The 72089-nt window shown below is 49.7% G+C and overlaps 1 protein-coding gene and 1 pseudogene across 1 annotated transcript; both read right to left on the reverse strand.

Annotated features, from left to right (window-relative positions):
• Window positions 1–1906: 1906 nt before the first annotated feature.
• On the reverse strand, window positions 1907–4704 carry LOC117847713 (patatin-like protein 1). The gene is made up of 5 exons (XM_034728977.2): window positions 3807–4704; window positions 3537–3551; window positions 3363–3505; window positions 2618–3198; window positions 1907–2186 (listed from the first exon to the last, which is right to left on the reverse strand). Exons 1-5 carry the CDS (start codon window positions 4444–4446, stop codon window positions 2159–2161), a joined length of 1407 nt encoding a protein of 468 aa, XP_034584868.1. The 5' UTR covers window positions 4447–4704; the 3' UTR covers window positions 1907–2158.
• A 9355-nt stretch (window positions 4705–14059) lies between these two features.
• On the reverse strand, window positions 14060–50339 carry LOC117849318 (patatin-like protein 1; annotated as a pseudogene).
• Window positions 50340–72089: the final 21750 nt, after the last annotated feature.

Here is a 72089-nt window from a genome sequence, read left to right on the forward strand (position 1 = left end):
ATCACCGCTGGTTTGTATTTCAAACCGGTGATGAAAACTATTACCGACGGATCTTCCCACTATCCGGCAGTGAAGGGGGAGCTCGAACCCGAAATTTTTATCAACCCCAACTCATTCTTTCTCACATCCGCCAACGTCATCTTCAGCGGAACACCGGGTACTGCCACCAAGCGGTCCTAGAAACTAGTCCTCCGGGAAATCATGCCCATTGAACCAGCAACACTTACGTTCCTCAAGTGGTCCGAGGTGCCAATCACCTTCTTAAGGAGGATTAGTGGACTAATTTCTCAGACCCGGGATGCTACCCTCTCATCCTTGATCTAGTAGTCTCAGGCTCCCGACTCACAAAGGTACTCATTGATGGTGGCAGTGGTCTTAACGTACTCTTCGCCAAAACTATCACCACCGGGTCTTCCCACTATCCGGCAGTGAAGGGGAGCCCGAACCCGAAATTTTTATCAACCCCAACTCATTCTTTCTCGCATCCGCTCTCTGACTCCCCCCGACTCCCTCACCTCCCTCTGCCGGCCCCCCTCCCTCTCTCACTCCGCCATCCCTCCTCTCTTCCTCCCTTCGGCTCTCCCTCCCTCCATCCCTTTCCTCTCTTCCTCCCTCCAGCCTCCGTCTACTCGCTGCCGCTCCCCTGCCCCCTCCGTTCGCTGCCCCTCGGCCTGGAGAGAGGAGCGGTGGTGGGGTGAGGTGCGGAGGCAGAGAGTACTGCAGCGGGGAGCCTTTGCGGTGCGCGGATCCGCAGTGGGCAGCCTCTGCGGAGTGTAGATCCGCGTGGGGATCATCGGCGGCACACGGGGATCCTCAGCGGCGGCGCGCAAGGATCCTCTGCAGGAGCAAGAGCGGCTCGGGAGGAGGAGATCCAGGATCCCCTCTGTGGCAGGATTCAGCGGCGGCGGCCACGACGAGATCAGGCCCTAGTGTGCTCCCCTCTATCCCTCTCTCTTTATCTCCCTCTCTCTCCCACCCTCCCTCCATCTATCTCTCTAGCGTCTGTGCAGTGGCGTGGAATGGGGGCAGCGGCGGCGTGGGATGGGGCTGCGGCGGTTCGGTGGCGGCACCCCGTGGTAGGGCAGCCGGCCGCGGCCGGTGGGATGTGGGGCTGGGCGGGATTTTTTTTATTTTTTCAATAGGAATCACCTCCAGTTCTAAGTTCGGCGGTGATGCCCATTTCCATCACTGCCGCCTTCTATACGACGGATCCAAAACCGACGGTGATGAAGGGTTGTGGAGTAGTGATTGGCTCTAGGGCATATATCCAACCGTCTCTCATTTGCACTAGATTCAACTATACAAATAGCTTCACGTTCTAACCCCTTGATGTGTGACCCTACAAATTTATCTTTAAATTTTGCCGGAAAACCAATCTGATAAACTGATAGATTTTCAATAAAATCAATAAATCCGTTTATCGGTGATGACGTCCAGTAAATTGTGCACTAGAGGCAAGTTTATGTCTTTATTCATGTCAGTTCTTGTTTGCACTGGTGCGAATAGACTAAACGCACTGGTACGCTTTGGCCCAGCACGAATGAGTCGATACGAATGACGTTCATTGCAGTAGTGCTATTATCATATCCTTTCTAATAAAGCAGGGTTGACAGGCCTTTGGTCTAAAAGGTTCTTGAAGCAAAACCTGATTGCTCATATCTGTTGTTACAGACTTACAATTGCAGTAGTTGAACACAACCGTGTGCGTGCAGTAAAAGGGCAATGGAATGTGCTCAAGCAGGTCAGGTTGTTGTTGGGAGACGAATTGCTGGATTATGAACAACGAGGGTGTAGATTGTAGAATACAGGAAAATAAAGCTGACTGCCAAAGATGCTTTGTTCCGGTAGTAGTCGTCGTTTGGATTTTGCAAGGGTTACTACTACTAGCTACGGGGAAAATCAACCCTTAGATCAGGAACGAACTCAAAAGGCATTCATGTCGAGCACGAGCGAGCCCCGCGTACAAACTCCTCATTCCAGATTCAAACCCCTCGACAGTGCATGTGGAGCACGCAGTGACAACAATTCGGTTGACCTCGCGTCTCCCGCCAAGTCAAGCTGCTGATCCCCCGACCACCAGCGTTACTCCCTCTGAGCAACATCTACACGGCCGCGTCTGTAACACATCTGCTTCGAGGTCCACAATGTAACCCATCTGTCAATGGCAGGTCCGTCCTCTGTCTTCTCTGTTGTTTGATGAACATAAATTCCAGAACAGGAGAGTGAGTAATCTTACAAGAGCTTTGGTATACCATCAAGCCATGAAAAGTTTGGTTTCAAAATTACATATTAAGTGGTAGTTTACATCACCGAATTAGAGAAAAGATAACATATAGAGATAATTTAATTTTATGGATGTGTAGCTGGAAACAATTCTATTTTCTAAAAAAAATAGAGATACTTTTCTACAGATGTATATTTTCACGGGAAACAGCATCGTCATGCATCATTTTTACAGATGTATATTTTCACGGGCAACGACCACTTAGCTAGACTTGTCTTAATATAAGCTCGAATTTGTTCGAACAACGGAAAAAACAAATTTATTTGTAATATTTGAAACAACCTGTGCTACATACAAGACGGATTAATTCTATGACGAACAGGTGCTCCTCACCGTGCCACGCCGCCACTGGCTTGCCCAGCTTTCAGTCGCTTCGCCGTTCTCTCCTTGGACAGCTCCTTCGCCAGGTCTTCAAGGGCTTGAGCATTGGTCCTGTTGTCCCCTGGCACATCCTCGTACTTCCCGGTCTTCACGTTGACCCTCGTCACTCGCTGATCTAGCATGCACTTGCCGATCTCGATGAGCTTCTTCATGTTCTCCGGAGTCGACACGTCCACCGCAGCAGTGGCGCTGCAGAGGGTGTTGTTCTGGATGCGGAGGTAGTTACTCTCGCAGCCGAACAACTTGAACTTGACGGAGACGTGGATGTCGACGAGGTCCGAGCTAGCGGCCATGAAGATGTCGATGATGGGCGCCATACCCCTCTTGCGCAGCCACCCGATGATGCCCCACTTGGAACACATTTTCGCAGTGTATTGTTCCTCGATGGACCTCAAGCCGGTGCCGATGGATAGCACCAGGAACCGGCCGCATTCATCCTCCGATGACGGCTTGAGCAGCCTGACCGCCTTCGAATCCTTTTCCTTGGCCTTGGCCATGATCTCCTCTGTGATTATCGACATGGCAACCATTGTCTGCAAGGTGCAAGGATTGAAGTTTGGCTTAGATCATTGTAAGTCGTTCCATCCATTTCAAATTGTAGGTCGTTTTAATTTTTATAGGTATATTTCTTTTGCTACACCGATGTCTTGGAGCATAGGTAGTATAGGATGTCGTAAAAGCAGCTGTGTCTACGTACAGGATTATTGGCAGCGACGCCGCCATCGATGAGATTGTAGTCGTGATCCCTTCCGTCAGCACCTTTGGTCCGGAAGTGGTGCGCGGGGAGGTAGGTCGGAGCCGCCGCCGTGCCGATGCATACATCTGATAGCAGTGATTCTTCTCAGGTGTCTTTTCTGCCTGCACAACACACCAAGAGGCATCATCTCTACTGGTTGCCGCGCACGACGTATAATACTGATTTGCGAATCTCTTGAGATGTGCTAAGAAAAGCTACGAATCCTAAAAGTTTTAGAACAAATATAAATATCCGACAATCAATTCGACAGACTCTAATCAATGTCAGCATGCAGTTCTACAGGAAAGCATCTGTGACATCTCCAAAATATAATAACCGTCGGTCGATATCATAGATCGGTGACTACGAATTAAAAACTGTCTGAATTCTTGTCATGGCAGGAACGTACGTCACATTTGGAGAAGATGATGGGCTGCACCAGCTTGACGTCGAAGGTGGGGATGATGACATCCGTGACAGTGTCGCGCACCCTCGTCTCGCCGAGCACTCTACGAGTCACCGCGCGAAGGTACTTGCCGTCGTGCTTGGGTCCCGACGCCGCGGCGATGCTCCACTTCCGAGGGAAGATGCGCGGGCCGTGCTCGAGGTAGAAGGGGTTGATACCTTCGGCGGCGAAGAGCGGGCGCCTACTGCCGTCTGCCGGCGCGGCGAGCATCGCCGTGATGAGCCCGCCGGTGCTCGTCCCGGCGATGTAGTCGAAGTAGTCTGCCAGCCTCGCCTCCGGCCCGTCCAGCTCCTGCAGCTGCTCCTCGAGGTAGGCGAGCACGGTGCCCGGGATGAGGCCCCGGATGCCGCCGCCGTCGATGGTGAGGACCGTTACCCGGTCGCCGACGGCATCGCACGCCCCGCTGCTGCATTTGTGGTGGAAGAAAGGATGCCGGGGTGAGTAGCTCCTCCTCCCGGCCGCCGGTTCCTCCCGTTTGTTCTGCTGCCACGACGAGGAAACGAGCACTGGTCGATGAAGGAGAAGGACACTAGAGGATGCGCGGCACAGTTGTCGACCGCAACTACGAAGTGAAAACATCGAGCAAATAGAGATGATGGCTGGCGTCGAGGAGTACGGAGATGGAGTACACTGTGGCCCAAATAGTTACGGTCGTAAGTTGGGGCAGATCCGGTTGTGTTTTGTAGACCTCAGTTTTCCACTTTCTTTTGCAAGTCAAGGTGGATAGAGAATGACCAAAAGGGCCGGGTCAAGTCTTCTCACCTACCATTATATATTCCGATAAGAATGACCTTGGGGTGCACAATGAGTCTCAAAAAAATAACACTCACCTACCAATCGATTGGCAGGCTCAACTGGCCCACAAATTAGCAAGTGGAGATTATATTCAGAGGTAACCTTGATCAACAGTACTAAAAACTGGTGGCCTGATAAAATGGCAGGGCAAAACTAAATGTTGCAATTAATGCTATACCACCTCAAATGGCCATTAAACCTTTGCAGTTGACATCGTTGTGAGGAGGCCGTCCTTCGAACAGCTTGTGCAACCTCATATCTAGCAGATGGACTAGCATTATCTACAAAGGTATGGGACCCAAAAAAATAAAGAACATCGATGGAACTGTCTCTAATTTTGTATATGGATTTGATGATTAGAAATGCATCTAATTGATAAACAAACTCAACAAGGGTATTGCAACCTAATACTACAAAGGATTTTTAACTTGGAACCTATGGGAGGTGAGCTGAGGGCGACACCGCTCTCAGCTCATCACATCATCGATAAATATATCTGTCAAGGTGACTGCAGGTCCAGTGCCTGGCTAGCATTGCCATTCTTGCCATTAACAACTATTAGTGTGACGAGGCTGTCCTTCGTTCAAAAGTCAATTCCCTCGATACCACAGAAATTCTTGCCTTCTCCTTCAGTGCCATGAAAGTTTTGAAAATTCCTTCAGTGCCATAGAAATTTTGTTCCATCCTTTCAATGCAATTTTGTTGCCATTTCCATCGATGCGTTGTTAATTGAGGTGGGAAAAGACAATTTTGCCCTGGCCCCACCTATCTTAATTGAGAAAATTCCTTATTTGACACTGAGAAAATGAGTCATTCCTTTTTTGGCCCTCAAATTTTCTTCGTTCCCTATTTGACACTCGCTTCAACTTTCGTTCCCTATTTGACACTACCGTCTGTTCTGTTACTTATCCCGTTAGGAATCGTGGGCCCCGCTGTCAGATAATAACATTTGGGTCCAAAGTACCCAAGGCCGCTCTCAGTCTCTCCCGTGTCTCCCGTGCGTCTCTCCCGTGTCTCTCTCGGTCCCTCCCAGATTGAGGCGGCGGCCGGCCGGCGGGCTGCGTCGATGGCGGCGGCGAGCCCCCCCCCCCCCCCCCGGCGGGGCGGGACGGCTCCGGCGGGATCCCCCCGGCGGGGCAGGGCGGCTCCGGCCGGATCTCCTCGGCGGGGCGGGGCGGGTCCGGCAGATGCAGCGGGAGGCCCCCGGCGGAGCGGGGCGGGTCCGGCGGGTCCGGCGGGAGACCCCCGGCGGGGCGGGGCGGGTCCGGCGGAAGACCCCCGGCGCGGCAGGGCGGGTCCGCTGGGATCCCCCCGGCGGGGCGGCACGGGTCCGACGGGATCCCCCCGGCGCGGCGGGGCGGCTCCGGCGGATGCGGCGGGAGCCCCCGGGCGGGGTGCGCCAGCTTCGGGGGGACCCCCCCGGCGTGGCGCGGAGGCTCCAGGGAGCTCCCCCCGGCGGGGCGCGGAGGCTTCAGGGAGGCGGGGCGCGGAGACTCCAGGTAGTGTTTTGCGACTTGACATTGATTCATTCAGCTGAACTAGCATTTGTTTCGTTCAGCTGTACTAGCAAATGGTGGTATATGGTCTGATGCTCTAGTTGAAATCAGTTAAGTGCACTGGTTGCAACTAGCATTACATGTCATTAGTATGGTGTCACGGTTGCAACTGGTACTAGTTGCAATCACTTACAGTTATGTGCCCCGATTGCAACTGGCACCCGTTGCAATCAGTTATATGCCCCGGTTGCAATTACAATTGTGTGTATGGTTTCAACTATGCTATTGTCCAAGTTGCAACTGTAACTACATTATTGATGTTGTTATTGATGTTTTGAGGAGGTGAATCTAGGAGGCAAACACAAAAAATCTAGGAGGCATGCACAGTACTTGACCAAAGCTTTGGTAATAACTGGTGCTTGTTATATTGAATTGAAGCCATGTTAATTCAAAATGCATGGAGCACGGTTGGGCGGGCTTCGGGAGGGCATGAAGGGTCTGATAATGCTGTCACAAAGCCAGACTGGCTCCTTGAAGGGTGAGTGCTTACTACCTTCAATTTATTTAAGCAGTGCAAAAGTTATGTGGAAGTAGCATTGTTGATTCCTTAGATTGTTCTTTTCATTTGCAGGATGGATCCAAATTCAACATATTTTTTAGAAATTAGACTGTTTGGCAACAAGAAGAGAGTTAGAAAGGATTTCAAATGTTTTTGTTTCGATATGACCGTTGATTCAGATTTGACAAACTATAAGGATTTACTTGAAGAGATTGTAGACAAGTACCCGCCTAGTTATTTGGAAGTTGCTCATCTTCAGTACTATGATCATAATACGAAAGAATTTCCTGAAGTTCATTCTGACCAAGACTTGTTGTCTATGTTTGAGAAAAATTCAAAGACAAAGGTTGTCGACATGTTCATTTCTTATTGTGATCCCTCTGAACCATTTGAGCCCATCAAAGAGTGGTATAGTGATGTGCAAATGCAGAATGCAGCTAAGATTATTGCAGAAGATGAGGATAGGTACCTTTGCAACCCAGTACCAGAGAATGAGCATGTAGGTGTTGATGAGGAGGTCATGTACTTAGAGAAGACACCTTGTGAAGATACAAATATGGCTATGATTGTGCATAAGGATCAGGACAAAGAAAATGATGAGAGTGAGAATGATATTGAGGATGAGGATGAGGATGAATTGGAGATTGAGTCAGGTACTGATATAGAAGATGATCAAGAGTTGGTAGGACATGAGGCAGAACATATTCCAAACAGGGAATATAATAAAGAAGACCCTCCTATGGTAGTTGGCTCAACATATCCTAGTATGGCAGAGTTTAAGATTGCATTATCTCAGCATGCAATCAAACATGAATTTGAGTATAACACAGAGAAGAGTGCACCATATAGATTCAGGGCCTACTGTTCAAGGTGGGAGGAAGATAAGTGCCCATGGAGACTACATGCTTCTACAACAAATGATATGTGTACTGTTGTGGTAATTATTCAGTATAAATAATTTCTGTTTTTTTCCTAAATATTTATTCTATTATGTTGGGGTAGCTAAGTAGTAATGTTAATATTTTGTAGGTGAAGAAGAACCCTTATGCTCATCAGTGTTCTAGTACAAGGAGGAAGAAGAAGGTCAAGAATGCCACCAAGCATTGGGTATGTGCTAAAGTTAAGGACTGGCTCATTGAAGATGGATCACTAACTGCAATGGTGTTGAAAAAGAAGCTGAAAGAACACTACAAGGTGAGTGTTCACTACAAGAGGGTGTGGATGGGTAAAGAGCTAGCATTGAGGCAGATTTATGGTGACTGGGACAACAGTTTTGACAATTTATATAGGTTTAAGGCACAAGTTGAGAGCATTTGCCCTGGTAGCCTAGTAGTGATAGATCATCACACAATAAATGGGAAGATCAGATTTAAAAGTTTTTTCTTTGCCTTGAAACCATGCATTGATGGGTTCATAAGTGGTTGTAGGCCATACTTAGCAATAGATAGCACTTTCCTGACAGGCAAGTTTAAGGGGCAGTTAGCCAATGCTTCATCCGTTGATGGTCACAATTGGTTATTTCCAGTTTGCTTTGGAGTATTTGATTATGAAACAAATGATAATTGAAAATGGTTCATGGAGAGAGTTAGAGAGGCCATAGGATCACCAAGGGGTTTAACCATATGCACTGATGCTGGCCAAGCAGTGATGTCAGGGGTAGGTGATGTGTTCCCAAAGGCAGAACATAGGGAATGCATGTTTCACTTGGTGTCCAATTTTAAGAAAAAGTTTCATGGCAAGGTTTTTGATGACCACCTTTGGGCAGCAGCATACTCATGGAACCCATATTTGTTTGAGAAACATTGGGCTGCAATGGAGGCAGCAAAGCCAAGTGCTACTAATTATCTTAGGAAGTGGCACACTAGGCTATGGACAAGGAGTCAGTTCTCAACCACTTCCAAGGTTGATTATGTAACCAACAACTTGGCTGAGTGCTTCAACAATTGGATTAAGCACCACAAGTCCTTGAACTTGGATGACTTAATGGACAAATTAAGGCAAATGCTTATGATCAAGTGGAACCAAAGGAGAAAAATAGCAATGAAGTTAGATGGCTTGATTCTGCCCCACATAATTAAGAAGCTGAATGAAATGAGTAGAGAATTAAACTTGGAGGTGCTTGAATGCTCAGAAAAAGTTGCTGAAGTTACAACATTGGGGGGTACTGGCTTTAGGTTTGTTGTCAACTTGCAAGATAAGACATGTTCATATAGACAGTGGCAAGTTTCTGGAATTCCTTGCAAACATGTAGTAGCATTTATCACATCACTTCACAATGCTCCTCTAGAGAAGTATGTAGACATGTATTACTCTATTGATAAGTTTAGGGCAGCATATCAACACTTAATCCCTGCTATGACTGACAAACGCCAGTGGCCTAAATCAACACATGGATTTTTCATGCATCCACCTCTATTGAAAGCAACTGCTGGTAGGCCAAAAACTGAGAGGTACAAAGGCTGTAGTGAGAATAAGAGGAAAAAAGGACAGCACCAGTGCCCTATTTGTACAGGCTATGGGCATCATTGGCACAACTGCAAGAAAGGTAATCCAAAGGACATTGCTGCTATGATGGCTGTGAGGTACTATACATACTAAGTACTTTATTTTTCATTACATTTTCCTTTTGTCAAAATATAGATTCTAACTACTTCCTTCTTTATTATGCAGAGGACCACCTAAGAAAAAGTCAAAGAAAACCAAAACAGCTGAGTCATCTATTGTGCCTTTGGACAATGAAGCACCAGCTACTTCTATGTCTTTTCCACCAAGGTAAGCTCATGATTTTGTCACTTTTTCCAAAACAACCTGCCATGTTAGCTCACTATTTTCTCACTTTACTTTTGCTATGTTAGTCAAAATTTGACCTCCAATATGAACAGTAAGGATAACCAACTCGTTTCAAGTATTGGAGCATCAAAAAGCGAGGAGATTACATCCAAGAAAATGGCAAATACGGGCAAATCTAGTTCTGGAGCATCAAAAAGGTAATACACATATTTTTAAAAATTGGTCATACTACTAGTGCTATTTTGTTGCTACTGCTATATGTAAAAGTCTAGTTTTGGCATACACAGGTCAATTTCAGATTCAAATGAACCTCTGCCTACTGCTGCTCCAGTCAAGGCAAAGAGCAAAAGGAAAATGAAGACTACTAAAAAGAAAACCCCAACTCCTATGCTACCACTTGACAGCCCTGCAATGGGCACAAGAAGCAAAAGGGTGGATCCTGCTAGCCCTGCAATGAGCACAAGAAGCAAAAGAAGGCTAAGCTTGTGATCCTCATGTATTTTGTGAATTTGGATGTGAATTTGAACTCCTGTGAACTTGGATGTGAATTTGAACTCCTGTTAACTTGCATGTGAATGTCAACTCCTGTGAACTTGCATGTGAATTTGAACTCCTGAATTTGAATTAATGTGGTGTCGGTATGTGAACTTTCTATATCATGTGTCATCATCATATTTTGTCAATGTTGAAAAAATATTGTATACATGTGTTACAAATCATGCAAAAATAATATGTTACAAATCATGCAAAAAATATTGTATAAATATTGCAAACTAGCCGGCAGCAAAAATTTTAGAAAAAAAACCTACGCAAAAAAACCTACGACAAAAAATCATGCAAATACCATGCATGCACCCCCTGGTGCATGGCGCCGGCGCCAGCCACCCCTGCATGCATGCATGGCGCCACCCAGCCTGCATGCATGCACCAGCAGAGCCCAGCCACCCCCTGCATGCATGCATGGCGTCAGCATGCGCTTAGGGGTAAAAATGTCTTCTTAACAGCGAGTTAACACCATTAGCCCACGAATTTAACTGCGGTGTCAAATAGGGAACGAAAGTTGAAGCGAGTGTCAAATAGGGAACGAAGAAAATTTCAGGGCCAAGAAAGGAATGACTCATTTTCCTAGTGTCAAATAAGGAATTTTCTCATCTTAATTCCTCTCGCTCCCCCCCTTCTCTTAATTGACAAAGCGTGCCAATTTGTGAATAAGAAGTGATTAATTTCAAGTGCATAGCACCATCGGACAAATTTATCTTCTTGTGCAATTGCTTGTCAAAGTTCTCTTTCAGAACTATATATAATTTTTGCGTGGACCAAGAACACAAATAAAAGTAATTTTTTAGATTGTTAAAACTTCAAAATAGCTTATAAATGGGTCGGTACCATTACAAACCTTTTTTGGACCATTTTTACGTACTAAGTTGCATCCGGGAAGGGTGCATCAAATTATGTCCCTCTTCGCTCTGCACTCGTCCTGACTTGCATTGGCCCTCGGTCCTCCGGCTGCTTCCCAGCCCAAGCACAAGGTCCTTGCCACTCCGAACTGTCGCCGGCCCTAGTCCGACACATACCCTAGGTTGCCATCCACTTGCGGTCCACTTACCTCACAAGGTGAAGATGTGGTGCTCGCGTAAGCGGCTTCCAACATACCTGGTACAAGTTGTTGTTATTTTTTCGGTACTGTGTGGGAGAGGTGAAGTCAACTTCATGCACTCCCATATCAAATGAGAATAGTTTAAGGGGGCGTTTGGTTTCTCGAGCTGAAGTTTAGTTCGTGTCACATTGAATATTCAGAGGCTAATTAGAAGAACTAAATATTAGTTAATTATAAAACTAATTGCACAGATGGAGGCTAAACGGCGAGACAAATCTATTAAGCCTAATTAATCCATCATTAGCGAAGGGTTACTGTAGCAGCACATTGTCAAATTATGGACTAATTAGGCTTAATAGATTCCGCCTCCATCTATGTAATGGGTTTTGTAAATAGTCTACGTTTAACACTCCTAATTAGTATATAAATATTTGATGTGACAGGTGCTAAAAATAAGCAAAGGAATCAAACGCCCCCTTAAAGCAAGCGCATTGAACAATTGGTCCCTTTTTTTATCCTTTACAACGGCCATATTCTGCAAAGCTTATCCAATAGCTTAATTCCGAAAGTCTGAACTGACCAGCCAACAGCCGGCTGCCTGTTTGAGAATTAATTACGACCTCACGCTTGCTCTTCACTTCGGTTGACCTCGTGTGTCGCGCCCGTCAAGCTGGGACCCTGAGGCCTGTTTAGTTCCTCAAACTTCTAACTTTGATACTACGTAAAAAGAAGATTCCCTATCACATCAAACTTGCATATGCATGGAGTACTAAATGTAGATGAAATCAAAAACTAATTGCACAGTTTTGTTGTACTTTGCGAGACGAATCTTTTGAGCCTAATTAGTCAATATCTGAACAATAATTCACAAATACAAACGAAACGTTACAGTGCGCTACGGTGTTACAACAGTGATTTTGCATCTTCAAAATTAGGCAACTAAACCAGACCCAAACCATGCATGCCCTTCCACTGCTGCACGCTCTTTGAACTCATCTGCTCCAAGGTTTTCAATGACGAGTTGACAACCCACCACCTGGCAGCTCCATCTTCTGTCCTCCGCCGTATGATGAACATAAATTCCACAACACCAGATGAGTAATCTTGCAACATCTTAGGGGGTGTTTGGGAGACAGGGGCTAAACTTTAGCCCTGTCATATTGGATGTTCGGATGCTAATTAGGATGACTAAATATGAGTTAATTACAAAACTAATAGTAGAATCCCTAGGCTAAATCGCGAGACGAATCTATTAAGCCTAATTAATCCATATTAGGCTTAATAGATTCGTCTCGCGATTTAGCCTAGGAGTTGTGCAATTAGTTTTGTAGTTAACCAATATTTAATACTTCTAATTAATATCCAAACATCCGATGTGACAGGGGCTAAATTTTAGCCCCTGTGTACCAAACACCCCCTTAGCACAGAGACGGATCTTACCAAGAAGCCATAAAAAGTTTGGTTTCAACATTGTGTGTGAAGTCGTAGTACACACCATCGAATTAGAAAAAAAAATAACATACGGAGATTTTTCTATATAAATAGAACATCTAGGGAAACAACATCATCATATATACATATTTTTTGCAGATGCATCAATACTACAGGAGGGGTCACCGTCAGTCCCAAAACATCCATCACCGCTGGATTTGGGCCGTAGCGGATTTGGGTCATTGGTGATGCCCACAGGTAAGATTGCTGGACTCCCACTTGACAATGATGCTCAGTGCCACAAACAAAAAAAGAAAAAAAAACACTACAAACATCCGCTCGCCACTAATGCCACATCTGCATCGTTGCAGCCGCATGTCACCGAGGGCACCATGGCCCATTGCTGCGCGCCATGAGAGAGAGAGGAGAATGTACACGTACTTGGACATCACCGGATCCATCTCCCCCCTCACCTGATTCACGCCGAAGAAAACCCACTACCACTGGATCCAGCGCATGCCGTGCTCCTCCACCTCCATCCCCATGGGCCACCACCACTTCTTGCCCCACCGCCACTCCTCACTGCTGCCATAAGCGGCTTCATGCAAGTGATGTCGAGCGGAGGAGGGAGGGGCAACAAGGAGAGTGAGCGAGCGAGATCCGGGAGGGGGAGGGAAAAATCCGGCAGAGAGGTGGAATGGAAGGCCACCAGGCGGGGAGAGGGAGGGCTGGGCATGGAAGAGGTTGAGAGGGTGATTGGGGTTTTAGGAGAGAGGGGGTCAATATTGGACGGTGGTTAAAAATATGTGTAGACGTGAGATCTCGGCATCAAAATCAAGTTGGATAAAATTTTCGGGTCTAAACCAACTACCACCACTAGTTTCACCGCCAGTTTGTGATTGGAAATGATGGTGATATACATTTTTACTATGAGTTCCAATGTCGACTACGTCCAACTACTTCAGAATCGGCGATGATAAACCGTTCGTGAAAAATTTCTAAATTAGTGCATATTAATTTTCCCGGGAAACTTAGGGCAAGTACATTGATATCTTCTAATAGGCGGTCTCATACATGAACATATAATCTTGAGACGAGTCAACATACAACCTCTACAATGGATTGTCTTATAAGTTATCTAGTAGAGCTATATAGTTCCTCAATTTATGCATATGAAAAAAGAAATATTATGAGTTGCATGGCAACAACAACTCGTACAATGGTTGATGAGTTGTCTCGTAGTCCTAAAATTTAGCTCATGAGGTGGTTGTTTCGCGAAACAATGACCTGTTTCTCTCTCCTAGCTCTCTCTCCTCCAATAATTAAAAATCTTACGTGGCACATGAGATGACCCACGAGACCGCTGACATGTAGCAATGTACTTGCTCTAGTTATCATAATATTTAGCTCAAAGTTTTGAATTTTCAAACAAGGACAAATTTATTTGGAAATCGGAATGTTCGAAACAAACCATTGCTCAACAAGAATACAAGATGAATTCGTTACATGACCAACCGGCGCTCCTCACTGGGCCATGCCACCACTGGCTGGTCCAACCTTCAGCCGCCTCACCGTTCTCTCCTTGGAGAGCTCCTTTGCTAGGTCGTTGAGTGGTTCAGCATTGGTTCTGTTCTCCTCTTGCACAGCCTCGTACTTCCCGGTGTCCACGTTGACCCTAGAGACTTTCTGCTTTAGCATGCGCTCGCCGATCTTGACGAGGTTCCTCATGTTCTCTCTCTGGCGTCGCCACGTCCATCGCTGCAGCGGTGCAGCCGAGCGTGTTGTCCTGGATGCGGAGGTAATTCCTCTCGCTGCGAAACAACTTGAACTTGACTGCAACATGGATGTCAACGAGGTCGGAGCTAGCGGCCATGAAGATGTCGATGATGGGAGCCATGCCCCTGTTGCGGAGCCAGCCGAGGATGCCCCACTTCGACCAAATCTTCGCAGTGTACATCCCCTCGTCTGAACTCAAGCCGGTGCCAATGGACAGCACCAGGAAACGGCCGCAGTCGTCCTCCGGCGCCTTAAGAAGGTTGTGCGCCTTGGCCATGATGATCTCCGCAGTGATCATACACTGGTAGAGAATTGGCCTTTAGTCCCGGTTGGTAGGGTGCATATCTCTCGGATATCCATCCGGGATAAACCAACCGGGACAAAAGGGGGGGGTCTTTAGTCCCGGGTCTTTTAACCGGGAGTAAAGGACCCCCTTTAGTCCCGGTTGGTGTCACCAACCGGGACTAAAGGGCCTGCCACGCCAGGCGCGGGACAGGCCCTTTAGTCCCGGTTGGTGACACCAACCAGGACTAAAGGGGGTCCCTTTAGTCCCGGTTGGATTTCCCAACCGGGACTAAAGGGGTCCCCTTTAGTCCCGGCTCGATTCCAACCGGGACTAAATGGCGCTTGCATGGCACTGCCGTGACGCCTGAATTTTTCATGCATGCATCACGTATACGTAGTACCGCGACCCTTTTAATTTGTTAACCTTGTAGTTGAGATTTTTTTAGAACGAAATCAACTAGTATTTAAATGAATGGGATTTGTAATTATACAATTACTATATATATACACAATCCTTATACACAATTCATATACACAATTCAACTAGCTTAGTACAAATCGATCATATAATTAGCGCGTATTATATATACAAATAAATCAAAGTATCTTCCTACGATCTTCCCGTCGTGGTGTTGCTGATCGGAGTGTCTAATTGTCGTCCATTGTAATAAAATTCTCCTCTTGGATTTACCACCTCGTCCATTATGAATCCAATGAGACCTTCACATATTGCCGCTACTCTTTCTTCCTTCAAGAGTCCTTGTTGAATATTTAACATCTATAATTTGGAAATTTGTGAATGTTACATGAACAAATACATATAAGGAGCTAGAAAATAATTAACTAGTAATATATTTATTTTACGTACTTTAAAGTTGTGCGGCGTCATCTTCGGTCCCTTGGGTCCCAAAAAATTGTGCATGTGCTCACAGATGTAGTAGCCACATAGATTATTCCCGGGTTCCTGTCTTAAGCACTTCAGTGCGGAAAAAAATAAGTTATGAAATATTCGTGTTATACAATGTAATAAATGTGCAGACTGCATACGTACCGGGAAGTCTGTGTTCCATGTAAGATTTTCTTTGAATGGACCTTTGTGTGTCCTTATGAATTGTTTCCATGCGCTGCGGATTAGAATAATGAATGACATAGTGTAACAGGGATAAAATTTAGGAAATAAATTTTTGCATAGAGATAAAGGTCCAGAATTATTACAAGCCTAGCATGTCTTGCAATTCTTGGTAGTCCACCGGATCTTTCCTTAACGAATCAAAGACAGTGACGTGGCTTCTTTCAGGCTCAATTATAATAAGGATCCAGTGGAAGCTGCGTGCGTAAAATGTTCATGCATATTAGAGTTAACTAACATGTAGAGATAAGGAAAAAGACATCGAAAGTAGACGGTATACACACACTTACTTGAAGTTGTATGGAAGTAGTATGAAATCCTTGAATGTTTGTTTGTGTAGGAAATTGTATATTTCCGCAAAGGTTTTTTCCGGCGCTAATTGTATCTGTTGTTGGTTAACTACAGATGGATCCATGAAGCCTACATGTAGGTACGCCTCTCGGCAGCATGTCTGAATTAGCATCCTACATGAAATGGAAGATGAAGTTAGTACGGTGACACACGCCAAAATTTACATGTAGAGATAATAAACGGACACTTACAGAATCCAAGCGTTGATCAGAGAGACGTCCAGGGCATCATGATGGTACACTTCGTATATATCCTTGAAATCTAGCCACAGCACTTTCTCCCCTTCACCGTGAAAATCTATCGGTTTTACCTTCATGCCGATCATCTCCCTCGAGTCGGCGGATGCCATCATGTACCATTGATGGAATTTGTACATCTTTGTTGATAGCTTCCGTACCATTGAAGGCTTTACTAGAGGTTTGCCTAGCTCATAAGTCCACTTCGGCTCAGGGGGTGGTGCAGTTGGCGTCTCAACTTGCCCTATGCATTCATCAAGTCCCAGACCTGTTTCTTCCATGAACTTCAATACATTTGCTTGTTGATCCAAGGGCATTGCTTTTACCCGTTGAGCATCTTTTTTTGATAAATGGCTGAGGTCGGGGACTGGACCGCTGGAGGATGATTTTCCTTTCCTTTTATCCTTTTCATCAGCCTTTACTAGAGCCCGTTCATAGTTTGACAAGAGTGGTATCCTTTTCTTGGCTCCTTCTTCCATCCTGATAAAAAAGTTTAAATCTCGTCGACTTACTGGCGGTGGCTCCATCTCCCTTGCCTTTTTTAATTCGGCTTGTTTCTTGAACCACTCACTGGCCTCTCGTTGGATTTCTGCCCACTGTTCTTCATGAGACATTGCCTCCCAGCGTTCCTTACGAGCCACTTCAGGGTCCTTTGTTTTCTTCTTTCTCTGTCTTTGCTTGGGAGGCGGTGCTCGTGACTTCTTTAGTGGTGCTGCAGGTTCCTTCAAGGGGGCTGCTCTTGGTGCCGGCGACGGTGATCGGGGAGGGGTGTTGTTATTGTCGTCGTCGCTCCCAGCACCAGGATGTGGTGGAGATGGAGACCTTGATATAGATGGAAGGGACGGTCCTGGAGCAGGAGATGCCGGTCTCGATGTATGAGTTGAAGGTCGCTTCTGGGGATCTACGGGGAGCGGTCTTGAGGTCTGAAGAGATGGCTCCGTGCCGGGAATAATGATGTAGCGTTTCTTCCATAGAATGATCCCATAAAGCGCATCTGCCAATGTCTTTTCCCCGTCGCCTCCCGGGAAGTCGAGCTCTAGACCTTCATACTGGGGATCAACTATTTGCTCGACGCAGACGCTGGCGTAGCCTGTTGGAATGTCCATGCCATGACTGCTCTGCCCTGCCAGGGTTGCTAACGCACTCCCGTACGCTACCTGTACATATAGCAGAAGTAAACAAGTTGAACTCCGATCTCGAGGCCTGGATCAATTGACAAGATTGCATAAATATTATGTATAAGTATACCTTAATAGTGAGGTTGCCGACCGGTGCATGCAGCTCACATGAGGTCTGTTGCGTGATGGCATCCACGGGGAACCGTTGCTCCTCCACGGGTAACCTGGGCGTCTGCGCATCGGGGACCCCTGTAGAAGCACAACTGCTCCCGAGGCGTTGAGAAGGGCTGGCGGTGTTAGGATTCGGCATTGCTCCAGATTGGGCCAACTCCGCAACTGCGTCGGCCACCCGCCAATTAATTTCATCCATCATTCTTTGTTCTAGCATCTGCCGCCAGCTCTCCTCCATCTGTTCCTTTCTTCGCTTCCGGCTTCTGTAAGAGGCGCTGTTGCCTCGGAAAGCGAACTTCCACGGAACCACCCCGAACCCCCGCCAACGTCCTGGGTGCTCTGGATTACCAAGGGCCAATGTGAGCTCATCATTTTCTCGGTCCACCCTCAACCTCCCAGCCTTGGAATCTTCAATGTTCTTCATGAGATGTTCGGCCTTCTCACGTATTGTGTCATTGAAAATCAACGTCCCATCCTCTTGGCTTAGGGAGCCTCCATGAGCGTAGTACCAGTTCTTTGATCGTTCGGGCCATTCAATAGTTGCAGGTACGATTCCCCGTTCGATCAGATCTTGTTCCATCTTCCTCCACTTGGGAATTGCTGAGCCATACCCACCTCGCCCCAAATGATGGTGGTAGCCCTTCTGACTAGCATTTGCTGTGTTGGTCGTGATCTTTTTCACACCTTCTTCACTCCTCTTGTATTCAACAAATGCATCCCAATGGTCCCTCAACTTTGGCCACGCGTTGAAGTCTGGAGTTTTGCCCTTCTTGATGTAGTGGGTGTCCAGCATCTTCTTGAATGTCTGGAATTGAGTAGCCATCTTCTTAAGCGTCCACGCTTTGACATCCTTCTCACTATATCCTTTGAGGAATGTGAAATGTCTCTTCATGTCTTCCCACAGCATATTCTTTTCTATCTCTGGAAGGGCGTACGGATTATCGCTTCTGCCCTTCCATTCTCTGATGCTGATAGACACGTTGTCCCGGACGATTGCCCCGATTTGACTCACGTACTTCTTTGCTACTTTCGCGGGAGCAACCGGCCTGCCCTCTTCTGTAACTTCGGTGATGACAAGCCTCCCTTCCATCACCTTTGTACGACCTCGGGTCTTCTGCCCTTGTGTCGATCCGGAGGGCTAACAGTTCAAGATTCGTTAATTAGTACGTAGTAGTAGCGGTGGCGTGAAACAATACAAGAATGGTTGTATATACCTCGCCGGAACCTTCCTCTACGGCAAGTTGTTGCTGCGGCTGTTGCTCTTCATTCCCATCGGCGGACATGTTGAGGAACATGTCCGCCTGGGTGCCCTCTTCATCCGTGTATGATAGTGGAACGTTGTCGCCACTAGCATCACCAGCGATTATCTGCTCCATGATATACCTTGCGGTCTCATCGTCTGCCATTTCAACTATTGATGGAAATATACATGGAATCATACATGACAGTCATAGAAATCGTCTTACTACAAATTTGTACAAAGTCCTACAAAGTCCGGAATCATACATGTATATAATGAAATCATAAAATAACATGAATTGTACAAAGTCCAGAATATTTATACAAATTTCTATGAATTTTGACGAATTTCTACAAATTTCTATGAATTTCTACGAATTTCTACGAATTTCTATGAATTTCTACGAATTTCTACGAATTTTGATGAATTTCTATGAATTTCTACGAATTTTGATGAATTTCTACGAATTTGTAACAATATCCACGTGCGGTGCCTAGGTTGTGACGGCGGCGATGAGGGCGGCGGAGGCGGGACGGCAGCGGTCGGGGCGGCGATACGGCGGAGGCGGGGACGGTTCACCGGAACCACGGGCGGTGCCTACTAGGTTGTGATGGGCGGCGGGACGGCGGCGATCACGGCGGCTACTCGGCGGCAATCACGGCGGCTACTCGGCGGGACGACGGCGATCACGGCGGCTACTCGGCGATCTCTGTATCAACTCTAACTTAACAAACTAACTATAAATCTAAAAATCTAACTTAACAAAATTAGAAATCTAAAAATCTAACTTAACAAAATTAGAAATCTATCTAAAAATAAAACTTAATTTTCTAACTTAAAAAGAAAACCCTCCCGGCGCTGCCGGCCGGCGCGGCAGCGGACCTCAGGGTTTTAGGGCCGGGGCGGCGAGGACGGCAGCTGCCGAGGCAACGAGGACGACGGCGGCCGAGGCGACGACGACGACGGCGGCGTAGGCGGGACGGCGACGAGACGGCGATGAGGGGCGACGAGGATGTGGAGCCGGTGGCCGGAGGCGACGAGGTGGCCGGGGGCCGGGCGCGTCGACGGACGAGGAGGGGATCGAGGCGGGCCGGCCGGGGGACGACGACGGCGCAATGGGGGACGACGACGGCGGCGGCCGGTGAGGGAGGCAGACGGGCGGCGACGGCGGAGAACGCGCGGGACTTGGCGAAATTTTGGCTAAGTGTGTAACTGGCGGGGGGTAGAAGGGAGTACAGTGCCTTTTAACCCCCCCCTTTTATCCCGATTCGTAATGGGACCCGGGACAAAAGAGCCTTTTGTCCCGGGTCCCATCACCAACCGGGATAAAAGGGGGGCGCCTTTTATCCCGGTTGGTGACGGGACCCGGGATAAAAGGGTGCCCCGCCAGGTGGGGCTGGGAGCGCACCCTTTTATCCCGGGTCCCGTCACCAACCGGGATAAAAGGCCCCCCCTTTTATCCCGGTTGCAGTTGGCAACCGGGATAAAAGGGTCCGTTCGGGCGGGAGACGAAACGTACCCTTTTATCCCGGTTGCCAACTGCAACCGGGATAAAAGGGGGGCCTTTTGTCCCGGTTGCTGTTAGCACCCGAGACAAAAGGTCTTTTTTCCTATTTTTCTTCTCCCGCCTGTTTTTTGGAAATGGATTTTATTTTACCTTTTCACTGCATTTCAGGATGAAAAACAAAACCTTCACAGATTTTGTACATGCAAAAATATATTTAATTAACGAGTAAATTGACAATAAGTATGAAGTAATCATTAATTCTATACCAACTCATTTAGCCTGTAAAATATTTATTTTACTGCATTGCTGTGATCAAGAAATTATTCAATTAAATTATTTGAATGCGCAGAAAAATCCATGATAGTATGTGGTTAACAATGTTCATGTTTATCTATAAAATCTTCACCTAACAAATTTAATAACACATGAAATCATACATAGGGTAAATTACAAATTGTATCAATTAATACACAAAGGTCATGTACATTTAACGCATTACAATACAACGTTGTAAATTTCTTCTTAACGAAAGTTCCTTGATCATGATCGCGGCGTAAGTACGGAGCCTCTTCTTTGGATAGCAGGATGCTTGGATCAACTTCAACGGCGAATGGAGGCATGCCATCAAACTGATCATAATCATCTGATTGGTCTGTTTTATCCTCGACTCCCACGATTTTTCTTTTACCTGGAAGAACTATGTGGCACTTTGGCTCCCATGTCTCTTCTGGATTCCTCTTGGGTTTGCTGCACATGTCCTTCACATAGAACACCTGATGCACATCATTGGCAAGTACGAATGGGTCATCACTGTATCCAGTCTTGCTCAGATCTACTATTGTCATTCCGTACTGATCTTTGGTGACGGCAGTTAGCTTCACCCAATTGCAAAGAAATAGAGGGATGTACAGCGGTCCGTATTCGAGTTCCCATATCTCCTGTATGAAACCATAATACGACTCCATGCTATTATTTCTGTCCATGGCATCTATGCGGACACCACTATTCTGGTTCGTGCTTTTCTGGTCCTGGGCTCTCGTGTAAAATGTGTAACCATTTATCTCATAGCCTTGGAATTTGACGATTGTGGTAGCAGGTCCCCTGGCTAACCAGGCAAGTTGTGGGTGAATCTCAGAGTTACCCATAAGTTGTTGGCGCAACCAGGAGGGAAAAGTTTCCATGTGATGACGGGTAAGCCAAGCATTGGATTTGGTCGGGTTTTTGGAAGCTACCATCTGCCTGTGCTGCTTGATATACGGAGACACAAAGGATGACTGCTGTAGAACAGTGTAGTGTGCCTTGTCGAACAAATCAGTATCATTGCTCAAACTTGATTTCCTTCCAAGGGTGCCCATTCCTCGGAGCCTCCCCTCGTGGCGTGAAGTTGGAACCCCAATCGAGTCAATTGAATCAATAAAATCAACACAAAACTCGATCACCTCCTCTGTTCCATATCCCTTGGCGATGCTTCCTTCTGGACGGGCACGATTAAGAACATAGTTTTTTAGGACTGCCATGAACCTCTCGAAAGGCCACATATTGTGCAGGTATACAGATCCGAGAATACCAATCTCTTTTACTAGGTGAACCAGTAAGTGCGTCATAATATTGAAGAAGGATGGTGGAAATAACAACTCAAAACTGACAAGACATTGCACCACATCGTTCTGTAGCTTTGATAGCTTGGATGGATTGATTGCCTTCTGCGAAATCGCATTGAGAAACGTGCATAGCTTTACGAGCGGCAACCGGACATTTTCTGGTAGAACACCCCTCAGTGCAACCGGAAGCAACTGGGTCATCAACATGTGGCAGTCATGAGCCTTGAGATTTGTAAACTTCTTTTGTTTCATATTTATTATTCCCTTTATATTCGAGGAGTGTCCAGACGGGACCTTCATACTATTCAAGCATTCAAACATGCTATCCTTCTCTTGCTGAGAGTGTAACTGGCAGGACGTAAGTAGTGCTGTCCATTATCTCTCTTTTCCGGATGTAGGTCATCTCGTTGCCCCATGGCTTTCAGGTCCTGTCGTGCTTCCAATGTATCTTTTGAGGTTCCATAAACACCCATGAAGCCTAGCACGTTCACGCAAAGATTCTTCGTCAGGTGCATCACGTCTATTGTGTTGCGAACCTCTAGGATTTCCCAATAAGGTAGCTCCCAAAATATTGACTTTTTCTTCCACATGGGTGCATGTCCGTTATCGTCGTTCGGAACAGGTTGGCTACCAAGTCCCTTTCCGAAGACTACATATACATCCTTCATCATCTCGAACACACGCTTTCCATTACGGTGTGCAGGTTTTTTACGATGGTCTGGCGTCCCTTTGAAATGCATCCCGCTCTTTCTCAGCTGGTGGTGAGCAGGGAGAAATCGACGATGACCCATATAGACGACCTTCTTATAGTGCTTCAAGTACATGCTGTCTGTGTCGTCTAAACAGTGGGTGCATGCCCGATATCCCTTATTTGTTTGTCCTGAAAGGTTACTCAATGCAGGCCAATCGTTGATGGTTACGAACAACAGTGCTCGTAGATTAAAGATCTCTTGTCTATCCTCATCCCACACACGTACACCTTCTTCCTTCCAGAGCTGTAAAAGGTCATCAACCAACGGCCTTAGGTACACGTCAATGTCGTTGCCGGGTTGTTTTGGGCCTTGGATAAGCGCCGGCATCATAATGAACTTCCGCTTCATGCACAGCCAAGGAGGAAGGTTGAACATACAAAGGGTCACAGGCCAAGTACTATGACCACTACTCAACTCACCGAATGGATTGAATCCATCAGTGCTTAAACCAAACCTTATGTTCCTTGCTTCACTTTCAAAGTCTGGGAATGTTCTATCAATTGATCTCCATTGTGCCCCATCTGCGGGGTGTCTCAGCATCTCATCTTCCTTACGGTCTTCTTTGTGCCATCGCATCAACTTAGCATTCGCCTTGTTCCTGAACAAGCGCTTCAAGCGTGGTATTATAGGGAAATACCACATCACCTTCGCGGGAACTCTCTTCTTGGGAGACTGCCCCTCGACATCACCAGGATCATCTCGCCTGATCTTATACCGCAGGGCTTCGCAGACGGGACAAGCATCCAATTTCTCATATTCATCACCACGATAGAGGATACAGTCATTAGGGCATGTGTGTATCTTCTGAACATCCAATCCGAGAGGGCAAATAATCTGTTTAGCTTCATATGTTGTGGACGGTAATTCATTATTCTCGGGGAGAATCTTCTTGACAATGTTCAACATCCCCTGAAATGCCTTATCGGACACACCATTGTTTGCCTTCCATTGCACAAATTCTAGTGTCGTACCTAGTTTTTTATGGCCCTGCTGGCAACCTGGGTACAACAATTTTTGGTGATCATCTATCATGCGCTGCAACTTTGCTGCTTCCTTGTCAGTTTCGCAATCTCTGTATGCATCTCGTATCACCTGACCAAGGTCATCAGTAGGGTCATTTTCTGCAAACTTATCTTCATCAGCCTCGCCCATTGTAGTACCTGCAAAAGCTTGGCCTGCAACCCAGTCCGGAATGGTGTCATCTTCCTCCTCCTCCTCGCCATCTTCCATTACAACCCCTAGTTCACCGTGCTTGGTCCAAACCAAATAGTTAGGCATGAAACCGTATTTAAACAAGTGGCTGTGAATAGTCCCCCAGGAATCCTTTGAATACTCCTTCCTGTTATTGCATTGGTAGCATGGATAACATACGAACCCATTCTCTGGCTTGTTCGCTTTTGCCACTTCGAGAAAATAATGCAAGCCATCAATAAACATCTTGCTCCGCCTGTCTGCATTATACATCCATTGCCGGTCCATCTGCATCGTATTACGCATGAAAATGGATTACACTTGACAATGGATTACGCGTGAAAATCGATTAAAGATCCAAACAACATGGTACAATACAACAACATGAAGATCCAAATACACATATTTAAATTAAAGTCCCAAACAACATGATACAATACAACAAGCCATCCACTGGTTATTATCAAGGAGGACTTTAAGCATCCTTGGACGGTGAAGACGAAGGTTCCGCTGACCCAACCTCATCCTTAGGTTTATTTGTGCCGCCTGAACTAAGTGGACGTGAAACACCCGGGACTGAGGGCTCTTTTTCCAGCGCGCTCTTTTTCTTCGGCTTATGCTGAGGGCCAACTATGATTGGAACCTTGCCATAATAGGAACCACGATCGCCCCCACCATCGCCACTTCCTCCAGTAGCAGAAGCCATCTATGTACAAAAATTATTATCTTAACACTGCATAAGTTGTTCAACTTGAAGACCGTGATCATCTCGCGAGGATGTCCTCAACTGGGCGGCACCGCACTTCGTCATGAAAGAGGTTAGATGCTACGGAAAAGGGGACACGGTCACGATGTCCGTATCCACTCTTTCTCGTAGAATCGAACCTCCTTTTTGACATACGTTGCTGCTCGGCGGAGAACATCCTCGGCGAGATGAACACGGTATGCAAGTTCAACAAGTAGCAGAAGTCATCTATGTACAAAAATTCTTTCCTTACCACTACAGAAGTTGTTGAACTTGAAGACCGTGTTCATTTCGCGAGGATGTCCTCAGCTGGGCGGCACCGCACTTCGTCATGAAAGAGGTTAGATGCTACGGAAAAGGGGACACGGTCACGATGTCCGTATCCACTCTTTCTCGTAGAATTGAACCTCCTTCTTGACATACGTTGCTACTCGGCGGAGAACATCTTAGCAGAAATGAACACGGTATGCAAGTTCAACAAGTAGCAGAAGTCATCTATGTACAAAAATTCTTTCATTACCACTACAGAAGTTGTTGAACTTGAAGACCGTGTTCATTTCGCGAGGATGTCCTCAGCTGGGCGGCACCGCACTTCGTCAAGAAAGAGGTTAGATGCTACGGAAAAGGGGACACGGTCACGATGTCCGTATCCACTCTTTCTCGTAGAATCGAACCTCCTTCTTGACATACGTTGCTGCTCGGCGGAGAACATTCTCGCCGAAATGAACACGGTATGCAAGTTCAACAAGTATATGGATTTAAAAAACCATATTGAATTTGATAAGATAAACCGTCTAGACAAGGTAGCATCATTTTTAAACCACTGAAATAATGCATACTATATATGACACATCAATCTCCCTCACATTCTAGCTCAAAATACCTCTCCATTTTTCTACTTCATCATCACATTGTAGCAAATAATCTTTCCATCTCCAAAGCATAAATCAAAGCATAACACGAGGATGAAGTAGCAAACCTTTGCAACACTTGTGTTGCCTGAGTCAAATTCCCACGAAAATGAGGGAAAAAACTTCGGGCAGCACCTCCCTTGCTTTGGCACCACCGGAGAGTAGGTGAAGCTCAGCTCTCTATCAATGTGCTGGACTGGCTCAGGCTGGAGGAAGAAGAAAGTCTCTGTCTTGGGATATAGTGGGGGATGAGTTTTTATCCCGGTTAAAAACTCCAACCGAGACAAAAGGAAACACCTTTTGTCCCGGTTGGAAGTTTAGTCCCGGTTGGGGATCCAACCGGGATAAAAGGGACACCCTTTTATCCCGGTTGGAGGCACCAACCGGGACTAACCTTTTTATCCCGGTTGGTGCCTCCAACCGGGATAAAAGGGTTTCCCTTTTATCCCGGTTGGAGGATCCAACCGGGATAAAAGGGTCCCGCCACCGACACCCCCCAGCTAGCCGTTGCAACCGGGACTAAAGGGGGGCCTTTAGTCCCGGTTGCAATTACCAACCGGGAGTAATGCTCCCCTCCAATTTTCCCCACCCCGGCGCACCCCCTTTTGTCCCGGGCCAACTTTAAACCGGGACAAAAGGGGTCGGATCGAAAGCCAATTCTCTACTAGTGATAGTCATGGCAACCATTGTCTGCAAGATGCAAGGCCTCATGCTTAGCGTATTCGTTAGAATATATATCAAATATTTGTATGAGCCCGGTTACGATGAATTTAATTACAATGTTGTATTTAGCATTATATGGTAGAGTTTATGTCAAGATATGTAGCTCGTATTTCTTTTTAAACATAAGATGTGGGTAGCTATCATAACCATGATACCTAGGTTCCGCACGAGGACCCCAAAGCGGTGTGTCGATGCTAGCACTGGTAGAGAATTGGCCTTTAGTCCCGGTTGGTAGGGTGCATATCTCTTGAAAATCCATCCGGGATAAACCAACCGGGACAAAAGGGGGGGGGTCTTTAGTCCCGGGTCTTTTAACCGGGAGTAAAGGTCCCCCTTCACCAACCGGGACTAAAGGGGGACCGGCTGGATTCCAACCGGGACTAAATGGCGCCTGCATGTCACTGCCGTGGCGCCTGAATTTTTCATGCATGCATCACGTATACGTAGTACCGCGGCCCTTTTAATTTGTTAACCTTTAGTAGTTGAGATTTTTTTAGAACGAAATCAACTAGTATTTAAATGAATGGGATTTGTAATTATACAATTACTATATATATACACAATTCATATACACAATTCAACTAGCTTAGTACAAATCGATCATAATTAGCGCGTATTATATATACAAATAAATCAAAGTATCTGTCTACAATCTTCCTGTCGTGGTGTTGCTGATCGGAGTGTCTAATTGTCGTCCATCGTAATAAAATTCTCCTTTTCGATTTACCACCTCGTCCATTATGAATCCAATGAGACCTTCACATATTGCCGCTACTCTTTCTTCCTTCAAGAGTCCTTGTTGAATATTTAACATCTATAATTTGGAAATTTGTGAATGTTACACGAACAAATACATATAAGGAGCTAGAAAATAATTAACTAGTAATAGTTTTATTTTACGTACTTTAAAGTTGTGCGGCGTCATCTTCGGTCCCTTGGGTCCCATAAAACTGTGCATGTGCTCACAGATGTAGTAGCCACATAGATTATTCCCGGGTTCCTGTCTTAAGCACTTCAGTGCGGAAAAAAATAAGTTATGAAATATTCGTGTTATACAATGTAATAAATGTGCAGACTTCATACGTACCGGGAAGTCTGTGTTCCATGTAAGTTTTTCTTTGAATGGACCTTTGTGTGTCCTTATGAATTGTTTCCATGCGCTGCGGATTAGAATAATGAATGATATAGTGTAAGAGGGATAAAATTTAGGAAATAAACTTTTGCATAGAGATAAAGGTCCAGAATTATTACAAGCCTAGCATGTCTTGCACTTCTTGGTAGTCCAACGGATCTTTCCTTAACGAATCGAAGACAGTGACGTGGCTTCTTTCAGGCTCAATTATAATAAGGATCCAGTGGAAGCTGCGTGCGTAAAATGTTCATGCATATTAGAGTTAACTAATATGTAGAGATAAGGAAAAAGACATCGAAAGTAGACGGTATACACACACTTACTTGAAGTTGTATGGAAGTAGTATGAAATCCTTGAATATTTGTTTGTCTAGGAAATTGTATACTTCCGCAAAGGTTTTTTCCGGCGCTAATTGTATCTGTTGTTGGTTAACTACAGATGGATCCATGAATCCTACATGTAGGTACGCCTCTCGGCGGCATGTCTGAATTAGCATCCTACATGAAATGGAAGATGAAGTTAGTACGGTGACGCACGCCAAAATTTACATGTAGAGATAAACGGACACTTATGTGGCGGATCCACTTCGGATCTACTTGGTTAAACATGATTTAGCCGCCTGATACGCGACGCTCATGCCTAAGCCGAGTAAACACGAAGTGCCGTCGGATTTCCTCCGATTTAATGTCACACCCGATTTTAAGGACAAAATTGAGTGCATTAAATACATGTGCGCCAGGATCAAGTTTCACACATGTACGACAATAGTGAATAACAAAGACAGTGCTAAGTCGAATAAAGAGAGTATTAACCATTATTACATGACCGAAAGTCTCAATAAAACACAAAGTCTAATTATTACGCAGCGGAACTCCAAAGTTGATGACGACTCCACAGGCAGCTGACTGAAGAAACGTACGCCTAGAACTCCTCGAAGTCGTGTAGATACTCCTCTTCCCAATCAGCTTGGTCTGAACAGCGGTTTTGCAAGGGTGAGTACACTTATGGTTGGTACTCAACAAGTCGTGGGGAATAGTGTAGTGTAAGGCAAACCAAGGTATGGCTAAGGGATAATTAGCATTCGCTTTTAATTAAGTTGGTCAAGTTTTATTAGCAATTAACTAAGTATAAGTTCATACCACCCGAGATTGAACATGATCATAAATAAAGTAACAACATATGCATGAAATGATAACAAGTTAAATCCATATTTCGATAATATTATCATGTGAGGGTCCAGGCCGCTCTTAACCGTGAGCACGGCTGATCGATCAGTTTAACACTCTGCAGAGGTGGCACATCTTTACCCACAAGTCGCGTAAAAGTTCAAAGAACTTTGGACCCAACCATGCGGTGTTTGCAAGGCACCATACCACACTTCCGAGGTGTGATTGCATAGGGACGCTACGAGGCCTTTACAAAGATTCATTAATCAGTGGTAACCCGCTAAGGTTTCGGTGTCTGGCGTGCACCACCCATCCCAGGTAAAATGCAACGACTCAGTCCCCCCTCTTGCCTCATCACGAGTAAGGTCACCCCAGACTAAGGTTTCTAATTAATCAGCCAAGACCAGAGCCATTTAGTCTTGTGGTAGCACTGTTTTCCTGGGTGGTCGCTCCATGTTCCGATTAACAAATAATGATCTTGTCTTAATGAAAGGTATAACAGAAGTAAAGCAAGATTAAGCATTGTGTTTAGTTAAACCACCATGTACCAAGTAAGCACTAAGCATGAGCTACCCAACATGAAGTAAACCGGTTGGTCAAGGAAAAGGTAAATCAATCTAGGCGAACCTTAATTGGGACCCATCAATTTAATCTTAACATGTGCATAGCATAAATGTTGAGTACGAGAAAGTAAAGGTGTATAGGACAAAAAGGTAGTGATCAAGGACACGACTTGCCTTCTTGGCCTTGCTCCTGCTGTTCGTACTCCTCGAAGGCTTGGTCTGCAACTCCCTCGAACTGCGGGGCGTCTACACGCGTCACACGAGCACATACAAGCAAACATGGGCAAAAGTAAGAAAACAGTACACCAAACATAGTCAAACAGAGAAAACAAGCTTGAAAAGATGATCTACGCTTTAAAACGGACATGTGGATATAAAGAACGCGAAAAACGGAGTTAAGATGCAAAAGATATGATTAAAACAAGATCCAGGGACTTTTCTGTAAGAAAAACCAAACTTTTAGGGCCTATCCGTGAAAACCAAGGGCTTATACGTCATTATGCGTATAAACCGAGGGTCTGACGCGTAAAAACATCAAATCCGGACGGCGGGTTGATTTCTGGAAAGCTCAAGGGTTAAACCGAAAAATGAGAGGGCAGATCTGTAAATATTTTTCAACGCGATCTGGACCGCGGGTTGATTTGCGAAAAAGACAGGGGCTTAAGAGCAAAAGCGGCACGACGCGGCATAGTTGACCGGTATGCGGCCGGATTGACTGGCCGTGAGCCGTCGGATCTTGATCCGATGGTTGCGGTCGTCCATGACATCGGCGGTGGCGGAAAACAAAACGGCCGGCGGCGGCGAGCGGCGGCGCGCGACGGCGAGCGGCGGCGGATCGCCGGAGTTAGCCGAACGGCGCTCCAGGCCACGGTTTGGCGCGCGGCTTGCTCCAGAAGAGAGAGGGGAACACGGAGAACTCATTTTGGGGGTTCTCATCGACCGGAGCTCACCGACGGCGGCGATAGACGGCGGGGAAGCGGCGGCGGCGCTCGGAGCTCAGGCGCTAGGGTTTGGGGCTTCGGGTGCGGGTGCTTGAGGCCGGGAGGAGGCGGCGGCTTATATAGGGTGCTAGGAGATAGAGGCGGCGTGGGTTTAAACTCCCCGAAGGAGTCGGAGCGGAGGCGGACGGCTGCGGATCCGGCGGCGGCCGTTGCGGAGGCGGAGCGGAGTCCGGCCGGAGGAAGGAGATGGCGGGTGGGGTCCACCTGTCAGCGGACGCGGGCGAAGGTGGGCTGGCGCGGTGCCGTGGGCCGACGCGCGTTCACGGGCCGCGGAGGAGCGGATGGGTGGAGCAGGCCGAGCGGAGCTGGGCCGTCAGAAAAGGAAACGGAGGAGGCCGGCGGGGCTGCTGCGGCTTGGGCTGCGCGACAGAGGAGAAAAAGGAGGGGGCCGGCAAGGAGCTTCGCGGGCCGGAGAAGAGAACGTGCTGGGCCGAAAGAGGGAGGGGCGCGGGTGATGCTGAGCCACAAGAAGAAGAAGAAAGGGAGGGAAAGGGGAGATACGGCCCAGGTGGTGGAGAAGAAAAGAAAGAGAAAGGGAAAAAGAAAATGGTTTTGAAAATTTGAATTTAAATTTGGAAATTCAAACTTTGATTCAAACTCAAGCAATCAAAATAAATGCACCAGCATGAATGCACAAATAATTCCTATGATGAATTAATTAAATTAAAGAAAATGAATTTAAATGCCTAGAATTTAAATGACACCCTAATTTGAGCAAATTTTTAATGAATTTAAATTATTCAAAAATTTGGGTGTTACATTTAACCACTTGAACAGGACCATTTTAGCAGACCCACACGAAGGTGAGCGGTTCCAGAGAGTACAACAAGTCCACCGAGTTAACAACTTAACCACTTAGTTTGATTATGAAATAAACATCAGAGTTTTACAAGGTTTTCAGAAAGGCAACAGAAGGTAAAACCACTAGCGGAAGCAACGTCGGGGTCGGACATCCCTGGTGAGGCCAGCCGGGACATCACTGATCCCTCTCCTCGTCGTCCGAGGAGGGATCCCACTCGACCGTCCAACCCGGAGGGAGCTAGGGTGGCCAAGTGCCAGCAGGAGAAGGGTCGGGAGCAGCAACTTCACCTGAAAAACAGGAGCCACAACAAGGCTGAGCTACTAAGCTCAACAAGACTTAACCGACAGGAGTAAAGCTACTCCACACTTCTAGACATGCAGGGCTTTTTGGCTGAGCGGTTTGTTTGCCAAAGCACTAAGTAAAACCCTATTTTCAAGTTTTAGCTCGGGTTCTAAGTTCATTAACCGGTCTAGGTTTTGCAACCTATTCTAAGCAATCATAGAACCAAATCAAGGTATGTATATATCAACAAAACCATGTCATCATCAGATTCCTCATTTACTCAGGGTGACATAGCGATCAAGCAGTCTCAAGCTATGAGAGGCAGACGAATCGATTCAAGTTCTTTAACTATGCATGGTGAACCTAACCTCACGACATCCGCGCACCCGGGGGTCGCTTCCTGTGTCGGCCTTCCCCATCAATCCCCTAACCCGTGTCGGGCCCATTTCCTTTGGTGCAAGGTTCCACAGACCCGACCTCTGCCGTTCTGTGACCACGCTTGCCACCACGTGTGACAACCAGCAGGGGAAACACTGTTCCAAGAACAATGGGGCGACCGCTCACGTTCAGGTTCAATCCGGTACTCGACTTCCTCATCCCATACTAAGTATGAGGTTAGTACTTTCAAACACTTGATCACGAACACCACCACTGTTGGGCCTTAGTCAAGTTTCATAGATAGACGCGGTGATCAACCGACCACCAAAGAGTTACCCAAACCCTGCCCCATCCATCGTCCTTACAATTGTAACAGAAGGGTAGACATCCAACTCCTACAACTCGCGAGTGACAGGAAATCACTCGACTTTTACCGCTTCCTATTTAAGCAAGCAGCTACTCGGTCCAACAGCTAGTGCTCAGATCATGGGCACAACTAAGTCATGCATCTAGGGTTTCAAACAACTCCTATACGTAAATGCACAAGCAAGCTACAGAAGGCATGCGCAATGCTGGTAAAACAACACAGGGTTTTCATGCAACCGGGGCTTGCCTTCGAGCAAGGAGGAAGAGAACTGCTCGACTTCGGGGGCGGCTTCGGCTTTAGAGGGCAGGAGCTCAGCTACACCGTCGTCTTCTGGCACCGGGTGCAGCTCGTAGAAGCCGTCGGCGAGGCGCAGCTCTACACGAATGCAATGCATTAGTTAGTATAGACGGTTATTTCAACAGCAACACTTGCAAGTCTGAGCCCAGAAACTCGCGACAAAAAGCAGGAGGGTGGGAAGGTTCAAGGGAGCTGGTGGAGATCAAGAGGTAAGGGTCCGAGAAAGGAACTTGTGACCTGACCCTTAAACTAGAGGGTTGGTGTGTTAGGGATCCTCAGACTCAATCACTGAAGGGTTCCCAAGTTTTACACATACACCCTCGGGTTGAAGAAAAAGGTCACAGCCGAGCCCTCGGGCGAGGCGGATAAGGGTCGGCGGAACAGATAGGGTCGGGCGAGACGGAACCGGGGTCGGGCGGATAAGAAGGGTCGGGCAAAGTGGACTGGGGTCGGTAGCTTACCTTCTTCCTAAAAGGAAAGCTTGGGGTCGGGAAGAAGCAGACTTGGGCGGAGGAGCTAAGGTTTTGAACAAAGGCTAGGTCCGGCAGTGCTCCGGCGGCGGCGGTGCTTCTTGTGGATCACAAATGAGCTCTTACGCAGCACGGGGGAGCAAGCGGCTGGATGGCTTGGGGAAAACGGAGTGGAGCGGAGAGGAGAGTTCCTCAGGAACTTAGTGTGTGGCGCTAGGAGCTCGAGCAGGGAGCAAGAGAAATGGCGGAAGGCAGCAATGGTGGAGGGAACTCCGGCGGGGCTCGCGCATTCCCTTTTATAGCGGCTGGGAAGGGGAAAGGGAAGCGGCGCGAAGGCCGGGGAAGAAACAATGGAGTGCTCTGCCTGGGCGGCGATTGAGCGACGAGGGCGGTGGTGCAGGACTTCGGGGATGACGCCAGCGGTCATTGGGCTCTAGCGTCAGGGTGGCGCAGGAGCGGGTATGCCGGTGGTTGAGATTTGGCGGAGGCGGGCGTCGTCGTGCGGTAGATTTGATGGAAGTGACCGGGTTAACGGCGCTAGAATCGAGGGCGCACAGGTGAGAAGACAGGCAGCCGCGGGCGCGCGGGCGAGCGCGGAGCAACAGATTATCGGGCGGCTTCTGACAGGGCAGGGAAAGGAGCTGTTGCTGCCGTGGTGAGGGTTGGCGGAGGAGGAATCGTCGGGTAGCGAAGACCAGGCGGCGCGACTGTGTCAAAGTGACGGAAAAGACGGGCGACATCGGGCTCTGCGGCCGGGATCTGGCGATGTGATGATGGGCGCGGAAGGCGAGGCGTTGCAGAAAGGTTGCAGAGGGGCTTCCGCTGCAATTGGGGAAGAGGGCGCGAGAATCCATTCGGTCGCGGGCCAGAGACGAGGCTGAGCGGTGGGTGTCGGAGAAGTTGAGCCACGCGGCGGGTAGACTCTGAAGCGGGCATGCAACTCGAGTACGCCTGTCGCGGAAGATCTGGGGGAAAAAGATCTCGCGGGTTCACCGGTCAGATAGAACGGACATTTTTGGAAGGACTTAGAAGGATCCGACGGTGAGCTGGGTTTGGCGGGGTCGGAACCGGTGACAAGCGGGGAGGGGTCGGGACCGATCGGGAGGTTGAACACTTAGGCTCGGAAAACTAGACAGGTGATCAGGGGCTCGGATTAAGATTAACTTGGAAGATTTGGGGCCGGTCGTCACAACTTACAGAACCCAAGCGCTGATCAGAGAGACGTCCAGGGCATCATGATGGTACACTTCGTATATATCCTTGAAGTCTAGCCACAGCACTTTCTCCCCTTCACCGTGAAAATCTATCGGTTTTACCTTCATGCCGATCATCTCCCTCGAGTCGGCGGATGCCATCATGTACCATTGTTGGAATGCGTACATCTTTGTTGATAGCTTCCGTACCAATGAAGGCTTTACTAGAAGTTTGCCTAGCTCATAAGGCCATCTCGGCTCAGGGGGCGGTGCAGTTGGCGTCTCAACTTGCCCTATACATTCATCAAGTCCCAGACCTGTTTCTTCCATGAACTTCAATACATTTGCTTGTTGATCCAAAGGGCATTGCTTTTACCCGTTGAGCATCTTTTTTTGATAAATGGCTGAGGTCGGGGACAGGACCGCTGGAAGATGACTTTCCTTTCCTTTTATCCTTTTCATCAGCCTTTACTAAAGCCTGTTCATAGTTTGACAAGAGTGGTATCCTTTTCTTGGCTCCTTCTTCCATCCTGATAAAAAAGTTTAAATCTCGCCGACTTACTGGCGGTGGCTCCATCTCCCTTGCTTTTTTTTCTTCGGCTTGTTTCTTGAACCACTCACTGGCCTCTCGTTGGATTTCTGCCCACTGTTCTTCATGAGACATTGCCTCCCAGCGTTCCTTACAAGTCACTTCAGGCTCCATTGTTTTCTTCTTTCTCTGTCTTTGCTTGGGAGGCAGTGCTCGTGACTTCTTTAGTGGTGGTGCAGGTTCCTTCAAGGGGGCCGCTCTTGGTGCCGGCGACGGTGATCGGGGAGGGGTGTTGTTATTGTCGTCGTCGCTCCCAGCACCAGGATGTGGTGGAGATGGAGACCTTGATATAGATGGAAGGGACGGTCCTGGAGCAGGAGATGACGGTCTCGAGGTATGAGGAGAAGGTCGCTGCTGGGGATCTATGGGGAGTGGTCTTGAGCTCTGAGGAGATGGCTCCGTGCCGGGAATAATGATGTAGCGTTTTTACCATAGAATGATCCCATGAAGCGCATCTGCCAATGTCTTTTCCCCGTCGCCTCCCGGGAAGTCGAGCTTTAGACCTTCATACTGGCTATCAACTATTTGCTCTACGCAGATGCTGGCGTAGCCTGGTGGAATTTCCATGCCATGACTGCTCTGCCCCGCCAGGGTTGCTAACGCACTCCCGTACGCTACCTGTACATATAGTAGAAGTAAACAAGTTGAACTCCGATCCCGAGGCCTGGATCAATTGACAAGATTGCATAAATATTATGTATAAGTATACCTTAATAGTGAGGTTGCCGAACGGTGCATGCAGCTCACATGAGGTCCGTTGTGTGATGGCATCCACGGGGAACCGTTGCTCCTCCACGGGTAACCTGGGCGGCTGCGCATCGGGGACCCCTGTAGAAGCACAACTGCTCAAGAGGCGTTGAGAAGGGCTGGCGGTGTTAGGAATCGGCAATGCTCCAGATTGGGCCAACTCCGCAACTGCGTGGGCCACCCGCCGATTGATTTCATTCATCATTCTTTGTTCTTGTGCCTACACTTTAGATTCTAGCATCTGCCGCCAGCTCTCCTCGATCTGTTCCTTTCTTCGCTTCCAGCTTCTGTACGAGGCGTTGTCGCCTCGGAAAGCAAACTTCCACGGAACCACCCCGAACCCTCGGCAACGTCCTGGGTGCTCTGGATTACCGAGGGCCAATGTGAGCTCATCATTTTCTCGGTCCACCTTCAACCTCCCAGCCTTAGAATCTTCAATGTTCTTCACAAGATGTTTGGCCTTCTCACGTATTGTGTCACTAAAAATCAACGTCCCATCCTCTTGGCTTAGGGAGCCTCCATGAGCGTAGTACCAATTTTTTGATCGTTCGGGCCATTCAATAGTTGCAGGTACGATTCCCCGTTCGATCAGATCTTGTTCCATCTTCCTCCACTTGGGAATTGCTGAGCCATACCCACCTCGCCCCAGATGATGGTGGTAGCCCTTCTGACTAGCATTTGTTGTGTTGGTCGTGATCTTTTTCACACCGTCTTCACTCCTCTTATATTCAACAAATGCATCCCAGTGGTCCCTTAACTTTGGCCACGCGTTGAAGTCTGGAGTTCAGCCCTTCTTAATGTAGTGGGTATCCAGCATCTTCTTGAATGTCTGGAATTGAGTAGCCATCTTCTTAAGCGTCCACGCTTTGACATCCTTTTCACTATATCCTTCGGGGAATGTGAAATGTCTCTTCACGTCTTCCCACAGCATATTCTTTTCTATCTCCGGGAGGGCGTACGGATTAGTGCTTCTGCCCTTCCATTCTCTGATGCTGATAGGCACGTTGTCCCAGACGATTGCCCCGATCTAACTCACGTACTTCTTTGCTACTTTCTCGGGAGCAACCGGCCTGCCCTCTTCTGTCACTTCCGTGAGGACAAGCCTCCCTTCCATCACCTTTGTACGACCTCGGGTCTTCTGCCCTTGCGTCGATCCGGAGGGCTAACAGTTCAAGATTAGTTAATTAATACGTAGTAGTAACGGTGGCATGAAACAATACAAGAATGGTTATATATACCTCGCCGGAACCTTCCGCCACGGCAAGTTGTTGCTGCAGCTGTTGCTCTTCATTCCCATCGGCGGACATGTTGAGGAACATGTCCGCCTGGGTGCCCTCTTCATCCGTGTATGATAGTGGAACGTTGTCGCCACTACCATCACCAGCGATTATCTGCTCCATGATATACCTTGCGGTCTCATCGTCTGCCATTTCAACTATTGATTGAAACATACATGGAATCATACATGACAGTCATAGAAATCATCTTACTACAAAGTCCTACAAAGTCTTACAAAGTCCGGAATCATACATGTATATAATGAAATCATAAAATAACATGAATCCTAAAAAGTCCGGAATATTTATACAAATTTCTACGAATTTCTAGCAATAACCACATGCGGTGCCTAGGTTGTGACGGCGACGGTTAGGGCGGCGGAGGCGGGGACGGTTCCCTGGAACCACGGGCGGTGCCTAGGTTGTGACGGCGGCGGTCAGGGCGGCGGTACAGCGTAGGCGGGGATGGTTCCCGGGAACCACAGGCGGTGCCTACTAGGTTGTGCCGGCGGCGGGACGGCGGAGGGGACACATATACAAAAATCTAACTTAAAAAAATCTAACTTAAAAATATAACTTAAAAATCTAACTTAACAATCTAACTAAAAAATCTAACTTAAAAATATAACTTAATTTTCTAACTTAACAATCATACTTAAAAATCTATCATAAAAATATAACTTAATTGTCTAACTTAAAAAAAAAGGCCCTCCCGGCGCCAGTGCCGGCCGGCGCGGCGGCGGACCTCTCGCGCGCGGTCGTTGACGGTGGCCGGGGCGATGAGGTGGCCGGGTCGGCGGGACGGCGGCGGCCAATGCGGCGAGGACGGCGGCCGAGGCGACGACGACAGAGCCACCAAGGCGCGCGGGACGGCGGGATGGCGTAGGTGGGACGGCGACGAGGCGGCGACGAGGGGCGACGAGGGGCGACGAGGATGGAGCCGGTAGCCGGAGGCGATGAGGTGGGGGCCGGGCGCGACGGACGAGGAGGATCGAGGCGGGCCGGCCGGGGCGATGGAGGACGACGATGTCTGGGCGCGGTCGGCGGCGGGACAACGACAGCCGGCGCAATGGGGGATGACGACGGTGGCGGCCGGCAAGGGAGGCAAACGGGCGGCGACGGCGGAGCAAAACGCGCGGGACTTGGTGAAAATTTTGCTAAGTGTAACTGGCGTGGGGGTAGAAGGGAGTACAGTGCCTTTTAAATCCCCCCCCTTTTATCCCGGTTCGTAATGGTACCCGGGACTAAAGGGCCTTTTGTCCCAGGTCCCGTCACCAACCGGGATAAAAGGCGGGGACCCGGGACAAAAGGGTGCGTCTGCTAGGTGGGGCTGGGAGCGTACCCTTTTATCCCGGGTGCCACCAGCAACCGGGATAACAGGGGGGGGGGGCTTTTATCCCGGTTGCAGTTGGCAACCGGGATAAAAGGGTACGTTCGGGCGGGAGACGAAAAGTACCCTTTTATCCCGGTTGTCGTTTGCAACCGGGATAAAAGGGGGGCCTTTTGTCCCGGTTGCTGTTAGCACCCGAGACAAAAGGTCTTTTTTCCTAGTTTTCTTCTCCCGCCTGTTTTTTGGAAACGGATTTTATTTTACCTTTTCACTGCATTTTAGGATGAAAAACAAAACCTTCACAGATTTTGTACATGCAAAAATATATTTAATTAACGAGTAAATTAACAATAAGTATGAATTAATCATTAATTCTATACCAGTTCATTTAGCCTCTAAAATATTTATTTTACTGCATTGTTGTGATCAAGAAATTATTCAATTAAATAATTTCAATGCGCAGAAAAATCCATGTTTGTATGTGGTTAACATTGTTCATGTTTATCTAAAAAATCTTCACCTAACAAATTTAAGAACACATAAAATCATACATAGGGTAAATTAAAAATTGTATCAATTAATACACAAAGGTCATGTACATTTAACGCATTACAATACAACGTTGTAAAATTTCTTCTTCACGAAAGTTCCTTGATCATGATCGCGGCGTAAGTACGGAGCCTCTTCTTTGGATAGCAGGATGCTTGGATCAACTTCAACGGCGAATGGAGGCATGCCATCAAACTGATCATAATCATTTGATTGGTCTGTTTTATCCTCGACTCCCACGATTTTTCTTTTACCTGGAAGAACTATGTGGCACTTTGGCTCCCATGTCTCTTCTGGATTCCTCTTGGGTTTGCTACACATGTCCTTCACATAGAACACCTGATGCACATCATTGGCAAGTACGAATGGGTCATCACTGTATCCAGTTTTGCTCAGATCTACTATTGTCATTCCGTACTGATCTTTGGTGATGACAGTTAGCTTCACCCAATTGCAAAGAAATAGAGGGATGTACAGCGGTCCGTATTCGAGTTCCCATATCTCCTGTATGAAACCATAATACGACTCCTTGCTATTATTTCTATCCATGGCATCTATGCGGACACCACTATTCTAGTTCGTGCTTTTCTGGTCCTGGGCTCTCGTGTAAAATGTGTAACCATTTATCTCATAGCCTTGGAATTTGACGATCGTGCTAGCAGGTCCCCTGGCTAACCAGGCAAGCTGTGGGTAAATCTCAGAGTTACCCATAAGTTGTTGGCGCAACCAGGAGGGAAAAGTTTCCATGTGATGACAGGTAAGCCAAGCATCGGATTTGGTCGGGTTTTTGGAAGCTATCATCTGCCTGTGCTGCTCGATATACGGAGACACAAAGGATGACTGTTGTAGAACAGTGTAGTGTGCCTTGTCGAACAAATCAGTATCATTGCTCAAACTTGATTTCCTTCCAAGGGTGCCCATTCCTCGGAGCCTCCCCTCGTGGCGTGAAGTTGGAACCCCAATCGAGTCAATTGAATCAATAAAATCAACACAAAACTCGATCACCTCCTCTGTTCCATATCCCTTGGCGATGCTTCCTTCTCGACGGGACGATTAAGAACATAGTTTTTTAGGACTGCCATGAACCTCTCGAAAGGCCACATATTGTGCACGAATACAGGTCCGAGAATACCAATCTCTTTTACTAGGTGAACCAGTAAGTGCATCATAATATTGAAGAAGGATGGTGGAAATAACAACTCAAAACTGACAAGACATTGCACCACATCGTTATGTAGCTTTGATAGCTTGGATGGATCGATTGCCTTCTGCGAAATCGCATTGAGAAACGCGCATAGCTTTACGAGTGGCAACCGGACATTTTCTGGTAGAACACCCCTCAGTGCAACCGGAAGCAACTGGGTCATCAACATGTGGCAGTCATGAGCCTGTAGATTTGTAAACTTCTTTTGTTTCATATTTATTATTCCCTTTATATTCGAGAAATACCCTGACAGGACCTTCATACTATTCAAGCATTCAAACATGCTATCCTTCTCTTCCTTCGTGAGAGTGTAACTGGCAGGACGTAAGTAGTGCTATCCATTATCTCTCTTTTCCGGATGTAGGTCATCTCGTTGCCCCATGGCTTTCAAGTCCTGTCGTGCTTCCAATGTATCTTTTGAGGTTCCATAAACACCCATGAAGCCTAGCACGTTCACGCAAAGATTCTTCGTCAGGTGCATCACGTCTATTGCGTTGCGAACCTCTAGGATTTCTCAATAAGGTAGCTCCCAAAATATTGACTTTTTCTTCCACATGGGTGCATGTCCGTTATCGTCGTTCGGAACAGGTTGGCTACCAAGTCCCTTTCCGAAGACTACATTTACATCCTTCATCATCTCGAACACACGCTTTCTATTACGGTGTGCAGGTTTTTTACGATGGTCTGGTGCCCCTTTGAAATGCATCCCGCTCTTTCTCAGCTGGTGGTGAGCTGGGAGAAATCTACGATGACCCATATAGACGACCTTCTTACAGTGCTTCAAGTACATGCTGTCTGTGTCGTCTAAACAGTGGGTGCATGCCCGATATCCCTTATTTGTCTATCCTGAAAGGTTACTCAATGCAGGCCAATCGTTGATGGTTACGAACAATAATGCTCGTAGATTAAAGATCTCTTGTCTATCCTCATCCCACACACGTACACCTTCTTCCTTCCAGAGTTGTAAAAGGTCATCAACCAACGGCCTTAGGTACACGTCAATGTCGTTGCCGTGTTGTTTTGGGCCTTGGATAAGCGCCGGCATCATAATGAACTTCCGCTTCATGCACAGCCAAGGAGGAAGGTTGAACATACAAAGGGTCACAGGCCAAGTACTATGGCCACTACTCAACTCACCGAATGGATTGAATCCATCAGTGCTTAAACCAAACCTTATGTTCCTTGCTTCACTTTCAAAGTCTGGGAATGTTCTATCAATTGATCTCCACTGTGCCCCATCTGCGGGGTGTCTCAGCATCTCATCTTCCTTACGGTCTTCTTTGTGCCATCGCATCAACTTAGCATTCGCCTTGTTCCTGAACAAGCGCTTCAAGCGTGGTATTATAGGGAAATACCACATCACCTTCGCGGGAACTCTCTTCTTGGGAGACTGCCCCTCAACATCACCAGGATCATCTCGCCTGATCTTATACCGCAGGGCTTCGCAGACGGGACAAGCATCCAATTTCTCGTATTCATCACCACGATAGAGGATACAGTCATTAGGGCATGCGTGTATCTTCTGAACATCCAATCCGAGAGGGCAAATAATCTGTTTAGCTTCATATGTTGTGGACAGTAATTCATTATTCTCGGGGAGAATCTTCTAGACAATGTTCAACATCCCCTGAAATGCCTTATCGGACACACCATTTTTTACCTTCCATTGCACAAATTCTAGTGTCGTACCTAGTTTTTTATGGCCCTGCTGGCAACCTGGGTACAACAATTTTTGGTGATCATCTATCATGCGCTGCAACTTTGCTGCTTCCTTCTCAGTTTCGCAATCTCTGTATGCATCTCGTATCACCTGACCAAGGTCATCAGTAGGGCCATTTTCTGCAAACTCATCTTCATTAGCCTCGCCCATTGTAGTACCTGCAAAAGCTTGGCCTCCAACCCAGTCCGGAATGGTGTCATCTTCCTCCTCCTCCTCGCCATCTTCCATTACAACCCCTAGTTCACCGTGCTTGGTCCAAACCAAATAGTTAGGCATGAAACAATATTTAAACAAGTGGCTGTGAATAGTCCCCCAGGAATCCTTTGAATACTCCTTCTTGTTATTGCATTGGAAGCATGGACAACATACGAACCCATTCTCTGGCTTGTTCGCTTTTGCCACTTCGAGAAAATAATGCAAGCCATCAATAAACGCCTTGCTCCACCTGTCTGCATTATACATCCATTGCCGGTCCATCTGCATCGTATTACGCATGAAAATGGATTACACTTGACAATGGATTACGCGTGAAAATCGATTAAAGATCCAAACAACATGGTACAATACAACAACATGAAGATTCAAATACACATATTTAAATTAAAGTCCCAAACAACATGATACAATACAAGAAGCCATCCACTGGTTATTATCAAGGAGGACTTTAAGCATCCTTGGACGGTGAAGATGAAGGTTCCGCTGACCCAACCTCATCCTTAGGTTTATTTGTGCCGCCTGAAACGGTAGTACTAAGTGGACGTGAAACACCCGAGACTGAGGGTGGAGCATAACGACCACCAAAAGAAGATTCCTGACCTGCGGCAACAGCTTCTTCATGACGTTGCTGCAAATAACGAAGCATTGCTTTTTCCAGCGCGCTCTTTTTCTTCGGCTTATGCTGAGGGCCAACTATGATTGGAACCTTGCCGAAATAGGAACCACGATCGCCCCCACCATCGCCACTTCCTCCAGTAGCAGAAGCCATCTATGTACAAAAATTATTACCTTAACACTGCATAAGTTGTTGAACTTGAAGACCGTGATCATCTCGCGAGGATGTCCTCAACTGGGTGGCACCACACTTTGTCATGAAAGAGGTTAGATGCTACGGAAAAGGGGACACAGTCATGATGTCCGTATCCACTCTTTCTCGTAGAATCGACCCTCCTTCGTGACATACGTTGCTGCTCGGCGGAGAACATCCTTTGCGAGATGACCACGGTATGCAAGTTCAACAAGTATGGATTTGAAAAACCTTATTGAATTTGATAAGTTCAACAAGTAGCAGAAGTCATCTATGTACAAAAATTCTTTCCTTACCACTACAGAAGTTGTTGAACTTGAAGACCGTGATCATTTCGTGAGGATGTCCTCAACTGGGTGGCACCGCACTTCGTCATGAAAGAGGTTAGATGCTACGGAAAAGGGGACACGGTCACGATGTCCGTATCCACTCTTTCTCGTAAAATCGAACCTCCTTCTTGACATACGTTGCTGCTCGGCGGAGAACATCGTAGCAGAAATGAACACGGTATGCAAGTTCAACAAGTATGGATTTAAAAAACCATATTGAATTTGATAAGATAAACCGTCTAGACAAGGTAGCATCATTTTTAGACCACTGCAATAATGCATACTATATATGACACATCAATCTCCCTCACATTCTAGCTCAAAATACCTCTCCATTTTTCTACTTCATCATCACATTCTAGCAAATAATCTTTCCATCTCCAAAGCATAAATCAAAGCATAACACGAGGATGAAGTAGCAAACCTTCGCAACACTTGTGTTGGCCGAGTGAAATTCCCACGAAAATGAGGGAAAAAACTTCGGGCAGCACCTCCCTTGCTTGCTTCGGCACCACCGGAGAGTAGGTGAAGCTTAGCTCTCTTTGTCAATGTGTTGGACTAGCTCGGGCTGGAGGAGGAAGAAAGTCCTCTGTCTTGGCCGTATATAATGGGGATGAGTTTTTATCCCGGTTAAAAACTCCAACCGAGACAAAAAGGAACACCTTTTGTCCCAGTTGAATGGTTAGTCCCGGTTGGAGGCTCCAACCGGGATATCCCGGTTGGAGGCACCAACCGGGACTAAACTTTTTATCCCGGTTGGTGCCTCCAACCGGGATAAAAGGGTGCCGCAACCGACAGCCCCCCACTAGCCGTTGCAACCGGGACTAAAGACCCCCTTTAGTCCCGGTTGCAATTACCAATCGGGAGTAAATCTCCCCTCCATTTTTGCCTACCGTGGCGCACCCCCTTTTGTCCCGGGCCAACTTTAAACCGGGACAAAAGGGGGCGCATCGAAAGCCAATTCTCTACTAGTGTAGGGCTAATTCTCTAACAAGACCGTATGCAGATAACTTGATTTCCTAGAACGATGTCAGGACAAGTGGCCGTGTAAGTACTGGATTATTGGCAGCGACACCTCCGTCGATGAGGTTTTACTCACGATCTACTCCGTCGGCATCTTGGGTCCAGAAATGGTGCGCAGGGAGGTAGGTCGGAGCTGCCGACGTGCCGATGCAGACATCAGATAGCAGTGCATTCTTTGAAGGCTTGATCTCTGCCTGCATGCATAACAGAGTTGTGCTAAAAACAGGACACAACTTATAGAATTTTTAAGAAAAATACAGAAATAGTATCCGACAATCAACTTGATAGACTCTAATCATCATTAGCAGTAATATGATATGGCAGCATGCAGTTCTGTATGAAATGAAGCATCTGTGATATGTCAAAATATAATAAGCTACACGTACGTCGTATGTTGAGAAGACGATCGGCTGCAGAAGCTTGACGTCGATCGAATGCGGGGATATGACGACATTGCTGAGCGTGTCACGCACCTTCATCTCCCCAACCACATCCCTAGTCACCGCACGAAGGTACTCGCCGTCGTACTGGGTCCCAAAGCCACAGGGATGCCAGCGAGGCTGCTCCGGCCACTTCTGAGCGAAGATGCGTGGGCCGTGCTCGAGGTAGAAGGGATTGATATCCTCGGTGGCAAAAAGCGGGTGCCGCCACGTGTCCTCTCCCGACGTGGCGAGCATATCGCCGCGATGAGCCCGCCGGTGCTCGTCCCGGCGACGTAGTCGAAGTAGTCCGCCAGCCTCGCCTCCGGGCCGTCCAGCTCCTGCAGCCGATCGAGCTTCGAGGAAGGCCAGCATGGTCCCCGGGATGAGGCCCCGGATGCCATCGCTGTCGATGGTCAGGACCGTCACCCGGTCACCGACGGCAGCGTGCACCGGTGGAAAACGTACTTTTAGTCCCGATTGGTAAGGGATATAGATCACGAAAAATCAATCGGGACTAACTTTTCGGGATAAAAGTGTCCCCTCTTTAGTCCCAGGTCATTCACCATAGACTAAAGACCTCCTTTAGTCCCGGTTGGTGTTACCAACCAGTTCTAAAAAAATAAACAAATGGGCCACCCACGCCGGCCGCACGCCACTTGCCCGCGCCCGCGCCAGCTCGCCCCACGCTGGAGCTGCCTGCCCGCCCGCCTGGAAGAAAGGAAGGGGAGGATGAGGGAGAGGAGGAGGAAGAAGAGTTAGCGCTGGTAGGGGGAGGATGAGGGAGAGGAGGAGGAAGAAGAGTTAGCGCTGCCAGCTGCGTGCGCAAGATAAGAAAGGGAGAGGAGGAAATAAGATGGAGAGAGACAGAAGGGCGCGTGAAAAGGTCCTGGGCCGTTAGTTTCGGTTGGTGTTTTCAACCAGGACTAAACGCCCACCGGATTCCTTCCATTACAACCAGGACTAAAGGGTCTTTAGTCCCGGTTGATATTACCCCCGGACTAAAGAGCTTGTCGGCGGTGGCCGACAATGATTCATTTCTGACATGGGACTAAAGGTCTTTTAGTCTCGGGTTCAAAGATAACCGGAAAAAAAATGTTGGATGGAAGGTGAGTTGTCTACCGGTGGTAGCTCCTCCTCCGGGCCGATTCCTGCCGTTTGCTCAGCTGCCACAACGAGCCAGCAAGCGAAGGTCGAAGCTCTAGTTTTTGAGGGGCAGTAGATGATGCGCGGCGGCAGCAGTTGCCGGCAACCACTACTGAAAAACTGAGCATTCATCCCGAGGCTCAGTACCAGTTGTATTTTGGCCCAATACTAACGTATAGTTCCCCGTGACCCCCTTTAGTACTGGGTGGGAACTCCACACAGTACTAAAGAACTCTCCCCCTTTCCATCCGTCCGCCTGCCCCGGTCTCCCGCCTCCCTAATCCATCCATCCGCCTGCCCCGGTCTCCCCATGCCTCCTTTATCCATCCGTCCACCCGCCCCCGTCTCCCTATCTCTATCCTCTCTCTCTTGGCACCCTCATCCTCTCCTCCTGCACCTCCCCTCCCCTTCCCCCTCCGCTTGCCCCTCACCGGCAGTGAGAGCAGCGGGGGGGCGAGGTGAGGCAGCAGCCGCGACAGCGGGCAGCGGGAGCGGCCCGCGGGAGTGGAGGGCGGGAGGCTGGGGGCGGCGGGGGCCGGCAGCGGGACGGGGGCCGGTGAGGGTGGGGCCGGCGGGTGGATTTCAATTTTTTTATTTTTTTAATACCCCTTCAGTACCGGTTATTTCAACTAGTACTAAAGACCCCTTTAATACCGAACTAATAATACCGATTGTGAAACTGGTACTAAAGGGGGATTTCCAATCGGTACAGAAGTCCATTTCCCTAGTAGTAAACATTTTGCAAGACAAAGCATGGTAGGCGAAACGGATCGAAGAGCTCTGATGGCAACGAGGAATAATTAACAAGATGATTAATACAGTGATCGAGTAGTTACTAGCTGGGTATAGTGTTTTGTACTATGTACCATTTTCCCCCGTTTATTTATTAGCAAATTAAAGGGGCGTTTGGTTTCCTTTGCTTATTTTTAGCACCTATCACATCGAATGTTTAGATACTAATTAGAAGTATTAAACATAGACTATTTACAAAACTCATTACACAGATGGAGGCTAAATGGCGAGACGAATCTATTAAGCCTAATTAATCCATGATTTGATAATGTGTTGTTACAATAATCATTGGATAATGATGGATTAATGAGGCCTAATAGATTCGTCTCGCCGTTTAGCCTCCATCTGTGCAATTAGTTTTATAATTAATTTATGTTTAGTTCTCCTAATTAGCCTCCGAATATTCGACGTGACATGGACTAAACTTTAGCTCGAGGAACCAAACATCCCCTAAAATCGTAAGTTGATAGAGAGACCAAGAGGTGCACAGTGAGAAAGTGGACACCATATTCCAGCCTGACGACCTTGACCAATGTAGGTATACTACATCGATGGAGTTATCTCTGGATGCGCAGCTGGATTTCCATTATTCGGTGAACAGAAATGCATGCATCGAGCAATAACATGAAGTACTATACATAGGATATTTTAACGCCGCGGTCATCACAGTGCTTAGGCATGTGGCCATATTAAACCTTGCAGTGGATATGGATACTTTGAAAAAGTGAGCATTAGTTCTGATTGAAGAGACGCATAAGTCTCGAAAATCCAACCAAGACTAATTTTTCGAGACTAAAGTCCCCCTATTTAGTCCTGGGTATTACACCCGGGACTAAAGATCTCCTTTAGTCCCGGTTGGTACTAAAAATGTTCAAAAAAATAAAAAATGGGCCACTCCCGCTATCCTGCCTGCTCCCACCCGCGCCAGCTCGCCCTCGCCGGCTGCCCGCCGAAGCCCGTGCCGCGCCAGCGTGCCAGCCCGCCCTCCTGCACCGCTCGTGCCCCCGTCGCACCGCGTGGAAGAAAGCGAGAGGAGGAAGAGAAAAGATAAGGAAGAAGAGAAAGAGTGCTGCCTGCGTGAGATAAGCGAGAAAGGGAGAGGCGGAGAGAAGATAAGGTGGAGAGAGAGAGTAGGGAGGGAGCTGCGTGAAAATATTTAGACATGGTTGGAGGATCCAACCAGGACTAAAAGAGCCTTTTAGTCCCGGTTGGAACCACCAACCGGACTAAAAATTTAGTCCCATTTTGTCGTTGTCAAGATTTACGGATCAAGACTCAGACTAGTAAATTTCTTTTATGCGCGTAAGGCTTCGGATGGTGGCGTGGGAGACACGGGGTTAGACTGGTTCGGGCAAAGGAAGCCCTACGTCCAGTATCGAGGCTGCTCGTATTGCCCACGCGGGGTTCCGTAGTAGGGGTTATAGATCGGCGAGAGAGAGAACTGATCCCAGGTCTCTTGGGTGCTTGTGCTCTAAGGGAATGAGAGAGAGTGTTGTTGGCTTGAGGAAAAAAGTCTCCGCCCCCTGTCTCTGGCCCCCGATGCTCCTTTTATATCGTAAGGAGACCGCTGGGGCTATAGGTGAGACGGGTGGTCAAAGCCGTAAAGAGTTAAACATAGCAGGGTAAAAATACAACACGAGGGGAGGAACCAAGTTCCTAGGTTCCCGGCGTCCTCGCCGGCCTTCGACGTCTGCCGGCGCGTATGCTGGAGGAGGGTGGCGGCGCGCCAACTGTCGTTGCGCCCTGCAAACGGCCTCCTCGGTGGCTGTAGCCTCCGGGTCATGATGAGGGAGTTTCGTCATGACTCTGGTGTCCGTTGGAAGGGACGGCGGATGATGCCGTCCTGCTGATGGCTCGCGGAGGGCGGGCATCACATCCCCGCTGCCGGGCGCGCGGGACCCGAGGATGGGCGAGTCTTCCCTTTGCTCCGGGCGGCGCATGCCTTGAGTGCCTTGCAGCGAATGGAAGGAGACCGCAGGTACTGTAGCTTGTACAGTGCGGCCGCGCATGGGTACTTGCAGTAGGTTGCGTGAGGAGCGCGATCATCCTTCTCCCTGACATGCCTGCGGCGCATTTATGGTGAGGTTGATGGGAGGGCCCATGAGATCGGCGCCTGAGGCGGATACTTGTCGGACGGGCCAGGGTCAGCCTGACCCTAGATCTGCGGTCGGGCGAGGCGGAGCTCGATCTTCCGGGGGTCGGGGATGCCCGACCCCGAAACATGGGGTCGGGCGAGGCGGAGTGCAATCTTCAAGGGGTCGGGAGCGTCCGGCCCCAGGTCTCAGGTCGGGCGAGGTGGAGCGTGGCCCGCAAGGGGTCGGGAGCGTCCGACCTCGGGACTCCTGGTCAAGCGAGGCGGAGCTTGGCCTCTTCTTTCCCTGTTGGGCCGACGGTGATTTCGCTGCCTTAGATGGGCCTGGGCCTTCATGACCGTTGCTTTAAGCGGCATTAGGAGGCCATTAATATTTCCCCCCGACAGTAGCCCCCGAGCCTGTGGTGGAGCAAGAATGCTCCTCCAGAGGCTTCTTCCGCCGTTTCGCCGGAGATCTTCTGCTCGTCCTGCAAGCTGCGGTTTGATTAGGGGTAGGGAGAGTTGTTAGTCCGGCTTGACCGGGGAGTCCCTGAATCGCGACCACACGCGTGGTCGTTGGTCGCGATGCTAGCCCCCGAGCCCCCGCGCGTTGCAAGAGACCGATCGGGAGGCTAGGTCGACTTTTGATCGTTACCCCTCAAGCATCCGTTCTCTAGGACGGAGGGGTTGAGCCGTGCCACGCTATCCTCGTTGGACGAACCGTGGTGCTCGTTGAGCTGCGAACGGGTACGAGTGGAGTCCCGGTCCCCGTTCGGGGGGGTTCGGCTCGGGCCAAGCTGGTGGCGTACTCCAGTCTCTAGCCGGCCAGTTCATATAGTTCCCGGGTCCGTTCGGTCGGATCCGGGGGCTCGTTGCCTTTTCTCGTGGAAAAACCATGAACTTTGATTCCGGTCTGGACTCGAACGTGAGGTCGGGACGCCCTTGGCTTTCGCTCGCCTGGGTGTTGGCCGCTAGCGGACCCGTCCCTTCTCACCCCTCGCTCGGGGGATGTCCTGAGGTAGCTGTCGAACCCGTAGCGGGCCAGCCTTCGAACCTCTGGATCGTAATGGGCCGTAGGGGCGTTTTCAGCCCCGTATCCCTTTCTTACCTTTTGGTGGGCCTTGGGCCGAATCGGAGCGAACGTTGCGTCTTGGGCCGAACGTGGGGGATGTCGTGGGCGTGCCTCCCGGGAGACGGAGTTATGGAGAGCGCTGACCCGCGAATCGAGGGGGAGAGGATGTTTTCGCGGCCGGTCGTGCACCCGGTTTCCAAAAAGAAAGTGGGCGTGACGGGGGCGTACCTGGCGCCGCATTTATGGCGACAGGGGCGTCGATTCCGCTCCCCTCGAGCCTTTCCTATAAAAACGGAAACTCCACCTTGCTGGTTCCGCCCGCCATCTTCTTTCAAGCCTTCTCGCCCTCCAGACTCGCCCTTAGCTCACCTGCGCCCGCTTCATCTTCCTCCGTTCAAAGCCACGGCCTTTCCTCCCACCCCCGTCAGGTTTCTTCCTCCTCCAGCGATGGGATCTTGTGGGATTTCTCACTTCAACTCCTCGCGCGCCGAAGGCCTTGTGAGGAAAGGCCTCCTCTACGAGAGGACGGAGGCGGGCCAGTGGGAGTTGCCGAGGTCGGAGCAGGTGCCGTCGCCTCCCGCCGGCTACGTCGTCTCCTTCGCCCATTTCCACGAGCGGGGGTACGTGACTCCGCCGAGCCGCTTCTTCCGGGGGCTCCTCCACTACTACGGGCTCGAGCTTCAGCACCTCAACCCCAACGAGATCTAGCACATCACGGCGTTCGTCGCACTGTGCGAGGGATTCCTGGGCATCGAGCCCAACTTCTCGCTATGGAAGTACTTCTTCACAGTGAGCCTGTACCAGAAGACGGAGAGGAAGCAGCGGTCGCCCCCGGTGCCGATCGGGTGCACCGGAATTCACCTCCGCCATACTCGCTCCAAGGAGTATATGGCGATGAAGACCTCGGCATCCCACAAGGGGTGGCATAACCAGTGGTTCTATGTGAAGAACTACTCGGACTCCCCCCTGCCGGAATTCACCGGCCGCACCATCGACGTGGCGCCGGAGGTGTGGGCGTACGGGCCGGTGGAGAAGGAGAAGAAGCGGATCTTCGACCTGTTGCAGGCTATCGAGCAGTTGAAGAGGAAGGGGCTTACCGGCGCCGGGGTCATTGGGGCGTACCATGCCCAGCGGGTGGCGCCGTTGATGCTCCAGGTCCGTTCGCTCGCCGCCATGACTCCGGGCGCGCCGACCGAGGGCACCGCCCTGGTGGCGGGCGCGCTCGCCGCCTCCGAGATCTGGCAACGGATTCGGGACTCGCAACCACCGGTGCTGGAGGACGCTGATCGGCGGACGCAAAACCGTCTCCTTGCCGAAGAGCAGAAGCGCCGTAAGGACAAGGAGATGGCGAAAAGGAAGAAGAAGGCCGCCAAGGAGTTCCAACGGCGGCAGAGAGGGCGAGTCGTGTCGGATGACGACGACGACGACGACGATGATGATGATGAGGATGAAGATGAGGAAGATGATGAAGAGGAGGAAGAGTTGGTTTCCTCCCTTCGGTCGGGTGCGCTCGTAATCCGGGAGGTGCGCCCGCAAACAGCCGCGAGGGATGAGGCGGAGGGGACGTCCACCCGGGGCTTGGTTCCGCAAGGCTCCGAGGCCGCGTCCCAGGGGTCGGCGCGGGGTGCCCCCCAGGGGTCGACGCGGGACGCCCCCCAGGGGTCGGCACGGGGCACCTCCCAAGAGCTAGCGCAGGACGCCTCCCTGGAGCCGGCGCAGAGCGCTCCCCGGAGGTCTTCGGAGCCCGCCTCCGCCGTCGCTCAGGAGCCGGCGCGCGACGTCCCCCCGGAGTCAGCACGGAGCGCTCCCCGGAGGTCCGCGGAGCCCACCCCAGCCGTCGCCCGGGACTCAAGGGCAGCAGAGCGGCGACAAGCGGCCGCTGCCGGATGCCTCGGGGTCGGCGTCCGGCTCCGAGGCGAAGCGTGCACACCATCCTTGCTCTGGAGGAACGTAAGTTGGACTTCCACGTGAAACTCGCTCTTTCCCTCCCCCATTTGCGTTTGTCTCCGCTAACACTTGTTCGTTGTTTCACAGCGCCGCCCCCCGTGGTCTCGTCCTGCAGCTGGCGCCCAAGAAGGCGTTGCGGGTGTCGTCCTCCTCCGTGGGGCGGACCGCGGTCCAGCCCGTGGCGAGCGGCGGGGTCCCTGGTGAGGTCGTGGATCCTGCCGCGGAGGCGGCCCCTGTGACGGCGGCCGGCGGAGCGACGGTGGCGTCGGTCGCGGGAGGGGAAGGGGACCCCGTTCCGCCTTCCGCTTCCCCGGTCGACCCTACGGCGCAGAGCATTGCTCCCCAGGGTCCTCAGGCCGGGGAGGTGATTGACCTCGACGCCAACGAGGCGGAGGGGATGGTGGCGACGGGAGGCGGGACGGATGTCCCCGCAGCCGCGGCGGGGTCAGCGGCGGTGGCGACAGAGGAGGGAGCGTCTGCCTCCGCGGCCGCGGCGGAGGAGGCAGCGGTGACGAAGATGGGGACCTCCGCCCCGGAGGTCCCAGCGGAGGTGGCACCGGTGGCGGAGGCGAAGGAGCCTGCTTGAGGGACTCCGGCAGGAGCAGGGGAGCCTCCCTCGGCGGTTGCGGCGGAGGCCGAGGTGAGCGCGGGGGTACTTGTCCCGCAGCCCGCGTCGGGGGCGGCGGGGCCGTCGAGTGAGTCCGCGGCGACCCCGACAGCGATGGGCGTGCAGGCGCCGAGGCCATCGGCAGCCCCGGCGGCTGCCGGGTCGACTCCCGCTTCGGCGTTGGCCACTCCTGTTCCCAGGGCGTGGAGGGGGTCTGTCTTGCGCTGGGCGTCCCGTGAGGACCCGCCGAGGCACCTCTTCACTCTGGATGACGCCGCAGAGTGGCACAAGTGGCAGGCGGTGCAGGGTGGCCTCGCCAACGCCCGCGCGGCTCTGTCCTTGGCGATGGGGGCTTTGGACAACGTCGTCCTCCCTGGTAGCTAGGTACGTCACCCCTCCTGTTGGCGACTGTCCCTTTCCCGTTGCCTTGCCCCTGATGGCGTATTGCTTTGCAGGCTCTCCAAGAGTGCAGTCGGGGGAAATCTGATTTCCTCCGACTGGAGCGGGGGCTCTGGGAGCGCTTCAACGTGGAGAGGGAGCGAACCAGGGAGCTATCCATGCAGGTTGCTACCGCCTAGGGGGTCATCAACGACCTGCAAAGGCACGAGGAAGCGGCGCGGGAGGAGGCGCGGTGGTCGGAAGCCAAACTCCAAGCCGTCGTTGACAAGGCCCGCCTTGACCGCGAGGAGTTCCAGGCTACCGCCGAAAAGGCCCGCCACGATGCCGAGGAGCTCGCACGGCTGAAGGGGGAGCATGAAGCCCTCCAGAAGACCGTCGAGCGCATCCGGCGTGAGCGGCAAAAGGCTTGGCAGGACCGGGATGCCGAGAAGGTCCGGAAGGAGGAGGCCGAGAAGGCGGCGGCTGACCTTGGGGCGGAGGTCGGCCAGCTTCAAGCGCAAGCGTAGGAGCTTCAGGCCTCTGTGGCCCGGGAATGCCAGCTGAAGGCCCAGTCCGAGGGTAAGACTCTGCTCATTTCTTCTGTCTTTGTGATGTTGCGGTGATTTTTGATTTAGCGGGCTCTTCTGGGTGGTCCTTGCAGGCGAGCTCACCCAGCTGAGGGAGGCGCTTGACGCGGAATGCACTGAGCACGGCGCCCTGCAGGATGCGGTCCGCGTTGTCTGCGACGACCTCGGTGTGGTCCAGGAGGAGGGGACGAGCTCGCTGGCGGCTCGTGTCCTCGGGACCTACCGCTGAGCCCGCGAGATTGCCCTGGAGGCGCTCCGCACCGGCGTGAGGTGAGCCTTCGGGGTCTTTGGCTCCCACTACTCCGGCATCAACTTCGCCGGGATGAGCGGGGGGTACGCCGCCGGCTACTCTGAGGCCGAGCGGGACGAGATCGACACGTCGGTGCTCGATCCAGCGGAGGCCTTGGCGAAGCTCCTCGAGGATGAAGCCATCCCGCCCGCCGATCCCCGGGCAAGTTAACTGCATCGGGCTAGCGCCCCAGATGTAAACATATTAGTTTCAGACTTGTTTTGTGATGGCCATAGAGGCCTCTTCTATAAATTGTCATTAAAAAAGTTTTCGATCCCCTTTCTTTTTTTTTGGACTCGTAAAGTTTAGAGCGCTTTGTCGGGTCTGTCAATAAGTATTGATGGGCGAAGGCACCGTAGCCGCTGGGGCATAGGTTTTTTCGCAGTCCGATCAGTCTTGCCTGAACGCCGATCATGCACTCTCTCCTTTTCATGTCCAAGAATTTAGAAAAAGGGTCGGCCCGGAAAGAGAAAGCGTTTTGAGAGGATGTCAAGTGGCTTGGGCCGGAGCCCCTGATAGCCCTCGAGGGATGTGTGACCCTGAGGCAGAGCCAGGGTCGGATATCCCTGAGTTCGAAGCGAAACTTGAATGGATCCAACTCAAAATTCTTCTTTTTTTCCGTAAAATTTTTGATTTACAGAAGAGTTTATGTTCAGAACTTGGAAACGAAAACTAGGAGTAGAAACGCCTTAGCTGTTCTATGTTCCAAGCGTTGCCGAAGATCTGCCCGTCGGGGGTCGCTAGCTTGTAGGTTCCCGGTCGTAGTACTTGCGTGACGATGAAAGGACCTTCCCAGGGGGGAGTTAGCTTGTGCCGACCCCTGTTATCCTGGACGAGGCGGAGCACCAAATCGCCAACGTCGAAGGCTCGGCCTTGTACCCTGCGGCTGTGGTAACGCCGTAGGGCCTGTTGGTACTTAGCCGAGTGCAGCAGGGCTACGTCTCGTGCCTCGTCGAGTTGATCTCGCGCGTCTTCAAGCGATGCCTGGTTCCCTTGTTCGTTGTACGCCTTGACCCTTGGTGATCCGTATTCCAGATCGGTGGGCAGGATGGCCTCGGCCCCGTAAATCATGAAGAACGGAATGAAGCCAGTCACTCGGCTGGGGGTTGTCCTGAGGCTCCAAAGGACTGCAGGAAGCTCGACGACCCACCGTCCGCCAAACTTTTTGAGGCGGTCGAACATTCGTGGCTTGAGACCCTGGAGTATCATGCCGTTGGCTCGCTCGACCAGCCCGTTCGTGCGGGGGTGTGCCACGGCCGACCAGTCCACCCGAATGTGGTGGTCGTCGTAGAACTGGAGGAATTTCTTCCCGGTGAACTACATGCCATTGTCGGTGATGATGGAATTGGGGATTCCGAATCGGTGGATGATGTCAGTGAAGAACTGTACCGCCTGCTCGGACCTGATTTGCGCCACCGGTCTTGCCTCGATCCACTTAGAGAACTTGTCAACGGCGACAAGCAGGTGGGTGAAGCCCCCGGGCGCTTTCTTGAAGGGTCCGACGAGATCCAGCCCCCAGACCGCGAACGGCCACGTGATAGGAATGGTTTGTAGCGCCTGCGCGGGCAGGTGAGTTTGGCGCGCAAAGAATTGGCACCCCTCACAGGTGCGGACTACCTGGGTGGCGTCGGCGACCGTCGTCGGCCAGTAGAAGCCTTGCTGGAAGGCGTTGTCGACGAGGGTCCTTGGCGCAGCGTGGTGGCCGCAAGCTCCGACGTGGATGTCCTGGATCAGTGCCTTTCCCTGCTCGATCGGGATGCAGTGCTGGAGGATGCCGGTGTGGCTTCTCTTGTAGAGCTCCTGATCGACGATGGCGAAGGATTTGGCGCGGCGTGCGATCCTACGGTCTTCCGTCTTGTTCGCCGGGAGCACGTCACGGACGAGGTAATCGAGGTACGGGGCTCTCTAGTCGGCTGGGGGGTCAGGCCCCGCCGCAGGGTCTGCCGCGATTTCCATGACCATGGGGTCGGAGGGGTCGGCTTTCGGGGCCGAATCGGGGGAAGCGGCGCCGACCCCGTTGGTGCTGGCATCAAGGCCTGGGACGGGTGGCGCGCTGGCGACCTCTCCCAGGTCGGGGTCCGACCCCGGGGCCGGGGGTGCTTCGCCGACCCTTGCCGGCTCTGGGAGACGGATTGAAGGCTTGAACTGATCGCTGAAGAAAACGCCGTTGGGGGCGGGCATTCGGCCGGATGCAGCCTTCGCCAGCTCGTCGGCGGCTTCGTTGAAGCGCCTTGCGACGTGGTTGAGCTCCATCCCGTCGAACTTGTCTTCAAGCTTATGAACCTCGTCGCAGTAGGCTGCCATCTTGGGGTCGTGGCAGCTCCACTCCTTCATGACTTGTTCAACGACTAGCTGGGAGTCCCCCCGGATGTCTAGCCGGCGGATGCCTAGCTCGATGGAGATACGCAGCCCGTTGAGGAGGGCCTCGTACTCGGTGACATTGTTGGATGCAGGAAAGTGGAGGTGGATCATGTACCTGATGCGCACGCCTAGAGGAGAGACGAAGACGAGACCCGCTCCGGCACGGGCCCTCATCAACGATCCATCAAAGTACATCATCCAGTACTCCTGCTTCTCCGGCACTGATGGCGTCTGGATCTCCGTCCACTCTGCTACGAAATCGGCGAGTACCTGGGACTTTATGGCAGTGCGGGGAGCGTAGGTGATCCCCTGGTCCATGAGCTCGAGCACCCACTTCGCGATCCATCCCGTGGCGTCCTGGTTTCGATTACCTCGCCTAGCGGGAACGACGAAACAACCGTCACCGGGTGGGAGGTGAAGTAGTGGCGCAGCTTCCTCTTCGTTATGAGGACGGCGTAGATGAGCTTCTGGATCTGTGGGTAGCATGCCTTGGACTCGGACTAGACTTCGCTGATGAAATACATAGGGCGTTGCACCTTGAGTGTGTGTCCCACCTCTTCTCGTTCCACCACCAGGGCCGCGCTAACCACCTGGGTGGTCGCCGCGATGTAGAGTAAGAGGGGCTCGTCGTCGGCCGGCGGGACCAGGATCGGGGCCTTCGTCAGGAGGTCCTTGAGCCGCTCAAGTGCCTCCTGGGCCTCGTCGGTCCATTCGAAGCGGTCAGTCTTCTTCAGGAGTCGATAGAGAGGAAGCCCCCGCTCGCTAAGGCGCGAGATGAAGCGGCTCAGGACCGCTAAGCATCCCGTGATGCGCTGGACTCCCTTTATGTTCCGGATTGGCCCTATGTTGCTGATGGCCGCTATCTTCTCCGGATTGGCTTCGATACCGCGCACGGAGATGATGAAGCCTAAGAGCATGCCCCTTGGAACTCCGAACACACATTTTTCAGGATTGAGCTTAATACGCTTATCCCTCAGCCTTTCGAAGGCTAGTTCAAGGTCGGGAACGAGCTGATCACCCCTCTTGGATTTGACTACGATGTCATCAACGTAAGCCTCAACGGTCCGCCCGATGAGGTCCCCGAAGCACTTCAGCATGCATCGCTGGAAAGTAGCCCCCGCGTTTTTGAGGCCGAATGGCATCTTAACGTAGCAGTAGGGGCCAAAGGGGGTGATGAAAGAGGTGGCAAGCTGGTCAGACTCTTTCATCGCGATCTGATGGTAGCCGGAATACGCGTCGAGGAAGCTAAGGGTTTCGCACCCGACGGTTGAGTCGACTATTTGATCTATGTGTGGCAAAGGAAACGGATCCTTTGGACACGCCCTATTTAGACCAGTATAATCAACACACATCCTCCATTTCCCGTTCTTTTTTCGTACAAGAACAGGATTAGCTAGCCACTCGGGGTGGTACACTTCCTTGATGAATCCGGCCGTCAAAAGCTTCTGGAGCTCCTCGCCGATGGCCTTGCGCCTCTCCTTGTCGAAGCAGCGCAGTCCTTGCTTCACTGGCATGGAGCCGGCCTTGATGTTCAAGGAGTGCTCGGTGACTTCTCTCGGAATGCCGGGCATGTCCGAGGGCTTCCACGCGAAGACATTGCTGTTTGCCCGAAGGAAGTCAACGAGCGCGCTTTCCTATTTAGGGGATAGGGTAGCGCTGATCCGCATGGTCCTGCCGTCGGAGCTGCTGGGATCGAGGAGGACCTCCTTGATGCTTTCGGTGGGCTCAAAGGAGGTGGCCGACTACTTGGAGTCGGGCCGGCCCTCGGTGCCTTCCGCGAGTTGGACCGCCAGATCGCTCGTGACGGTGATGGCCGCGGCGTACTCGCAGCATTCCACGTCGCACTCATACGCCTTCTGGAAAGACGTGTCGACGGTGATGACCCCGTTGGGCCCCGGCAGCTTGAGCTTGAGGTAGGTGTAGTTGGGGATGGCCATGAACTTCGCGTAGCATGGCCGCCCCAGGATGACGTGGTAGGTTCCGCGGAACCCCACCACCTCGAAGGTGAGGACCTCCTTCCTGTAGTTGGAGGGGGTCCTGAAAGTGACAGGCAAGTCGATTTGCCCGAGAGGCATTGCCTGTTTCCCCGGCACGACGCCGTGGAACGGCGCCTTGCTGGGAAGGAGGCGGGAACGGTCGATCCCCATAGCGTCGAGGGTCTCGGCGTAGAGGATGTTGAGGCCGCTGCCTCCACCCATGAGCACCTTGGTGAGGCATGTCGTGCCGACGATAGGGTCGACGACGAGGGGGTAGTGTCCCAGATGCCGGACCCGTCCCGGGTGGTCGGACCGATCGAAGGTGATGGCCGGTCCCGACCAGTCGAGGAAAGCCGGCGTTGCCAGCTCGGCCGCGTAGACCTCTCGCCGCTCCAACTTCTGGTGGCGCTTGGAGTCGTATGCCGCCGGGCCGCCGAAGATCATGAAGCAGCCGTCCACCTTGGGAAAGCCATCTTCCTTCTCTTCGTCACCCTTCTTCTCCTCGTCGGGCTTCCGCTTCCGGTCGCCCTTCACCGGATTGCCTACAAAGTACCACTTCATGAGGTTGCAGTCTTTGTAGGCATGCTTCGCGGGGAACTCGTGGTTCGGGCACGGTCCCTCAAGCAGCTTGTCGAAGAAGCCAGGAGTGCCCTCTGAGGGCGGCTGCCCTCGTTTGCGCTCGACAACGGCCACGAGGGGAGCCTCGTGCCTCTGTTTTCCCTTCTTCTTCTGCTGGCGGTTGGAGGTGCCTTCGCAAAATCCTCCTCCCGCTTTGCCTTGCCTTTGGAGCGGTCGAAGATCACTCCAACAGCCTCTTCGCTCAAGGCATAGCTGGTGGCAATGTTGAGGAGCTCCTCCATGGTTCGTGGGCCTCGGCGCCCCAGCTCGTGGAAGAGGGGCCGGCAGGAGGTTCCTGCTACGAAAGCCCCTATGACATCGGCGTCCGCGACGTTGGAGAGCTCAGTGCGCTTCCTGGAGAAGTGCTGGATGTAATCCCGGAGGGACTCGTCTGCTCCCTGGCGACAGCTCCGGAGATCCCAGGAGTTGCCGGGGTGCGTGTACGTGCCTTGGAAGTTTCCTATGAAAACCTCCTTCAGGTCGTTCTAGCAGCGGATCCGTCCCGAAGGGATATGTTCCAGCCAAGCTTGCGTTGAGTCGGCCAGGAAGAGTGGTAGGTTGCGGATGATGAACAGGTCATCGTCCGCCCCGCCGGCTTGACATGCAAGCCGGTAGTCACTGAGCCAAACCCCAGGGTTCGTCTCCCCTGAGTATTTGGCTACATTTGTCAGTTGCCTAAAGCGCGGCGGAAAGGGCGCGTTCAAGATGCGCGCAGAGAAGGCCCGGGGCCCAGCCGGGCCGGGCCTCGGGCTGCGGTCTTCCCCAATGTCGTAGCGCCCGCCGCGGTGAACGTGGTAGCCACGATCTACCCCATCCTCCCTATCCGCGCGGGAGCGCCTCCGCGCGTTCAGGGTGGTGGTGTCCGCCGCGTGGACGCGGCCTGGTTTGCCCTAGGAGGGGGCTGGTGGACAGACTCCCCCCGTCTCTCCGGGGGCGCGTCAGGCGTCACCCTGCTGGCGTTCTGCCCGCGTCGCCGGGACGTGGAACTTTCCGCCTGCTAGACAGCGGCGCATTCGAGCAAGCCGCGCATCTCTTGGCGTGCCCGTCGCTCCTCGGGCGTCGCCGGCTCGGGGAGTTGCCGGAGCAAGGCCGCCGCAGCCGCGACGTTTTGGCTGGCGCGGGCGAAGAGCTGCTGGATGTCGTGCGCCCGCTGTCGTGCTCCGTCCTCGTGGCGGGGACGCTCGACCTCTTGGCGGGAGGCTATGCGCGCCTCTGGCTGCTGAGAGCGCTCCGGGGCCCTTGGTAAGGCTCCGGTCATAGCCGCGGCGCGCGGGGGGGGGGAGTCCTTTGTCTCCCCTCGGCGCCGTTATCGTTCGACCCCTCGGAGTGCACGTCGGCCATGAAGCACTCACGCGAGGGGTGGGGGCTCCCGTTGCTAGAGCCGGCGTCGGAGATCATCCTCGCCACGCCTGCGAGCTCGTTGCTTGCGGGCGACACGATCATGGACCGTGTCAGGAGGTGACCGTAAGTCTCCACGGCATTGCGTAGCCCGAAGAGCCGACCACCTGGGAAGGACCCTCCGGCGTGCACCCGGCCGCTCGCCGCTGTCCCAGCGGCGGGGCCAAGGATGGCGGGACGAGCGGGCAAGATGAGGATAGGGATCAGCTCGATCCCTTCCCCGGTGGCGAGGAAGTCCAGACTCCCGAAGCGGATCAGGGAGCCCGGAGCGAAGCTGATATCGTGATTGGCCATCTGAAGCCGGAGATGTACGCGCAAAGGTCCCCTACCTGGCGCGCCAACTGTCGTTGTCAAGATTTACGGATCAAGACTCAGACTAGTAAATTTCTTTTATGCGCGTAAGGCTTCAGATGGTGGCGTGGGAGACACGGGGTTAGACTGGTTCGGGCAAAGGAAGCCCTACGTCCAGTATCGAGGCTGCTCGTATTGCCCACGCGGGGTTCTGTAGTAGGGGTTACAGATCGGCGAGAGAGGGAACTGATCCCAGGTCTCTTGGGTGCTTGTGCTCTAAGGGAATGAGAGAGAGTGCTGTTGGCTTGAGGAAAAAAGTCTCCGCCCCCCGTCTCTGGCCCCCGATACTCCTTTTATATCGTAAGGAGACCGCTGGGGCTATAGGTGAGATGGGTGGTCAAAGCCGTAAAGAGTTAAACATAGCAGGGTAAAAATACAACACGAGGGGAGGAACCAAGTTCCTAGGTTCCTGGCGTCCTCACTGGCCTTTGACGTCTGCCAGCGCGTATGCTGGAGGAGGAGGGTGGCGGCGCGCCAACTGTCGTTGCGCCCTGCAGACGGCCTCCTCGGTGGCTGTAGCCGTCGGGTCATGATGAGGGAGTTTCGTCGTGACTCTGGTGTCCGTTGGAAGGGACGGCGGATGCCGCCGTCCTGCTGATGGCTCGCGGAGGGCGGGCGTCACATCCCCGCTACCAGGCGCGCGGGACCCGAGGACAGGCGGGTCTTCCCTTTGCTCCGGGCGGCGCAGGCCATGAGTGCCTTGCAGCGAATGGAAGGAGACCGCAGGTACTGTAGCTTGTACAGTGCGGCCGCGCATGGGTACTTGCAGTAGGTTGCATGAGGAGCGCGATCATCCTTCTCCCTGACATGCCTGCGGCGCATTTATGGCGAGGTTGATAGGAGGGCCCACGAGATCGGCACCGAGGCGGATACTTGTCGGACGGGCCTGGGTCAGCCCGACCCTAGATCTGCGGTCGGGCAAGGTGGAGCTCGATCTTCCGGGGGGTCGGGGATGCCCGACCCCGAAACACGAGGTCGGGCGAGGCGGAGTGCAGTCTTCAAGGGGTCGGGAGCGTCCGACCCCGGGTCTCCGGTCGGGCGAGGCGGAGCATGGCCCGCAAGGGGTCGGGAGCGTCCGACCCCGGGACTCCTGGTCGAGCGAGGCGGAGCTTGGCCTCTTCTTTTCCTGTTGGGCTGACGGTGATTTCGCTGCCTTAGATTGGCCTGGGCCTTCATGACCGTTGCTTTAAGCGGCATTAGGAGGCCGTTAATATTTCCCCCTGACACATTTGGTAATTCCAACCGGGACTAACGGAGGAGCATTCAGTCCCAGTTGGTGTTTTTAACTAGGACTAAACGTCCCACCAAATTTCCTCCATTACAATCGGGACTAAAGGATGTTGCTCTTTAGTCTCGGTTGATATTACCGGGATTAAAGAGCCCATCGAAGGTAGCCATCAGTGATTTATTTTTAACCCGAGATTAAAGGTCTTTTAGATCCGGATCTAAAGACAAACGGGCAAAAATATGTTGGATACCAGCTCCTCCCGGCTGATTCCTGCCGTTTGCTCAGCTGCCACAACGAGCCAGCAAGCGAAGGTCGAAGCTCTGGTTTCTGAGGGGCAGTAGACGATGGGCGGCGGCGGCCGAAATGGATCGAAGAGCTCTGATGGCAACGACGAATAATTAACAAGATGATGGATACAGTGATCGAGTAGCTACTGGGTACAGTGTTTTGTACTACGTACTATTTTCCCCTGTTAATTTAGCAAATTAAATGTAAGTTGATAGAGAGACCAAGAGGTGCACAGTGAGAAAGCGGACACCATATTCAGCCTGACGACCTTGACCAATGCTAGGTATACTCAAGGGTGTTTAGATCCTGGCCTAAACTTTAGTTCCTGTCAGATCAAATATTTTAATATTAATTAGGAGTATTAAATATAGACTATTTACAAAACCCATTGCACAGATGGAGGCTAAACGGCGAGATGAATCTATTAAGCCTAATTAGTTCATAATTGACAATATGTTGCTATAGTAACCATTTGCTAATGATGGATTAATTAGACTTAATAGATTCATCTCGTCATTTAGCCTTCATCTGTGTAATTAGTTTTATAATTAACTCATATGTAATCCTCCTAATTAGCCTCCAAATATTCGATGTGACACGTACTAAACTTTAACACAGGATTTATCTCTGGATGCACAGCTGGATTTCCATTATTATTCGATGAACAGAAATGCATGCATCGAGCAAGGACACGAAGTACTATACAAAGGATATTTTAACGCCGCTGTCATCACACATCACAGTGGTTAGCCATGTGGCCATATCATATTTTAACGCCGCTGTCATCACAGTGGTTAGCCATGTGGCCATATTATATTTTAACGCCGCTATCATCACAGTGCTTAGCCATGTGGCCATATCATATTTTAACGCCGCTATCATCACAGTGCTTAGCCATGTGGCCATATCATATTTTAACGCCGCTATCATCACAGTGCTTAGCCATGTGGCCTTATTAAACCTTGCAGTGGAGTCCTGATTGACGAGACGCGCATAGGTCTCGAAAATCCAATCGGGATTAATTTTTCGAGACTAAAGGTCTTCCTCTTTAGTTCTACGTATTTCACCTGAGACTAAAGACCTCCTTCAGTGGTGGTACTACCGACCGGGACTTAAAAAGCTTAAAAAAATAAACAAAAAATGGGCCACCCTCCCCGTCCTGCGTGCTCCCACCCACGCCAGCTCACCCACGTCGGCCGCCCCCACACGCGCAGCTCGTGCCCCTCGTCACTCCGCCTGAAAGAAAGGGAGAGGAGGAGAAGAGAAGATAAGGAGAAGAGAAAGAGCACTGCCTGCGAGAGATAAGGGAGAAAGGGAGAGTAGGAGAGAATATAAGGTGGAGAGAAAGAGGGGGCCACGTGAAAATATTTAGTCCCGGTTGGATCGGAATAAAATGGACCTTTTAGTTATGGTTGGTAATTCCAACTGGGACTAAAGGGAACTGGTGTTTTCAACCAAAACTAAACGCCCCACCAGATTTCCTCCATTAAAACCGGGACTAAAGGATGTTGTCGGTGGTTTATTTTTAACCTGGGACTAAAGGCCTTTAGTCCCTCATCTAAAAATAACTGGGACAAAAAAGTTGGATGGAAGATGAGCTCAGTATCTCCCCCTCCCGGCCGATTCCTGCCGTTTGCTCAGCTGCCACGACGAGCCAGCAAGCGAAGGTCAAAGCCGGGCCTGTTCGCTTCAGCTTATAAGCGGGCTGAAAAGCTAAAACGGCTGATTTGTTGTGAGAGGAAAACACTATTTGGTGGCTGATAAGCTAGCTGAATAAGCTGAAGCAAATAGTCTCCTGGTTTCTGAGGGGCAGTAGACGATGCGCGGCGGCGGCACAATCGCCGGCAACATTTTGCAAGACAAAGCATGCAGGCGAAATGGATCGAAGAGCTCTGATGGCAACGAGGAATAATTAACAAGATGATGGATACATTGATCGAGTAGCTACTAGCTGGGTACAGTGTTTTGTACTACGTACTATTTTCCCCTATTTATTTAGCAAATTAAATGTAAGTTGATAGAGAGACCAAGAGGTGCACAGTGAGAAAGTGGACACCATATTCAGCCTGACGACCTTGACCAATGCTAGGTATACTGCATCGATGGAGTTATCTCTGGATGCGCAGCTGGATTTCCATTATTCGATGAACAGAAACGCATGCATCGAGCAAGGACACGAAGTACTGTACAAAGGATATTTTAACACCGCTGTCATCATAGTGCTTAGCCAAGTGGCCATATTAAACCTTGCAGTGGACATGGATATTGGTGGAAAAGTGAGCATTAGTGTTAGTTGCAGAGACGCATAGGTCTCGAAAATCCAACCGAAACTAATTTTTCGACACTAAAGGCCCCCTCTTTAGTTCATGGTATTTCACCAGGTACTAAAGACCTACTTTAGTCCTGGTTGGTACTACCAATCGGGACTAAAAAGGTTCCAGAAAAATAAAAAAAAAATGGGCCACCCCCGCCGTCCTGCCTGCTCCTGCCCGCGCCAGCTGCCCGCCCGCATCGCCCGCGCGCCCGTGCTGGCCACCTGCCGGAGGTCGGGCCATGCCGGCACACCAGCCCGCCCACGCCGCTCGTGCCCCCGTCGCTCTGCCCGAAAGAAAGGGAGAGGAGGAGGAGAGAAGATAAGGAAGAAGAGAAAGAGCGCTGCTTGCGTGAGATAAGGGAGAAAGGGACAGGAGGAGACAAGATAAGGTGGAGAGAAAGGAGGGCGTGAAAATATTTAGTCCTGCTTGGAGGATACAACCGGGACTAAAAGGGGCCTTTAGTCCCAGTTGGAGCCACTAACCGGGACTAAACATTTAGTCCAGGTTGGTAATTCCAACCGGAACTAAAGTGGGGACCTTTAGTCCCAGTTGGTGTTTTCAACTAGGACTAAACGCCCCACCAGATTCCCTCCATTACAACCGGACTAAAGAGCCCGTCGGAGGTGGCCGTCGGTGGTTTATTTTTGACCCAGGACTAAAGGCCTTTTAGTCCCAGGTCCAAAGACAACTGGGATAAAAAAACGTTGAATGGAAGATGAGTTCTCTACAAGTGGCAGCTCCTCCTCCCAGCCCATTCCTGCCATTTGCTTAGCTGCCACGACGAGCCAGCAAGCGAACGTCGAAGCTCTGGTTTCTGAGGGGCAGTAGACGACGATGCGCAGCGGCGGCACAGTCGCCACCGGAGGCCAGGCCGCGCTAGCCCGCCCACCCACCCATGTTGCTCGTGCCCCCACCGCTCCACCTGGAAGAAAGGGAGAGGAGGAGGAGAAAAGATAAGGAAGAAGAGAAAGAGAGCTACCTGCGCGAGATAAGGGAGAAAGCTAGAGGAGGAGAGAAGATAAGGTGGAGAGAGAGAGCGGGGGCGCATGAAAATATTTACTCCCCATTGGAGAATCCAACTGGGACTAAAAGGACTTTTAGTCTCGGTTGGAGCCACCAACCGGAACTAAAGATTTAGTCCCAGTTGGTACTTTAGTCCCGGTTAGTAAGTCCCGGTTGGAATTTTCAACCGGGATTAAAGCCCCACCAGATTCCAACCGGGACTAAAGGGGGCTCTTTAGTCCCGGTTGATATTACCAACTGGGACTAAAGCTCCCATCATCAGTGGCCGTGGTGGTGGCCGTTTGACCTAGGACTAAAAGCCCTTTAGTTTCGGGTGAAATACGATCGGAACAAAAACGCTGGATGGAAGGTCTCTTCTCTACTGGACGAGAGGACGCCGTTCTTCTCCAATCAGCTTGTGCATGCATGATGGATGCATTCCTGAAGCAATTGAAGACTGCGTAATTGTGTCCTGGGCCTGTCCAGTCGGTAAACACATGTTGGGCGTCGCCACGACAGCATCACATGGTGCTCATGGCATGCACTAGACACCATGACACAACACCTACTTCTCAAGGTCGTCTCGTACGTAGCTTGGTTGTCAACTACATAATGATGCGCAAACACTAACATGTTTCCTGCTGGATCCTAGGTGTTGTCAAACTTGATGCAGCACATCTTCAGTCACTTGGTAGAGTGCATGCGGCATGTAGTGGCACAAAGCACGGCACCAACGGTAGCCCCCAGCGCCATCTTCAGAAAAGACTAGTGGTAATGATAAACCTGAATGTAGTGATGGATTATCAATATCAGTTCCAAGTCTTAAGTTTATCCTAGAGAATGGGTGACCAAAAGGGGTGCACAAAGAGTCTCAAAAAAGAACAGTCACCTTTGCAGGCTCAACAGGCCCACAATTAGCACGTGGAGATTACTATTTTCATTCTAATATATAGCCCTTATTTTGAGAATGAATGAAATCCAAAAGGAGGCTTCAAATGTGATATTTATCAAGAAAAAAAAGGTAGCCAACACAAAAGTATCACAACTTGACAGTTGACGAAACATGTGTTTACCGACTGGACAGACCCAGGACTCCTTTTGCTCTTGCGTATACAGTACGTACTCTTGATTTGATTCAATAGCCCCTGGCCCCTGTTGGCCTCGCGTACGTACGTCTCGCGCCGGTCAAGCTGGTCTTACCAACACGGCTTCACGCCGTTAACTCATCTGTCCGCTGTATCATCGTACGATGAACATGCATTCCAGACTCTTGAGAGTGAAACGAACGTACTAAGCTTTACAGCAGCTTGCATTGGAGACAGGATTAGCTTAACATGAAGCCGTAAAAAATCCCGTTTCAAAATTATGTTTGGATATATACACAGGAGACAGTACGCATTGCTGAAGCAAAAAGACAAACGACATATAGAGATTTGCCTGACCAAAGTGCAAGTATATGTAAAATTCTTCTAGGAAAGCAATCATACTAGCTATTTACTATCACATTTTATTTTGTTTCACATGTAGATTCAAGTGAAAATAAAATCATGGTTCAAGTTGTGTCTTATGAACATTTTTTTTTTGAAGGAACTATGACGTATCTCTTGCCAGGAAAATGTGCATTGATGATACCCGATTGGTTTCTCTTTCTTCAAGTGATGTCCCGAGACCGTGATGTTGTACTTTGAATATGACCCTCTAACTCTCTCCTATCTGTAAAAAGCGGACCGTTTCTGTAGTCATTGACTTTTCATCTATCAAAACGTAAAAAATGCCCAAGAAATTCTGGGCAAGAACCATTCGTTGAGGGTCCAAAAACCGCGTAGAATCCGCATCTGGCGTGTAAAACCGAAGAGTACAGGACGTGAATCGGACGAGAAAACTGGATCCTCAGCGCCTAACCGGCGCGCCATGAGAAAACATGTGCGGGTCCAGCTGAGCTCCTGCGCAAGGGGGGCGGGGACGGAGCAGCAGTTGAGCGTAGGGGCGAGTACAGGGCTGCTAGGGCCACAGCTCGATCGCGGTGGAGTCAGGATCTAGCGCAGAGGAGGCAGGCTCCATATAACCCAATTGAACACAGGAGTAACTCAAGAGTCAACTCTAAGACTAGACCGCATAATTGCATAGTACTCCCCGATTGACATCGCGTCTCGCGCCCGTCAACCTGGTCCCGGCCATTGCTACGTCTCCGCAACACGTACCATGTTCTTCCGCTGCAGTAAGTACCAGCCTACCAGATTCAAAAATCACAACCAATACCCACATCATCTGTCCATTACCGGCAATGAAGTAAAGCTTACAAGAGCTTGGCATAGAGACGGACTGACAGAGTTAGCGCGCGAGTCATAAAGGAAGAACATATATACTTCCAAAAATGCTCCACGTAAATTCATTCAGGGGAACAAATTTAACTTATATAGTCATTTATTTTGTTTCAAATGTACATTTTTTGTGAACCTTCAAATGTACAGTTTAGTAGTACAAAATAAGATCATGGTAAAAGAAAAAAGGTGTGCCTATGAACATTTGCTGTAATGTCATAAAACCGTGAACCTTCAAACGTACAGTTAATAAATATTGAAGCTTGGTCCCAATTTCCAATATGATCACTACGCCCGCGCAATTTCTATGGCAACTTAGGTAGCTAACATACATAAAGGTTTAAATTGTGAATTTGTTCAACAAGTGCAAACCATATTCATTCTGAAATGATCCTAGATTTATTTAACTAGTCCATCAACCCGTGCTCCCGCACAGGCTAATATTTTTAAAAGATATTGTATTTAAAAATTAATTAGAAATTAAAATCTAAGATAATAATTAAAATTATTTACCAACTACTCTCTCATTTTTTTCAATACTTCAACATAATATTTATATAGATGCGTACTTATATTTATCCATTTGTGATTAATTTTTAATTAGTAATTGCTCTATACACTGTTTTATCCACATTCACACTTTTTCATTTTGTATCGCACCTCCATACATTGTGTTTATCATAAAAGTCAATATTTTTCATCATTTCCTCACGTACAAGTAAAAATGGTCTACATGGTGACACTCATCACGTGTATATACCTTAACTTAATGTTTCTATATTAATAATCATATAAATATATAATTTAGAATCATATATTACTTTACTTTTGGACATTTCTTTATGATGCACACGAAGATAATTAGATTAAGATTTTGATGTCTACTTTAGGTTACTTTTAATAACAACATACATGAGTAACTTAGGTACTAATTTAATTAGAATGGCATTTTAAGTTATGCTTTATAATAATATGCATGAGTAAATTGAATGAAGATAGTGGGGTTACTTTAAATTATTTTTTATAATTGTAGAGCTCAGTAATTTAGATATAGGTTTAGGGTTTATTTTAGAATATTTTCATGATAATAGTGATGGGTAACTTTTTAGAAAATATAATAGACCAATAACTTGATTATTAGAGTTTACAGGATTGATGCTTGATATTTATGATTTTGTTGAGAATTTCTAGGCTTTATCTTTTTTTTAGTGTGTCTCATGAGAACTAATGCGGAGTCTCCAATGGAAAAAAAGAATGCATTGCTACAAAACTATTACATTGAGCTACCTCTCATTTGTTAAATATTCGAACACAACACTTACATAGATATATACTTATTATCTTCATATGATTGTGATAGATTTTAGTTAGTAATCACTTATAATATTTTCATATACATTTATAATATTTAACTTTTTACTTTGCATCGTAGGTATATGCTTGAATTTGTTTAATGAATCCTAAATTTAAGCTATAACTTTAACATAGAAATCTATATTCTCATCACTTCCTCTATATCTTTATAAATGGAGATACACATCATGCGGATATACCTTAATTATTATATAATATACGAATAGTTTAAGAAATATGCGATTTATTTAGAATCATATATTAGTGTATATTTTCTATTAAGAAGATTTGGATTAAAACTTAGGGTTACCTAATGTTATTTTTAATAATGGCATATGTGGGTAATATAGATGCAAATTTAAGAGGTTACTTTAAGTTATTTAAATATTAGTGGTGGGCAATTTAGTTGCAAATTTAGGGGGTTATTTTAAATTATTTTTATAATGGCATAAGTGGGTAATTTTGAGGAAGATTAGGGGGTTACCTTAGTTTATTTTATATAATAGCACATGTGGGTAATTTAGATATAGATTTAGGGGGTTACTTTAGTCTATTTTCATAATGATATAGGTGGGTAATTTTTTAGAAAACATAATAGATCTAATGGCTATGATGATTTGAGTCTACCGATTGATGGCTAGATGTTTTGCTTTTTTATGAGAATTTCTAAGATTTCTTTCATTTTCTAAAGTGTCCACCTAGGATTCTAGGTGGCTTCACCAAGAGGTTTCAAAAGAAACCTCCAATTAATAATAGTAAGATGGGAGTAGAAAGCTACGATCTACAGTGTAGAAAGCTACGACCTACAGTGATGTTTCTGTGTGCTTTATACCATAGCCATTTTCGGCCATGTACTAATCAGTGCCGCTGCTAGCCCTTCCAAAATCTGAAGTTCTGTACCCACCCCCGAGTGGCGCAATATTTGTCGCAGCTTCTCACATGGCATGGTCCTACACGTATGAATAGCTCAAGTTCCTCTTGTCTTGCTCTGGTCAATCAGCGTTTGGACCACATATGAACTCTGAAAATCACACAAAATCCATCTATGTTGTACCAATGTTCAAAAATTTGTACCAATTATACAAAAAATTATTGCCATGACATTATTCACACTTAATGACTTAATTAGCCCCATAAAGCCGAACCAAAAAAAACTCTCAGGCTGAGGCAACTATTCAAGATCGGAACAATAACCACACTCGCACAATGGAGAGCTACCGATACACCTCACACCAGCTCTCTTCTAATGCTCCATGGCCATTTCGGGCAGGATTGGTGGAGACACTCAAGACTCTACTCCTCGTGACACTCTAGACTGATCCTCATGTCAAAATTATCCAACCCATCAATCCATTAGAAGAAGCAGCATCTCGTATCTCCCTATCAAATTTGTGCACAACAGTGTTAAACATGTTGTGACTTCTGAGTGCAATGGTATGTTAGGGAAGTAGCCAATTTTTACTCCATTCAATTGGGAGGGGCAACATGTATTTTCCCGTTGACTCGATGGCAATGTAACAGCTCACCGACGCAATTGGCACACGAGGGACACTACCGGAAACAGGAAAGTTGCCGAGTGTTAAATCTTTGCCGAGTGCTTTTTGTCGGGCACTCGGCAAACACCTCGTTTGCCGAGTGTATAATGACGGACACTCGGTATACATAATACACTCGGCAAACAAATTTCTACTAATGGCATAAAGGGAACACAAATTTTCCAATAGTGTGTAAGGGAATGCTATTATTTTCAATGGCTTACAGGAAATTTACACTAGATACAAATGCCACCTCATTCATTCCTCGATAATTTTCAATGCATAAAAGAAATTCTCTTAAAAATTAACGTCTCAGGTCGGAATCAGACTCGAAGCATAAGTTCACATCTCACCGAAAAGCAGACCCTATCAACGTGCACTCGCTGCCATTCGACCACCTTCCATGCCGCTTCACCTGGACGCACAGCGACGACCCTGGTTGACCTGGCGCTTCATGCCAATCAAGTTGGCACGCACACTCGGCCCACAGCTACATGCATGGCTATTAACACCGCTATGATGATGAGCCCCCGCGTCGCTCTCCTCCCAGGGGCAGCACGGGCGGCACCCGTACTCTAACCGCCGCCGCCCCTCCCCACCCTCCTCCTCACCTCGCCGCAGCCTGAGCAGGGCACCTGTGTGCTTGCTAGGAAGGTGGCAGCGGGGCTGATTCGTCGCCTCATCGCGTCTCGAGCAGATCTGGGACGGGTTGACGGCGATGGCGCGAGCGTTGGTGTGAGGTCCAGGAGGGCGGCGCCACGGCAGCGCTTCCTTGCTGGGGATGCCGCGTGAGGCAGCGGCCAAGTGGGCGCCGGCCGCGGTGGTGAGGTGACTGTGGGTCAGCCCAGCGGAGGAGCGCAGGGGGCTGCGCGCAACAAGCGCAAGTTGGTGGCAGCGTAGCTGTGGTCTGCTGCCATAGCTCGCCGGTGTCGCCGGGCACGGCGGCGGCGGCGGCTCTGGGAGGCAGATCCGGTCCCCTGGAGGCCGGTTCCGGGGCTCCCGGGACAAGATCTGCGCGGAGCACTACCGGCAGGCGCGTGGAGGCCATGGGCCGTGCGTGCGTCGCGCAAGGAGGTTGGCACGGCGCGCAGCGACCGGGCAGCGCGGTGGCCGTCGGCGAGACTGGGGTGGAGCACGGGAAAGTAGGTGGTCGGAGGTGCGGATGTCTGTGCGCGCGGACTGGCGGCGGCGCCGTGGTGGCACGACCGGGGGCGGTCTATACGCGGCGCACCAGCGGCGCCATGGTGGCGTAGCTTGGGGCGCCCTGTACAGGAGCGCGCTGGCGGCACCTAGGTGGTGCTGATGGCGGTGCCGGGCCACCTTTCCGGCATAGGCGAATGCGGTGGCGGCGGCAGCGGCTGATGAGGAAAGCAGCCGCAAGTGGTGACTCGCCGATATGGTGATGGATGCGCTGAGCGCGTGGATGTGTTGCTAGCTCTAGCTGAAACCAGATTAAACAAAATGGACTGGGAATATGACCGAGATGGATATTATCAGTTACACATGGTGCAAGATTGTGTAAAATTATATTATGTACACAAATGAAATGCTAAATTCTTCGTATTGTCAACTTGCTTTCAAATGGAAAGTAAATATGAACTAGGTTTAATTTTTATTGCACGTGGCAACGCACAGGCACGATCCTAGTAACACTATGAAATTAACTAGAGATCCTCCTTTAATAAGAGAGTAACTGCAGATAAGTAACAGAATAGAAGCTGGACAGTATTTCTGTGCCAAAAGGATAAAAATAATGTTCATAAAGATATACGCCAAAAAGTGCAGATAACTCCTAAATTATTATTTTTCTCCAGAATTGCAATACAATTTTTCCTATATTTTTATTGTGGATTCAGATATTTTTTCTATTTGAAACACACTCTTTATTTGTATATTTCCCAATATGGAATGCAAACTACCAGGTTTTATTTTACTTTTTCTCTCAGATTACTGTGATATTTTATACCCATTGAGGGATGTGTTATTTTAACTCTCAAAATTTAGACTAGAGTTCTAGAATATATTTCATTTTTTTCAATGGTACCATCGTGGAAGAATCATCTTCTCCAATTACTAATAAATAGAGGGATACTTACGAATATAGTATCTCTAGAATCAAAATAATATTGTTCCTATATTTTTATTGTGGGTCTAGCCATTTGTTGATTATATTTTGAATTGACTCTTTATTTATTTTGTATGCCATACAAACTACCAATTTAGGTAGTGATTAATTGTATTTGACATGGACTCTTTGATTTGATTTGGTATACATAGTTAGATGATAGTGACAATCAAATAGTGTAGCTATACTTTTTTCC

This window comes from Setaria viridis, chromosome 3 (genome assembly GCF_005286985.2).
Source record: "Setaria viridis chromosome 3, Setaria_viridis_v4.0, whole genome shotgun sequence".
Lineage (NCBI taxonomy): Eukaryota > Viridiplantae > Streptophyta > Magnoliopsida > Poales > Poaceae > Setaria > Setaria viridis.

What these genes read in the sequence shown, in the direction of transcription:
- LOC117847713 (XM_034728977.2), bottom strand. Translation starts at nt 4,446, where the DNA reads ATGTTTTCACTTCGTAGTTGCGGTCGACAACTGTGCCGCGCATCCTCT. An exon ending in GCGTCGCTGCCAATAATCCT is followed by an intron (nt 3,199 to 3,362) that starts GTACGTAGACAC and finishes TGCACCTTGCAG; the next exon opens with ACAATGGTTGCCATGTCGAT. An exon ending in GCCAGTGGCGGCGTGGCACG is followed by an intron (nt 2,187 to 2,617) that starts GTGAGGAGCACC and finishes ATCAAACAACAG; the next exon opens with AGAAGACAGAGGACGGACCT.